We start from the raw sequence: 53,813 nt of genomic DNA on the forward strand, positions 1-53,813 counted from the left end.
ACCTGGAGATGAAAATTTGCAGTGTCTGGCCATGTACTGAGTAACAGTCACCTCCTCAATAAATGATGAACATTTTTACTAAAGCCCATCTTTGAACCTTTACTTTCAAATATTTCTTCATTCCATCGATCTTTTCACATAGTCCTGCACTGATATTTTGAATAAAAAGGAAGCCAGAAAGAAGTGTGTGATTTTGGTTTAATCATCTGCAGCCCTTCTGTGCATTTTTTTAGTTGAAAGTTTGGCTTCAGTCGTATCTGCTGTGGTAACTGTGTTAAACATCAGTTTAACAGACATAAGAGAAGTGTAATACCTACCAGAAACATGAGCACAATTTCCATCTTTCTCTTTTTTATTTAACCACATAAGTACATGTCAACAGTTGGCATAAACTTCATAAAAATACAGTACCTTTTTGTGCCGAAACACTAGTCACAATGTTTATATAAAGACTTTTTCCTGCTTCCTTGAATTCAATTAACATTTTAAAAAGTGACTTCCCAAAAGCCCTTTTTTTGTGAGTTTCCTTATAGAAATTTTTCCAAAATCTATTCTGTAAAAGTTAAAAAGCTAATGCATTTTCAGCCATTCTCCCTCACCCTCTCAATAAAACAGATTATAAAAAAATAAGATGTTTTATAATACTGATCAGTTGTTATACTACTACTTTATCACAGGTTCCCATTTAATTGACACTGTTACAGGCGTGATGGATGGTGTCCCTATTAACATCCAGGATCACCAGATGCAATTAGGGCTGAAAAGACCAGTCATACCAACAGACTGATGTGAACAAAAAAAAAAAAAACCTAGATGAAACAAATCCAAACCATGAACGACACAGGGCGAAACATCAGACCTTAGCACTCTTATGATGCAGCAGAATCACAATTACTGTGATAGCTCCCAATGGCAATAAACATACAAAAATTCTACCAAGTCAGTTAAACGACTAAAGGGTGTCCTCGCACTGGGTATCTTGGAAAGTGAGCTCTCTATTATCTAATTATAATACTGGTGTGACATCAAGATGACAGAAAAACAGCAGAGCCAGTCTAATAATGCTGGAGCAATTATACCCACACAACTGACTACACCCATAGCACAACTGGGATAAATTTCATTTTTCTTTAATGCTGATGAAAAAGTCCAGTCAGGATCTAATACATGGGGAAAGGAAAAAGGGGCATTAAATTTTGAAAGTAATTTCTTATCAAGTTAGGCGCTGAAGGTCTAGTTAAGGCAGTGAAGGATTTATTTTAGTATCTTTCTAAGGCTATGACAGATTTTTCCTGAATAAAGCATTTTCCCTTAAAAATTTCATGTATATTATGCCAGCTTATTCTGAATGCATAAGAATGCTAAAAACTCTTGGACACTGAGAAGCTAAACTATTGCTTACTGCAAATATTACCCTTATTAGTCATCTTTTTTAATATCAATAGGATTCCAATAACATGCACCAAAAAAATGAAGTTTCAAGTCCACCTATGAACTTTTCCATAGCTACTTTTAGTTCTTTTTGGATCAGTGTTAAATAAAATGTGCAAACATATAATCATTTGCATAGCAAATCTCAAGGGACTGACCCTGAAATAGAAATCCAAACTGTTAGGTTTAAGATATTTCTATAATCAGAATTCACTTAAAATGGTAAAAAATAAAATACACATTTTTCCATTTTAAGTCTAGTAAAAAAGGTATTTCTGATTTAGAATTTTTACAGTTACTAGTTTAAAGATTTGAAAGACTGATGCTTCATTGCATTGAAATATTATTCCTTTGGAATCTTCAAGACTCTGTAATTGCTATTTTCAAATACTGTGATGAAATATGGCCTGGAATCCTTGCTCATAAGGGTACATAAAGGAATTTTTCCTCTATTAGCAGGATCTTCGACATCCCAAATTTCAGGCATACTGCAGCCAGGCCTAAAAAATAGGAATATGAAAAGAGAAATGAAGAAATGCCATAAAATTCTCATGAACCTTCCTTCATAGTGCCCCATGAATACTTGATTGTGCCATCTGTATTTTTTAAGTTTGTCTTTATACTAAACATATTATCAGATTACAAAATCAATAAATATAGTAGTAATTTAAAAATAGTATTGAGAATGTGTAAAATGCATCTGGCTTTTGTGGGTATGTAATTAATAAAGAATTAATTTGGAGGAGGGAGCACATAAAACAACGCAAATTATGCAACACATTATACATCACCAGGGACCCTTAAATCTTCCTATTAAATGGAGGGTGATATACATATTGCTAACATTCCTAAAGAAAATTCAGGAAATAAAACACCTTAAGAAAGTAGTAATTCCTTGCTTTTTATAAAAGATCATAGCCAACATCAATTCTCTGTACAACTGCCTTTCAAAGTTATAATAAGTGTGAATATTCTAATTTTATCAAAGATAATAGAAAAGAAATTGAACAGATACATTTAATTTTAACTAAATGAAAAGAAAATAAAATCAAAAATCCAAACTAATTGTGCTCTGGAGGCCAGAAAGAGAAGCCAAAGGGGGTGAGGGGGGAAATAAAAGCATAGCTCTTTCTGAAGAACATCTTAAATGTGACAAAATTTTTAGTGACTATTTGTGGTCATAACATTTTGGTGCTCCAACTGTCTTTTATTCTGCACCTTTTATTCATACCAGACTTTCATTATACACACACATCTGTTCTTGCCATCAGAGAATAACTGCTTCTTTCCTTTGTAATTACTTCTTTCCTTCAGTGTTTTACAGTGAAGTTTAAAAACTCATACCACACAGCTTTCCAGGTTCACACAAAGAACACAGGGCTGCTAATGAGGATAAAGTAAATTATATCAGTTACTATCTACAGATGCTGGACAAAAATGTATTTTGGACACTTTTAATAAATAAACCACAAATCAACACTCCAAAACTTAATATGAATCTTAGACCACATATTTCAGGGGTGTATCATTCTTGTGAGAAAGAGGGAGATTACTTACTTTTTTCTGCTTACACACAATGACTCTTCAAGGATGTAGTAATTCACTCCTAGTTTTATCAAATCTCTTTTTACTTGACTTGCAGGTTTTCGACTGTACATGGAATACACTACTTTAGTTCTGGCCCTTCAAAAAGAAAAATCTAAGGGTTAGCTGCAATAGAGCATGAAAATGTAAGCTTTATTAGACTGGGGAGGAAGGCTTTTTTATTTCACAAGGTAGCTATGCTAAAGCAAAGTTTACATTAATAGTGCCATTTGCTTAAGTATGATCACATCTTCAGAAATATAACGATTCCAAGAACAAGTTATACAGCCCTTTGATTTTTCTGTAGCAGGAGACAACTGTGAACTGCAAGTGCAAAGATGTCAAAGCAATGCATTCACCACAATACTCAAGGCTAGAAACGACCTTGCTTGGACTAGGGTAATCAGGAGGAATCAATCCTGTGCCAAGTCTCTCCACAAAAGATCTCCATCACTGTGTGTCACTATGGTCACACTGCCCTTGCTGGGACATTTTGAAATGCAGAGCACAAGACCTGGAGTTTGCCTACAGTCATCAAGCAAAATCAGCCCTTGGACACCATGATCCTGTTTTTGAACTAGAAGACCTTTAAGGTTCCTCTAGTCCATATCACATCCAGTAATATCCTCCTCTGAATGTGCAAAGCATGATGCTGTTAAAGCCCATCCATCTTCTGACACTTAATACAGGTATAGCCTGTACCTTATTTTTCCCAAATATGCCCTGTCCCGTGATTTTGTAACTAGGACAGAATATTTCAGTTTAAAGGGACCTACAGTGATCATCCAAGTCCCACTGTCTACCAGTTCGGGGCTGGTTAGTTTAAAAGTTAAAGCCTGTTAACGCCAGGAGAACTAAGGACATAAGGCATGTAAAATAAATCCATGCCCTTTCTCTTTTATCCCTCTCTATCTTGCTGCTTCTTTGTTGTGTTGGATTTCTTTTAATCAGTTTCACCAAATTAACAAAAAAATGATGCTACACTATTAAATTTAGTAAAAGAAATTCAGGACCTTTTCAGATAAATCAATTTCAATTTAGGCAAATATTCTGATTTTGAAAATAACAAGAGTACAAATCTTAGTAACTCCAGCACAAAATTTCAGCTTCAATAATTAACCAATTATAACAAAAAATGACAGCCCATCACAGAAAGCTAATAGAAATAAATACACTGGCTGTACTGGAAAAAAATACTGCATCTGTCTACAATGTCAGGAGTAACTAGAATGAAGAAAGGATATAACTGAACTGATGAAATCCAACTCCTTAACTCAATTCTGATTTTGAAGTTTAAAGCCATATCTGTCCCAAGAGTGTATCCTTTCTGATGAACACAAATCTTCAAGAAATAACGTGTTTTCTTTCTGACTGAAATATCTAAGCCTGTTCTATGAGAGTTTAACTAATTTTACAATGCCACTACTACTGTGTATTACAGACATTACGAGAATCAATAGCAGACACAAATAAAACCTCAACTGCAAAATTTACCTTAATCCTGCATCTTCATAGTGAGGATGATTTACAATAGGACGAAGTGTAGACAATTTAACACTTGCCATTGTAGGCATTGCTCCTGCAAAAACTGCATCTGAAATTCACAATCAAAGGCATTTTTGAAATGAGGAATCAAACAATTAGAGAAGCAATTCAAATATCTGAACAGTAATCCTGTAGAAAAACCATGAAAAGAGTAGGATACTCCTTTTTAAAAGGCCATACTTGACATCAACAGGAAATGCACAAAATCAGTGTTTTAGTTTGGGTTTTTTGTAACCTTGAACTCAATATAAGCAATTAGATAACTAAGCACCTAAGAATGGAGATTTAATTAATACATCTTATTTTACTTGAATGGGTAGAATTACAGACTTATTATAATAACCCTTTCATCAGTCCACTGTGGCTTTAACATATATTCCCTCTAGAAAGGAAACTACCTTGTTTCCAAACAGTTTTCTGACAGATTTTAGGAAAAGGAGGGGTGCAACCACAACACACACAGACATTTTTAATTCTTTCTAGCAAAATGCTGATCATGTACCCACATACAGGACCAGAATCATTTAAGTAAAAACCTATTTTAACTGGACTTGGCAAAGATGCTTTTGTTGAAAATACTCCACCAGTGGTTAGAACCTCCAGAACAGTAGCCAGGAGTCCAACAAAGACAGCTTTCGGTGCTTTTTTCCACTGGACATAGCTTTTATGTGGACAAGTAGACATACCAGAGTTACAGATAGTAGCAACACCTCTGCAGTCATTTGTGACAGGTTCCATGGTTCAACCTCACAATAAATGGGGACATCCTACATTATTAAATAGTTCACCTTGTCTGGTATTGACTTGTATCCACTCTAGAAGTTCTTCCTGTGGCAAATTGCTAAATTCTCCCATGATGTTCCACTGAGTTCGAAGGTTTGCAGATCCCTCTATTGTCATCAATGCTAAAATAGCAAAGACCAATGTTTTGGGCTGGACTTTATAGAAGAGCCATCCAAACAACTGAAATGCAAGAATCAATTAATTCCTAGACAACAATTCTGTAATGTATGCAGAACAATTCATTTTTATTTCTCTATGAGGAATCTAACATATATTGCACTATGAAACATCTCTGCTATTTCTTCTCCACTAAACTTCAGATTATAATTCATAGTATTATAATATAGTTCAGAACTTCCTATTATATACAATATATACTGTATTTCAAAATGCAATTCCTAAGAATTACTCATGTTTAACAAATATTGCACATTACATTTGCAACTCAAAATAAATAAAAAAAGCATTTTAAAATTCACATTAATGTAAACTTTTAAAGTTGTATGTCAAGTCTCAAATATCAAAATCTGCAAGTAAAGATGATTCAATAAAGCTAACTGGACTTTTACAGTGTTTTATATCCTGTTTCCATCCAGAGTTTTGCCTGTAGTGTACAGATTAGAGATTGTACCGCAAACTTTTGAAACATATTAGAAACATAGAAAGACAGACATTGAGGACAGTAAGCTTAATGATGCTTTATATCCCACTCTTTCCTTTCTTAAACTGGGCTTGCATTGTTTCCTAAAGACAATTTGCTGGAGGCTCTAAGCAAATATTCATAAATACGTGAAAAGGGGTAGTTAAAAAAGCAGTACTAAATTTGCTGTGTTGAAGCTTAATTTGAGCAGTAATACTTTACCACATCCATATTTGAACCATTAAATAAGAAAGTATAAACTACTATTTTTTTCCCAATTAGAAAGCTCCAAACATCAAAAACATGAAACCCCTACTAAATAAATACATTTCATTCATAATAATGTTACCAGGTGTTTTTTTAATTAAAGCATGAAACAATAAAAGAAAGTATCTCAGTAGAAGCTCCCACAAGGCTGACTACACCAATAAAGTAGTGTGTGTTATCTTTCTTATAAATTAACCACAAACTACCTCAGACTATTAAAATTCTCCAGCCACCTCTCCAAAAATACAGTATACTCTACTCTCATTCCTAAAGACTCACTAAACACTCTGAGAAGAACAGCAATACTATCCAGGGAAAGTAAATATCCCAAACAGGCCTGACCACTGTGTGGATCCGGAAGGATGAAGTGAAATGAATTCATTTGTAGGCTGCTCTACGTGAGCAAACCTCCTTTTCAGCAACAGCTGCAAAAGTGTCACTTCACTGTCATGTCAGAACTTTGACAGTTCCACAACTTTTAAAATCAAAGAAAATTACATTACTGTCACGCTTTTATAAAGCCTCATTGATGTTCAAAGTCTCTGAATTTAGCACTATTTTGTTTACACAAGGAGCCTTGAATGATGGAATATATATGCAATGCAAAAGAAGCATTTCTTTCATCGGATGCTGCTCCTTTTATGTTTTTTTTTTTAATCAATTCAAGGTTTTGGGTTGGCTTTAGTTTTTTCACTATTTTCCCCAAATTAATACTTTAAGTCTTTCTCCAGCTATTTTATTTTGTTTTTAAAATTTCCACTCAGGATAGCATAATTTCCCCTAACAGAAAGGAGAAATGTGTGGATGCAAATGGTCAAAAGTCTGCACAGCAACAACAGAAGATCTGGGCCTAACCCGAAGTACAAACAATAACTTAAATGACAAAAGTGAATCAATCCCTAATTTAATTACTCCTCCTTGTTCAACCTAAGAGAAGTAAAGGTTCTAATCACAGATTTCTCGTACTTCAAATGCAGCTGTGCAGAAGAAGGGAGTTACTCCCTTTGCAAAGATGCAGCTACTTTATATTTTTATTTCATTAAAAATCCTTTCTTGAAAATGTGTTATGAAGTGAATTACTTTCCAATGAAAATCAACATTAGGTCACTTCTTTTCATCAGAAAGCATTCCAGAGAATGAAAATATTCTTTATTAGAAAAAGAACATTATCATTTTTATTGCCCATCAGCTACCACAAGCTGCTGGTAATGGAAAAATGGAAAGTGCAGGGATTCATGCAAAGGGCTGAAAGAACACAACATACACAATTTCTTTTCCATGTGCAAACAGTAATTTTTAGCCTCAAAACAAATTAGATATACTAACATACCACTGCAGATAAGCTTTCATGGTCTGCTAGATGAAAGGGCTGTTTGACCTCAATTACATTAAGATACCTGCCTATCTTAAATTTGCTTAAATTTTTCTTGCATCTGTAAAACCAAATTGTCACTTATTAACTTATGTTCATTCAAACATCTAAAACACTATCCCAAGGATAAAGTGTACTAAGTGTTAATCAATCATTTTGTCACAAGTCCCATCTTCCTCCATCCAAGAAATTCTGGATCAGTATTGCACATACAATCAGATTTTTCAGCCTCTTCCTCAGCTGCCAGTAGGATAGAAAAAGCTCATTAAAAAACACTTCATATTTTCCTGGCCCTACAAAAACAAGCAAACCAACCAAAACAAGAACAAAAAGAGAAAAGTTTTCTTATTGTTTGCTAAAGTCTTAGAAGTGATCTGCTCAATGGTGGTTCAACAGCCTTATGGGCCAGTGTTTGTCTACCATGCTGAAGCCAGTCCTTTATTGCTTGGAAGATTGTCAGCCTCTCTCTACTAAAGCAAGCACACACCTGTCAGACCAGAAAAAAAATCCAGCTTGTCTTCTATGAGTATCAATCAACACCAACCTGGGGAACAGCTGGACAGGCAAAAGAACCTTCACTAATAACAAGACAAGGAAATCAATTTTATTTTCCCTTATGCTGTTCACCTGAAGTTGGATTCACTTGAACACTTCTCACAGGCCCAAGCCAGGGCCAGGATATTCCCAAACTGTATTATGCAGCACTGCTGGTCATTTATCCCTTTCTGCACAAAATAAATGTCTGACCTGCAGCAATCTAAAGCCCTTCCCTAGCAGTCATGACCTGTTTCTTTCAAGCCAACTATGCCTCCATGATGCTGTAATGAAGGAAGGGAAAGTCACTGGACCAGAGTCACCTGATCCAATGGGGCAGCTCCCAGAACAGGTTATCATCTGCAACTGCAGCTCCCTGAGAAGCTTACTCTCACTCTACAATAGGAAACAGCAGAACAATCAAAGGGCCAAAATGCAGCTGGAAGCAGCAGATAAAAATATATTGACAAAATATCGTCCTCCCTTCCACTATTTACACACTTATGATGCATGGCATCCTCAAAGATCCAACATGCAACAATTATGAAAAGCACCAGGATTCACTAACTGGCCTGATGACCTCAGCAGCAGTACTAAACACCAACAACAATCCAGGAAAAATTACTGAAATGCTATTACTCTGGTGCTTAAAAAAAAAAAAAGTCACCATGCAGCTAAAAAAAATCAGCACAGATTTTACTGTGGCTCAAATTACAAAAATACTTTTAGTCCTGGACTAACAGGGTAGAAAAGCCCATCAAGAAATTCACAGGTAAAAAAGAACTAAGAACAAATCAAGTTTCGACAGCATTAATCTAAATCATAATTGTTATCCAGAAATTGGATGTTAAAAGAACATTTTTTCATTTTGTTCCTCTGACTTTTGAAAAGCAACTTCATTTCAAATTACTCAGAAACACCTTATTAAAGTTCACTTAGAAAAATAACCAGTGCAACTGCTATTGCTTGAATAACCAGACCACCTAAGAGGGTGCCTGCATTTCAAGAACAACTAAGAGCTTCAAATGAAACATTTGTGAATCTTCCAGGATAGCAAGCATGTAGAGGAAATTCCTAATATTATATTAGGAAGTATTCCTTCCAATCCTCAATTATAAGGTGGCTAAAGAAGGAGGTTTTGATAATATCTAAGCATTTTTTATTTTAAGTGTAGAGATTAATTTGATTTTGGCAAACACAAGGCACTTTCACCTATGCCAAGTACATCAGGCATCAAGAAAGGGATGAGCACATTTAAGCAGACTGATACTGTGTAATCTGTCCAGTGTTATAAAGAACTACCTTCTCTAAAGATCATTTAGGAAGCAGTTCAGTTTTCTGGGAAACAATTATTTGTTCACTGGCCTAACATGAGATAGCTTTCTCCTCTTTGCATAAATCTGTCTCATTCACTCATCTTCCAGTTGTCCGACAAGGGTATCAGCTGTTACACAGACAGGAATTGCCTTCACCATAGCACCCTAATTCCCTTTTAGACAATTTCTACGAAACCGCAGTGCAGGGTGACAGGAAGCTCTGAAGATCCAGCCCTGCTGCTTTGAGCATGGTCACCCAGAGCCAAATGCCCCTGGTCCATGTCCAGACAGCTTCTGAATACCTCCAAGGATGGACACTCCACCATGTCCCTGGGCAATCTGTGCCAAGGCTTTTCACCCTCCCAGTGAAAAAGTTTCCCCATGTTCAGAGGGAACTGCCCACGTTTCAGTGTGTGCCCATCGCCTCTGGTCCTGTCACTGGGCACCACATGAAAGACCCTGCTACTCCTCCCAGCTTTGCACCATCAGCAAACTTGCTGAGGGTACACTCTGCCCCACCATTCAGTCCATTAACAAAGACACTGAGCAGCCTTGGACCCAGCACTGGCCCCTCAGGTTACTGGCCTTCGACCAGACTCGGCACCACCAATTTCGGGGCCCAGCTGTTCAGACATTTTTCAATCTACCTTTCCTGCCTGCTTTCCAGACAAAGGACTACTTACCCTACTTTTGCTGCATATTCAAAGCTTCTAAAATAGCTATTTAAATAGAGATTTAATCATGTTCACTTCTCAGAAACAAAGATAATGAAACATGGAAAGCCTATTCTAAGACCTTTTATATCTGAAGGAAATCTAGTAACATTTGATGTTACAGATTATTGAAAGTAGTACAATTAAGTCTGAGTTAGGCATGTGAGTTTCGATTTTTATGACTGAAATGTTTTCAACATGCAAGACATCAAACAAGACTTCTAGAAAGAATTAATAGGCAAGAAATATGCAAGGCAATAAGCTCTGAAGAGCTGTGAAAACACAGTGTAAACAAAGACAAACACCGGATAAAATTAATAGTCAATAAAAACTTGCAGTGGCATAGAGGTGTGCAAACACAGTAAAATCTAAGATATGTCCCCCTGTGCTCAAGCTTGATACACAGCATATTAACTCACATAATAATGCAGTTGGACAAGTTGCATAAAGCAAGCCTTTTGCTTTATTTGGGAAGAGGGAAGAATGGAACCATTTTTGACAGGCAATATAATCTGGTTTATTTTTATCTGGTACCCTCAGATTCAGCAATTACACACAGAGAAATCTACTTTAGGACAAATATCTGTGTAATACTCTAAGTACTGAGATAGCTACAGGATAAAAGAGACCTTACCTGTTTTGAACACACCAAGGAAGCCATAATACACAGATGTGGTGTTAAAAACAGCTTTAGTCTCATGATTAAAATTGCCAGGACACTGTATGCCAACAGCTGCAATGCATGGAATACCAGCTGGAAAGAAAACAAGAAACCACAAGACACAGAAGCAAATTTTCATACTTTTCATTTCTGCTTTAAACACATAACTTCATTTTCAGTATAGCTTAAATGACGAGCTTGTCTGAAAGAGTCCAAGTCAAAGTAAAGATATTCATATTTCAGATGGTGATAATGACTTTCTGTTATCTTTTATCCAAAGTGCACGTAGTATGCTGATGAATGGAATAACAGGAAGGAGAAACATTATCAATAAAAGAAAAAGGAGCTAGAGAAACAGCTGGCTATTTAAAAAATCCTTAGCCATTAACAGGCTTAACTTAGACAACAGAATATGTAAAACTCCTTGTATAACCTCTTTATAGAAGTTAAGAGACCCTGCTTTTTAGTGCCAAGTACACAAGTATGGAGTAAGAGAAGAAAATAAGATCATTCTTGATAATCACACAATCAGAGGCAGCTTGCTTTAGTATTCTAAAAAGCATCAGATGTGTTACTCATTACTCCTAACATTAATCTATGTTACTCGTCAAAGTGCTGTGCTAAATAGAGGCATCTTCGCAATCAGTGCTTTTATCTGATTGATTATCATAGAATCATTTAGGTTTGAAAAAGCCTCTAAGGTCAAGTCCACTCATTAATCTAACACTGCCAAGTCCACTGCTAAACCATGACCACAGTGCCACATGTACATGCCTTCAGGGATGGTGACTCAAGCCTTCCCTGGGCAGCCTATCTCACTGCTTGATAACTCTTTTGGGTATTTTTCCTAATATCCAATCTAAACCTCCTCTAAGGCAACTTGAGGTTAAACCGTGACAGACATCTAGCAACTCTCTGGACCACCTGATCCCAGTGTTTCACCACTCCCATTGTAGTAAGATTTCTTCCCTATAGCTTGCCTAAATCTACCCAATTCCAGTTCTAAGGCATTATCCCTTGTCCTAATGGAAAAGGCCTGCTAAAAAGTTGTCCTTATCTTTCTTATAGGCCCCCTTTAAGCAATGAAAGGCCCCATTAAAGTCTCCCTGCAGCACTCTTTTCCAGGCTGAATAACCCCAACTCTCTCAGCCTGTCCTCACAGGAGAGGTGTTCTATCCCTCTGTTTTTGTGGACCTCCTCTGCATCTGCTCTAACAGGTCCCCGTTCTTCCTGTGCCGCGGGCTCCAGAGGGGGACACGCTACATTGCTTTGCACAGTTTTACTAAAACGAACCATGTGTACTACAACATTCATTATGGCCTATCTCAAAATACAATTTGAACATTACACGTCATGCGGAACCCCAGTAAAGGAACCAATCTGCTTCTCAGTCTCCATGTGGAAAACAGAAGGTCCAGCCTAGCTTCAGTGTCTTTTGGAACAGCTACAGTAAAAGCTCAAGATTCCTCTCTTGCACAATCACCTCCATTAGCCAGTATTTCAGAGTTATTCTGGTGACATACCAGACCCAACTTAAGATGGGGGAAATAATGATGCAAATACTTAGATGCAAATAAACCACGTGTATCAGCATCAGGCCATTGCAACCTGCATTTCAATACAGAGTATTTGCATTAACCATAGCAATAAAATTGTGCACAAAAAAAATCTTACCTCACCATGGTTAAAACGTTCTTCTCTGAAAAAAAAAACCAACCCAAAACCCATCATTATTTATGTACTACGGAAGAAATGGTTTTATTTTAAAATCATCTCTAATGGCATTAGACAATGCAACTAATCCGGTAAGCATGAATCAAGTGTCAGAATTTTTCCCCCCCCTCTGTGCAAGTTTTGAAATAAATTGCAAATCATAACTATCTTCCTCAATCCCTGTATCTATTTGGAAATCTTGAGTATTGATTTTAGCAGGTTTTTTTTTTAATTACTTCCATGAGATGAAACTCTGGTATCTTTATAACCTGGAAGAAATTAATGGGGAAAAAAGAATTTGCATTCACTATTTATAGTAAAAAAGCAGAAAAAGCACATAAATACTGCTTTAGGAACAGAACAGAAAAAGAAATCATTAAATATAAAATCTGGACATAAATGGGTTAAGATGTCTAAAACATGTTTAGCAGATAATCTTCGTTTTAGTTATAATATAAAAATACCATTTGCAATACATCCATTCAGTTACTGAACTGCACTGTAACTAACCTTTCAAAAAGGACTTACATAATGTAGAATTCTGAATTTTGTAGCATATAGCAAATCAAATGAACTTCCAGCACAGAATTCAGTTTTACATTAAAAAAGAAGAAAATACTTACTTTTCATATCGGCCTGTGTGAGATAAGGACCACAGAATATATTTAATTGCCTGAAGAAAACAAGAGACAACAAAAAGTATAAACATAGTTTCAAAACATTTTGAAGCATTTTCAACATTTGCTAAATTAAACTACACCTGGGTAATCTCTTTTTGAGATAATGCTAAGATAAAAGACAAGCAATGTTTTAGTCAGAACTTCTTTTAGAGGATGTTTAATTAGCCAGGCAGTTAGCAGTTATCCCATCTGTTCCTGTGCAAACTGTAAGTTGTTTTTACACAAATTATACATAATCAAATTTACAAAAACAGTTATAAACTCTAGTTTTAGTATTCATCAGCTAAATAACAGAAATTTCTTCTGACTCAGGACTGGACCTTTGCAAAAATCTTTGTAATGAGAATACAGAATTTTAAATACGTGTTCTTGAAAACCTGTGTTTTTCTGACTGTATTGGGTTTACATGTCAAGGTTTCAGTAGGAGGAGCATTGCAGGGATGGCTTCTGTGGGAAGAGATCAGAGGCTGCCCCCGTGTTAGAGAGAGCCAGTTCTAGACAGCTTCAAACCAGACCTACCACTGGGCAAAGTTGAACTCATCAGCAACACTGGTGGGGCCCCTACTGATAACATGTTTACAAAAAGGTAACTCTGCAGCATGCTTCAGAGAGAGCAGTAAGAAAACTGAGAGTGAAAGGAGACTCAAGTCACCGAGGTCAATGAAGGAGGCAGGAGGAGATGCTCCATGAGAACCATAAGATTGCAGCTTTTGGAGAACACCACAGTGACGCAAGTTTTTTGGTTTTCTTTTTCCCCTGGAGGGCAATGAAGGATTATGGTGGAGCAGACAGAAATTCACCTGAGGCAGGCCTACTAGAGCAGGTGTGAATGCCTTGAAGGATGCTGCAACCCACAGCGAACCCACAAAGGAAACAGCTCCTGGCAGGAACTGCAGCTTGTGAACAAGAGCCCATAAAGGAGCAGGTTTTCTGGCAGGAGCTGCAACCTGTGGGGGACTCATGCTGGAGCAGTCTGTTTCTGAAGAACTGTACCCCATGGAAAGGACTTATGCCAACCCCATTCTTAAAAAAAACTGCAGCCTACGGACGGGACCTATTGAGCCTGGGGATGAGGACAAGATGGTTTTAGTTTTAGGTTTGCTTCTTGCATTTTATTCTTAATTCACAAAAAATTTAATTTGATCTTCCTCAATTCAAGTCTGTTTCGCTCATGACAGTGAATCAGAGAGTGAGGCCCCCGTACTTATCTTGACCCATGAGATTTTTCTACTCTTCTTTCCCCATCATAGTGAGGGTAAGGAATGGCAGCATGGCTTGGCAGGCACCTGGCAGTCAGCAAAGGTTAACCTACCACAGCAATTTCTTCCCATATCAAATAAATAAATAAATAAATAAATAAATAAATAAATAAAAATCCCTTCAAAAAAAACATGAAATGTAAGTTCAAGGAAAAGGTGACTCAGTAAATCAATCGCTTACCCTTTTGATGATTACCCCAAAAACCACCAGAACAACTGGTAATAGGAGAGTCTTTGTGTATCTTACTGGAGTCTAAAATGGAAATCAAGTTCATTAATTGCTTTCCTTCATCTGTAATTATTTCAATTGCCATTTTAAAGAAATTAATATAATGACATCTTTCTGCAGAAAAATGTAAATGTAAACTCCACCCAGCAATCATACTAAAGACATAATACTCGGGTCATCAGTAAATTATTTCCAGTTCTTTGGCAAGCCATCCAAAGATGAGAAACAGATTGTATCTCATCTGAATTTGAGTACTATAGGTTGACTAATCTATAAACATTCTAAATGCATATCTAGGCAGTGATAAATTAAAAGAAGTCTATTCATGCCACAACATGAAGCTTCAATGCAGTTCTGTTGTCTAAACCTACCAGGTAAGGCCCTTGCAGATCTCAGTACATTTTCCATATACTCTAAACCAGGTAATGAGAGCCCCATAAAATCTTGTTTGCAGAACTCTAACCTTTCATTTATTCCTGAGGAAAGACTTCTGTCATTTAAGCAAGCATATTTTTAGATCTAAAATCAAAACACAGCTTCAGTTTAAGTTCACTTAAATGCAATAAACACAATTAAATTTAGCTTTAGTTCATTAATGTCTCTTTTCAAGTATGTATTTGAACTTACGATGGCTGTAGGAGGTGTGGTTCTCAAATGTTTTAAGTTATAAATAAAGATAAAGCAAGAAGTTCCCTCTTCCAAAATCACATACTTTGACCAAATTACCTCTTTTTCCATGAAGTCAAACTCAGCAGCACAGGTATACATTAACGTATCAAAATCCTTGTAGCCAATAAATTTAGATTTCAATATGTTTCCTATATGAGCCTGGCAGAACATACAGGAAAGAAATATCAAATTGGAGTAAACTGTTTTCCACAACAAAGTAGTATAAATATGAGAAATTATATTGTACTGAGAAATATTTTTAATTAGAACAAAAGTTTATATCGCTTACATTATTGTTACAAGAGCACCAAAAATCTACTTCCAGTGTATTAAACAGCATCTTTGAGTCTAACACAGATTGTACGGTGTTAAATAAAAAGCAGAAAACAGCAAAAAAGTGATTGTATTCAACAAGAGTATATTTTTGCATAGTCATATTTTAAGATGTGACCTTTGTATCTTTTACCCCTTGATACAAACCTGTAGACAGGTTTTTAAGAACAGAATAAAGGGGGTGAAACACAGCAAAGGCTGTAAATGTTACAACAGCATCTCAAAACTATCCTGAAAATTAGTTTCAGAGAAGAGTGAATTGACAAACTGAGTAAATAAAGGTGCAGGTAGAAGATACCCAAGACAAACAAAGCCATATAAATCCACATTTAAAAACAAACACATAGAGAATTCACTAAGACAAAAGTAAAGATATTTGTGTTTTCGCAAATTTTGGTAAGTGATAATACATAATGAAAGAGAAAGCAAATATACAGTCTCTCTCCCACTTCCATAAAACAAATTCTGGAAATTCAGGAAAGTGTATCAGTAAGATGTCAAAATCAAATATTCGGTATGACAAAATAAATCTGTGAAAGATACCAACCAGATACTCTGATAATAGAACTTACATCATCAGCTATTCCAAACACAAGAGAAGTCAGGTATTTCAAGGTGACTGTCCCAAATAGCCAGGCACATCCTTCAATGACCTTAAAAAATATATTTAGAATGAAATGGATGTCTTTAACGTCTACACATTTTTTTCTTTTTTAAAAAACTTCTTACATTTAGCTACTACTTATAAACTCTGCTATGTACAGCCGATTTACACTACAGCTGTACCATTGCATACAATATTGCAGCAGAGGGGGTAGAAAAGTTGAAACAGGGTAGTCTCACTGTCTGTTCCATCTGTTTTGCACATATCAGTGTGCAGAGATTGTTTTTGGACAAGAGCTGCTCCATGTTACCAGGTTGTGCTAGCCTGGCAATTCAAATCTTTGGAGGAGCTTGCTGATTTACAGCACTGTCTCAAGATGATCTGAGGTTAGAAGTTGATGGAAATATAAACAAAGTATGTCCAGTTACTACTTTTAGTTATGTGTAAAGTTTATTCCTGTACTAAGAACGTTAAATTCTTGGCAGTGTAGCTGAATCTAGCAAATTCTTTATAAAAGTGGATCAACTGAATAGGACAACCTGTCCCAGTATCTTGTATTTGGGACTCACAGTAGATGCTTTCAGAGAGAATGCAACAAAAAACTGATCTTTGCCCTAATGTAACCAGGGTTTTTATGTGACGATGGGCTGCATTCAGTCATCTCATTTAATGGCTGCTAAGAAACCTAAATACCTAGGAGGTATCCTAATCCTTTACTGAATGCCTCTGGGTATTTTTCTTCCACAGCAACTTTCTTATTCCTTATAAGCTTATTGCTGCTACCATAAGGGGCACTAAAAAACCTATAATTATATTCTACTTTTCTTCACAGGCTTTGTTGTATTTACCTTTATTTTACAAGACATAGAATTCTAATGTATTTTAAAATCTCAGCTATTTGCTAAATCTACATTAATAATTATCTTCATACTCAATGTCAATTGATTTTGGGGGAAGGAATTAGAGTTTTTAATTTTTTTTTTTAGGTAAGATACATCGACTGAGACTCCATGCAATATTTACAATGTTACATATGAATTTACAAAATTAAAAAAAAGAAATTCTGCTTTTTCTACAGGTCCTTCTCTGTGATTTCTATCAAGTATTCTCGTTTTTGATGCCTGCTCAGTAATGAATTGGTGTGTTCAAAGAACTCTGTGTAAGAATACTGAGATTTCTCTGCTGAAGGGTAGCACCAAATTTAGGATCAATTATTTTATATACGTTTTTAGGGTGGTGGTGGTCTTTTGAAAACTCACCATTTAACCCCACCCTTTGTTTCTGACCTTTTAACGTTCATACCTTATCTCATGGAGTTTAGTTTCTTTTATAGCTCCAGTTAGACAGCTTCTTCAAAAAATTCCTGAAATTTATGTACATTACATTCACCCACACACCCTTATCTACATCCTTCAGAGGAGTCAAACACTTGCAAGGCACGACTTCCTTCGACAAAGGCTGCACTGGGTATCTCTCATTATGCTGCACGTGTATACAGCTTAACACCTCCCTCACCATACAAGTTTTTATTCTTTTACAAAACCCAGATTTATTAGTTTGCTGTTCCACAAGTGCCTTGGATCTCCATTTCAGAAAACTGACATGAAATTTGCCTACACTCTGACTTTCCCTGGTACTACAGCCAGGCATGTAGCCACGCACTGAAGTTTCCTATAACTATTTTAATTCCTTCCTATTCTAATTCCTTTATAATAACTGTATGAATTTTATCCAGTTTTGCTAACAGCTTACCCTTCATTTAATAAGAATGCCTGTCTTAAGTCCGGCATAGTCTTGGTAGGGTCCCATTTCAGGTGTTTTACATGTTAACATTATGTCTTAAGCAGCATGTCAATTCTCAAGTTTTCTACAGTGTTACATTATATTCATAATAGTTTTGGGAGTGTTCTCCCTGACATGACTTCTACTACCCTCCAACCTCACCGACACATTCTACAGTCATTCTACAGTGTTTTACTCTGACTTGCTTCCCTAGGCAATTTTAAGATGTTTGCTGTTGTCATAAAAATATCCTTAAAAATTATATAGATATCCACATTTTAGTGAATATCAAATGCAGTACCCTTATCTCCATTTCTGCAAGCACTGTTAGCCTTTTACTCGCCTTTTCTAAATTGACCTTTAAAAGGGTTTCCATACAGATCTTAGGTTTTGTAAACATGTAAAGTTGTCAATGTGAAATTAAATCTGTTACCATTTAAAGGCTATTTCAGCTTTCTGATATAAATGTGTGTTTATGATCTCTTTATTTCTTTAGGAATTTAACACTAATTGCTGGGAACACTAACAATTTATTAAAGACAGCAGTGCAGCTATATTCCTTGATTTTCAATTATTAGAAACAAAACCAGAAGATGTTTCTGTATTTGACAAACAAAAAAAAGTCATAGTTTTTCTCTGAAATTCAAAATATTCTAAATTCCTTACCCATACATAGACTTCTCTTCTGCGCCTTTTCAAGACTTTTGGACTCCATTCAAGAATTCCCTATTAAAAAATTTAATGCATATTTTCAGGTAACATAATAACAACAAACTATTCTAGTACCGTGAATGAGAGGTTTTTCTTTTTGGTAAGCTTATCATATCATATATTTAGTTATTAAAAAATCTTCCATAATTAATACAACCTGAGATACGAATATATTTAGTATGATTTCACCCTGCACTGGCAAAACTTGCCAACATAAAAACTCTTACTGCAGTTCAAGTACAATTATGGAAGACTACTTTTCTCCTGAACGAGTAAGGAGATTCTGTATTATTCCGTTCAAAGCTTCTTTAAATCAAAACAATGGGAAACTGAGTTCTGTCTGCTTCTGTGAATGACAAGAGACTGAAGCAAGAAATAAATTACTGGCAGCATTAACACAAACAATTTTCAAGTAAGGTAACAGAGCACAGAAGGCAGTAGGAGTCACTCCTTTCTGTTTCACAGTATGTTCATTTAATGACACAAGAAAGACCCATTTTAGGCTAATTTGATGAACAGTGTAATTAAAAGCTTCCAGAAATCCAGTCCATATGTGAAACTGAGGCAAATACAAGTATGCAAATAACAAAAACCAAATACTTTTATCAAAGCAGAAAATAGGCGAGGAACTCAACAGACTGAGAACTCAACTCAACCTGTACTTAATATATAATTACAAAAGCTGCTATAAGAAACTAGAATAGATTCTTAACAAGCAAACTATACTACAGCAAATAATGCAGCCAAGGCAGTCTACTACTAGCATAAGTGAGAAATTGCCACACTCTTGCTGATTGACAAAATATAAACAGACAAAAAGAATCCAAAATTAAGACGATTTGCAGCAAGCTACATAGGATCTGTTCACAACACTTTCTCTCCTATTTCTTATGTACATAAATCCTTTATCAGGAACTATACAAAACTGAAAGAGGTTGTGGGGTTTTTTCCTATTTAAAGAAAAATTAGGATAATGAATAGTGAGATGATGAATCTTCAGTGAGTAATTTCACTAACACAGCAGTATGATGCAGCAGTTTCAAACAGTCTTAAACCACTGTTATATACGGCTTAGTCATTTGTTCTGCACTGGAGGATTTACTATCAATAAGAAGCATTTAAATGATGTTCCTCCTCGCTCATGCTTCTTGCTTTACAGTCACTCTGGTCAAAATTACATACATACATGGTAAATTTTATACTTTTATAAAAAGAAGAGAACTGTAAAAGTAGAAGAGCTGAGTCTTAAATGAGTTTCTCTTACAAAGAGGTTTTGGCGTAAATCCATGATTTCTTGAATTAGTATTTACCCTTTCACCAGATATCTTTATAGTCTAATCCTGTTTCTCATGTGAAAGGTTCCTCATCTGTCTGGTAGTGCAGCAGTTGCACATTTTACACCAATACATACACAATAGTACAGCACTGCAGTCTCAGCACAGCATATGATTCTTCTTAAGCAACTTACCGAGATAACTACTAAAGATGCAGCATAATATGATGTCAGTAACATTGAGTTACCAAACATCAGAATAAAACACACCAGAAGAGATACCTGAAAGAAGAAAATAAAAATGATTCCATTTAAAATAGAAAATGTAAGGATTACCTAATGTGTTAACAGCTTTAAATTTAAAAACACCTACTTTACAGTAAAGTGCAATCCTGATACACTTGCAGATTTGTTCTGAAAACACTGATTGTAAGGACCTAATGGCAGGAGGCAGCCAAGTGCAGATGACTGTTTTAATTTATTTATTAAAAGTATGTAGGAACAAATCCTGGTCTTAGGATAAATTTATGTAATACAATAGATAAATTTCTGAAGTTATTTCTAACATATTCACTTTTTTTCTAAACTACTGTATGAGTTCTCTCCAACCTGTTTGCTACCTTTTAGAATTATGGACAAACACAAAAATTAATAGAATGTTTGATGTCTTCTTTCTTTCTAACTGACGAACATTTATTTAAAATACCATTATCATCAAAGTCAAGGAGGCAGAACTCTGACTGTTTGATGATATGCACCTGAAGGCGCATAATCAAGGCTGAAATACAACTTTTATCCACCATCCTGATCTACTGTGCTCTTTTTTAACAGAAAGCAATCTGAATTACATTTTCCAACTTGGAGGGCAAAAATCAATAAGCAAGCTCTGTCTTCTTTTATACACAGGAATAAGGAAAAATAACACAATAATTTGCAGAATTTTCTACTCCCCTCTTCACACAGTTAAGACTTTCATTTTCCACAGAAGGAGGAGGGTAGGAGGGAGGCAAAAATTGAAAACATCACGAAACAGACTGGCAGTTTACCCAGACTCAATAAGCTGTCTCTATAACATAACATGACTGTTTATCTATGTGAAAATAGCCTATTTATGGCACTTCAGCACCTAATTTATGATACAGCTATTGACATAAGCCAGAAAGCTTAAATATGTCATCCTGCTTCTGTCAAAAACTACCAAACAAATCTGCTTATTTTGTCCTGGATTTACATGAGAAATGAATCGCATAGAACTTACCATTGCTTTTAATTTATCATTTACAGTATTTTAAAAAAATGTTTTAAAACATAGGAAATATAATTTAGTTTCTTTTATGGGGAAATATTCTCTTTTCACCCACTGAGTTAGCATAGCACAATTTTAGCAAAAAAAATATTTTTAAACACTATCACATTGCTTAAAAAAACTTACCTACATCTTCCTTCGTATTTAAAACTGTAATCTCACTTCAAAAAGCAAAATTTGACCATTATCTCAACTTTAAAAATTAAAATCAGGTATTATGCAGAAACTTGCACATCTTTTACTTATCATTTCCTTTCTTTCTTGACTTTTTCACAGTTTTTAAAAAAAACTGGTTTTCAGCTTAACAGTTTATTTTCTTGTCCTCCTTTCTAAGTATCTCCCCAAATAGTTAAACCACAAGTTCTTTGCATGGTCAAGACTACAATAGTTTTCAAAACCCAATTTTAGCTCCAATCCAGACCCCTCCCTCCCTTATCACTGCATGTTTTCAACCTTTGTGCAACTAAGGAAAACACTTCAGACAAATGGTCTCTTTTCATGCTTTGATCTGTTTGAGGGGACTTAAGGTTTATTTAAAAAAGCATTACCATATGTGCAGATAGTATCTTCTGCAATTTGCTGGAGTCAATATAACCCATAATACACACCGCAAATAATGAAGCTATCTAAAATCAAAAGTGAAAAGGAAGTTAAAACAATTTGCACTGGTGTACTCCCTCATAAAAAGAATTATTCAAACAATCATTAACTTTTATTGCTACTTTTTGCTAAGTACTTAGGCGTTTCATAATTATTTCTTTCAAAAATTCTGTTGTGGTGCTCTAAATAAGAATTATCAAATACAGTTGAATATTTAAGAAATAAGTATTCAACTTTATAAAAATCCAAGTCACCAAAACACAGCACCAACACATTACCTTTCACCTTTAAATTTAAAACAAAATTAAAAAAAAACCCAAACACCAAAAAACCCAAACCAAACAAAAAAGAAAAAAAAACCACAAACCCAAATAAACCAAACCAAACAAAAATGGAAAAAAAACCCCAACAAACAAAAAACCCCAAACCAACCAAAACCCCCAAAATAATTACTTATTAATTTTAAGTTTTCAGCAAAGTATGGAAACATGCACAATTTGCTGCTGAGGAAAATAAGGCTTGTTGTCTTATGGATCAGAGAGCCTCTTAAAAGTCATACGGGAAATTAACGAAATTATGAAATGAACCTGAATTTTCAAATTTCAGGCTCAGCCTCTTGAACAGGTTATAGCAACGAGTTTTTCTCAATATTTTAGAGAATTTATTGGTTTCCTCTTATGCAGTTAGAAACCTTGTACACCACAGCTTATACTGATTGTTTAAAGCTATCCACTCAAACCAGGCAAACTCTGCTTCAAGTTAGGCAGACCAGTGAAAAGGTCTGGAGACACAGATGGATTTCAGTCAAAAGGCTACATTTCAACCAACTCAAACATGAAGAAAGTTGCTGTGTGACAGTATCCTATGGCTCCAATCAGCAATTCCAAGATTTCAGTGCTAACTACAGTCACCTCAACTATCCAAAATCTCAGACTACAGCACTACTCATGGACTCATCAAAATTATATAGAAAATCATGCAAAATCATTCCAGATATTACATGCCATGCAAACAGCAGTACATTTAAAAAAATTTAACAGCCTGATCGATGCCGTTTTTTTATTTTTGTGCTTCAAAAGACAAAGTTTTTCTTTCTTGTTCTAATGTACTGATCTCAGGATAGAGGCTGTTTATGTGGGAAAAGTAAATATTTTTAGTCCTGGAGACAGAATGGTAAGTGGTGTAAACAGTCAACTTTTAAACTCAAGACTAGCAAGATTGATGTGGTAAATGGTGAGAATCTTTCCTGACAGCGAGAATGAAATCTGGCTAAAAGAAAAGTGCTGGTATAGTTGTGAATTCAATGGCTGTCTACACAAAGCAGTCAATTTGTCCAGGTTAAACAAAGAGGCTGTTTAGAGGTAAATATGGGCTTACCTGAGTTAGAAGAACAAACTGAGCAAACTGCCAGGGAAGCATGAAAAAGATATTAGAAATACACAGTGCAATCAAGCTTCCTGTATTAATACTCGGAATCCTTGGGAAAAAGAGACAGAATAGGCATCAGTAAGTACAATTACACAGCTGTTTGCATACAATTGAAAAGTACAATAGAAAATTCAATAAAAACACAGTTACCTTGGAAGATAGCTAGCAATACTGATCAACTACAAATGACACTGCTCAAGTAAATTTAATATATTTTTTTCTTGAGTTTCCATGACAACAGCTCTGATGTTTAATGTTCCTAAACTATTTGATGAGTCACTGATTACCAAACAAGTCTGATCCTGGCAGTATGCAGTACAGCAGGCCAAAGCATGTCATTTGCAAGTGCTTCACCTTCTTGTGACAACTCTACAGTCAGGTCACAATCATTTCCATTTCAACTGAAATCACAACTCTTTCAGAATGGTCTGCATTTGAAAGTGATTTAACTCCTCTCTCTCACATTTCTTCCATATTTACTTTCTGCTAGCAATCAATCCTGAGTGATGTTTCAGGGAAGGAGACAATGACAAGTACATGAAACTCATCTGTTACTGAAACCCCAGTCTATTCTCCATGTCCGGAAATAATTATTTAAAATATTTAATCCTGCGTTCAAGTTCAATTCTGAAACATGTCATGTGTCAAATTTCACTAAATTCTAAAGAGCACATATCTTTTCCTCATATTAAAAAAACACAAATCAGTGACAAGCATGAAATACTTTTGCTTTAAACATTAATAACTACAAATCAGTATGACCTAATAAAAGAAAATTGGTGGTTATAAGTACTAAGTTCAAGTAAATCACAAATACATTGTAAATCTGATGCAATGGAGTTGGTGGAGAAGCCCTTAAGTAGGAATTGTCATGCTTATTTTCTAAAACAGAGGCAAGACAGTAATAATCATGTTGCAAGCCAGAAATAATCATGGAAAAGCAGGGCTAATGAACTCAAGAGCAGCCCTGCATTAATGTAATTAGACTGCTCTAAGTCATTGAACTAGTTAATGAGACTAGTTAATTAGTCATAGAAAACTGCAAGAACATACTAGCTTATAGGTGCCTATAGCATCCTTTGTTGCTAAGCATAGGCTTACTCTACGTGCAGCCAACATACCACTCTCCAAGAGGGACAAAACCAATTGATGAAGTATCAGCTTGTTTCTCATTGGAAGGAAGAGACATCAACCAAAAATTCTGATTTTTACTTTAGACACGTATTTGCCAACACAATAATTCTGATTTTTATGTTAATCATGTCTTCAAGTTGCAAAGTTTTTCCTTTTAATTAGTGAGTAATATGACTGCAGTTCTACTGGTGCAGCGTCTGTAATGTAACAGCCACAGGAAAGTTTCTTTGTTAATGATACCATTGTTACAGCACATGGAGGCATTTAAACAAACATTTAAATAAAGGCAGTTAAACAAATGTCCTGTGACATTCAGTTTTTTTAAAGCATTGTGAAGACCCAGTATAAACTGAGAGGTACCTGAGAATATAGGTCAAAAGCAACATCTGCATCACAAGGAATGGGTACGAGAAACTTTCACGAAGAGGTGGAGTCCACATGACACGAGTGCACTGAAAATAAGAACTGGGTTAGATGGTAACATTCACTGATATATTTCCATAAAACCACGCATCTGTATTTCAAAATCAATGACAACAGATACTCCAATAAAGCAAAAACCAAGCTATATGAGGTTTTAGTCAGAATGTTATAAAGACAAGCCAGGAAGCAGAAAAGAGGAAGGAAAAGGAAGTGGCTTCCACACTTGGGGGCCTAATATATGCTGTTTAATTAAAATAGAGCACTGCTTTTCCAAAATGAAATGTGGCAGCTAGAGAATATCCAATTAAAAAGCAGGGCAGCAGCTACTTGTCCGCTAGTTTTGCTGAAATAATCAACTCCTAGGTAAATAATTCTCAAATTCATGCAGTGACTTGCCACACTTAGAGACAGTGACAGTGTGTTGGGAGATGATCTGAAGGATAAAACAATATATTCTCCATTATGCTAGAGTTCTTAAGGTTATTCACATTTTTATCAGTAACAGCACATTAAGTATAAAATCTCAAGCTGCCCTGCAAAACAGGCCAGTACACTTGACTCATGAAATTAAATTCATACATACCCTATACTACTTATATATACATAACTTATGTATTCCACTCTTTAACCCTAATAAAGCCAAGCATAATACACTGAAGTCAACTGAATAGTTTTTTCATTAATTTCTTAATTAATGGGGTTCATGACAAACAAATAATGGGCCTCATGGCAAATGGCTCAGCTACAACTGCTATCTCCAATGTCTTCATTCAGTTCTTTATAAAGTGCTTGCACTGACCTTAAAAAAAAAGACCAAATACAACTTTACAGGAGTAATCTGACATACAAAAAATAAGGTTCAAATTGGCTATCAAGAGATTTGCATTAAAAATTAGAAGTAAGTTCTTTATAACTATAAGAGAAAAATGTAATTCACCTTAACATGGGCTTTTATGAATCTATGAAAATAATGCAGGATACTGTGGCCAGGATGTTCCTTTTCCTTTGCTTCCTAGAATCTTTAAACCATTTTTTAAAATATTGTTTTACCGAACAAGTCACTAAAATCAACATTATATAATTCCTTGCTTATTGTCTTGCCATTTCCCAAGTATGTTAAATTAATAGTGTAAAATAAAAGCAAAGAACAGAAACTCATCACATTAATCACAGTCCCTGACATCTAGAAGTACTTTGTAAAAGCTGCACCAATTATCATTAAAATAAACCTTTCATAAATATATGCATTAATATGCTGTCCTCAGCTGACTGCACAGATGTGATGAGTTAATTTTTTTTTAATAAGGAATAAATATAATCATGATTATCCTAAAGCAGTGTAGTCATTTTGCATATTTTTCAAGACTACAGCAACATTTGGTTTACCAAATCTTACGATACTGGAGAAGATAAGACAGGAAAAAAAATGATGAGCATATACAACCATAAAAAGGAAGCATTATCTTAGAAGTGGATTGACTAACGTAGGCTACGCTACTTTTCTATATTTGGAATGTAACGCTAAACTCAATCATCAGTGGATGATTTATCAAGGCTGTAAACTCACTCTGCTGCAGGTAGAAACATATCAGATTTGTCTAAGTTTGAAATAATGAAAACACAGTAGCAGAAGCACAGCACAAACAAAAACATACAGCCTTAGGGTCACTAGCTCAAAGCCAGAGAGCATTTTTACATACCACTTTTACACAGCATTAGAGCTGAGATACCAAGGCTTGCAGATCAGGCTTACTCGTGTACTTCAGTCCTATCCTTCCCAAATAGGAAAGGAAATTTTTGGCAGCTGGTCTAGCTCCACTGTATGCACTGTCGACCCACACAAGATGATTTGCACATAATCACAAGCCTGTCAAAGAGCTGGGCCTTTCTTCCACACACACAGGCACACCCACAGCATGGCATTCAACACAGCACCCCATGAGGAGAGAGTCCCTGTGCACCTCTAACTACAGGTACTACCATAACTATATACACAACAACATCAAATAAGTCTGAGTTACTCCATTCAGCTACAGTCCAAACACAAAAGTGCCAGCTCAGATCAAATGCTGCACCTCTGCAAGTATTTCCTATTGCTCTCCAGAAATCCATGCAGTTGAGCTTGAATCAGGGTCGCCTTCCTGAAGCCCTACCTAAGCCCAGACTACATCTGTGTAGAACTATGCAGATCTGCTTTCACATCATTCTCCAAAACACACTATCTGCTTTTTCCCCAAGTCAAGTCACTCACAGAGAGAGAAGTCACCTATGGAAAGAACTGCACTGTACCACAGTGAAATAAATGGTTTTTTGCTACCACTGCCTTGAAGTTTTCAACACGTTTCTTTCTGAAATTACACTTACCACCTTGACAGACCTGGTAAACAGTGCCTATTCTATTTGTCTTCACAAGCAAAGGATGAAACATCATTTCACTTCAGGACGCCATTAAGAATAGAAATCCACATAAAATGCCATATTTACACTCACAGAGCACAAAAAAAAAGTTTACCAACTCTAATGTTCACCTGTTCTCAACCAGGCAGTTCAACATCCATGGGTGACAATGCTTTAATACGCCTAAATTCTTAAATGCCTAAATTCTTTAAACATCCCCCAGGCAAACATGGGGGATATTTTAAGAAAAGACATTTCAAATGAAATGAATTTATTTTCAAATTTCAAATGAAATTTGAAAATAAAATAGCCATTTTATCACACAGATTTTTGTTTTATAAGAGAACTGTCAAAGCTTACTGTGAATGGAAGCATCTCAAATTCTGTTATGTACAATACATGTTCTTACAACTCAGTGTTCTCTACCAAGTTCAGCTCAGTAAAGTAACAAAACAAAACATAAATTCAACCCTAAACCAATTTATAAGGTAGTTAGTTTCTATTTAGAAGTTTTTTACAAATTTCCATTCATAAAATGAGCACTAAGGGAAAAAAAACCCCAACAAACAGCCCAAGGGAGTAAGAATGAAAGCTATGATTTTTCCTCCAAAATATGAAACAATGACGTGAACAGCATTAACTGGGAAAACCAAGAGATGCTGTAAGTGACAGTTCCTTTATTTCTTCTTTCCTGCGATGCAGCTTACTTAAATTTAGTACTGGAATCCTTTACATACATACACTATTTCTAATTTCTGTGTAGCCTGGGTATAGTATGTAAGTAATACAGAGGTTTCTTTGCACTTTTCTTTGTATTGATGAATTCCCAGTAAAATATACAGAAATTCAAAAAAGCTTCTGAAGCTTACTCATATGGTAAATGTAGCCCAGTTATGAGTGGTATGGGCACAAAAACAGAGTATTCTGATGTTTTGAAACTTGAAGTCGTTGTGCTACTAAGCTTCAATCCCAGGACCAATTTACAATATATTTCTTTTCTGATTTTTTATTTTAAGCACTAAAGGGACATTGGACTGCACTATGTATTTTTCCGTCATAGTCTATTTTGTTTCAATTGTCTTATTAATTTATTTTAATTGAATTTAAGTTATTTAAATTCAATCTTAAATCAGTAAGCAACATCACTACATTTAATGAAATGAGAATTAGCTTAAACTTCAATAATAACTTAAAAAAAAAAAAAAAAAAAAGGAGTGGTGGGAGAGAGAAAGAAACCTACCTCTCCATGATTGAAAAAGAAGCACAACACGGTCACAAGGCCTCCTAGACGACTCCCACTGTGAAAAGAAGTAAAATAGGTACAACAGAATCTTATCATGGTCAATGTTGCTTAAAAAATGTGAAGCTGCACTTGTGTACAGCTAAGTTTATTGGGGGAGAAGGGAGGAAAGCTTTCAAACATCAAGGGAAGGCAATCAGTAGAGTACATACAATATTAAAATACTAGTTAGTCAGACAGTGTTTATTTCAGAGCAAACCAGTCCTTCATACATCAACTCTTTTTCACAGAACACCAATTTTAATGTTAATAACTTGGAAAACAGTTATTCCACTGCTCACAAATTTTGGTTCAGATCATTACGTCCGGTGCTTTTAAAAACCAGGCAATGTAAATGCAGTACTTCTTCCCTAATACCATGAGCAGTAAATTTCAGAACCTGCATGTTCAATCACCCAACAGGAAATTTTTGTCTGGATCTAAAGATTAATTTACAGTAATCAAATCACGCACATTCAAAAAACATATTGAAATTAATTCATTATATGGGTCAATGCAAGATACAATTTAATTTTTATGTGAAATACTGCAATGTTAACATGAGGAAGCTTTTTAAGCCCTTGACTTAATTGTATTTTTTACATTTCCATACCAATCAAATTCACCTATTGAATAAATAGCAAAAGGAAACCCAAAGATATTACTTTGATTTTCCCATTTCAAAAGAGCAATAGAAAAGGCTCCTATTTGTTTGAACAGATTTGTAATTGCTCAAGTTATGTGATATAAAGCAAAGAACATTTTTGTGTACACATGTTCGCTACTACTCTGAATGACAGATGATACCATTTTTGCTACTAAAGAAAAGCAGCAGCCAACTGTTAAGATTCTTGAAAAAAAAAAAAAACCCAAACCAAACAACAGCAAAAAAAAAAAAAATCAACCACACACAAAAAAAAAACCAACCAAAAAAAACCCTTCATTAATATACAAGTCAAATATAATCATTAGGTTCTGGGTACAAAATCTGAGAATTAAAGATACCAAGTGCTAAACCAATCTCCAGGAACTGTGCATTCTTGCACGTAAAACTCAACTTTACATCACGTAAATTTGAAAAGCTTCAATACTAAAATGCAAAATGACAATAAGAACATGATTAACATTAAAAATGTTAGCCCTAGAAACAAAACAAAAATTTGCCAAAAAACATCCCAAACCAGAAAAAAAACTCAAGGTCTATGCTTTCTAAAGAAAGTAGTGAGAAATAAAGAGCTCACTGATTTTTCAATGACATTCATATATAAAATGTGAATTTCTGTATAACTCCCTTAAGAGAAATATTACAAACAACACAAATATTCAAAGTTTACCTACTTCCTCAAAACATGCATTAGGCAACTTCCTCTTTTTACTGACAGTGTCTGCCCTGAGCTATTCCTTATTTTAACAATCAGCACATGCTCGAGAGAGAGAAAGAAGTAAAACCCACGGGAGGGGAAACCAATCACATCTCTGAGGAAAATATAGCTGCCTTTCACTTTTTGGCAAAACCAACACATGAAAACAGGTGTAAACAGAAAACATATTTCCACTTCTGCTTTTCTGCTGAATGTGGAATCCATTTTTGTATGAAAGTGTATTACAGCCCCTGAAATGTAAGGACAGATACTGAAAGCACAAATTTATAGAAAAAGGGAAGTGCATACAATTTGTCCAAAAGAATGCATTAGGTCAAAAAATATTTTGCCTTCTCAGTTACATTAAAATGGAAATACATGAAGATCAACTTGAAGGAAAGCACTAGGAAAACGCCAGTCTTGGTTAAAAGTACACCATCATTCAACTTGTTGTAAAAATGAGTCACAGTGATAATTTTAAGAGCAGAAATATGTCAGAAGCTGTTTAAAACACATACAAGCATCTCGTTTAATCCACAGACCAGTGGTATCAATGAGATACAGTCTCAAAAAGTTTTCGACAATTTTTTTTCCAGCTTAAAATAATCATTATGTTAAGCAAAAAGCTTCTCTATTCCAGTAAGTTTTTAGTGACAATGTGTATGTAAAAAAAAAGCACTACTGCTGTATGAACAAATCATCAATATCCCATAAAAATATTTTTACATTCACTTTTTCAAATTTTGTCTAAAAACTGATAGTTAATACCAACTAAATAGCCCAGTCTCAACTGCCTTACCTGAGGTATGTACCATATATGAAGAACAGTGACATCATGAATCCATTCAACAGAAAAATCACAGCAACATAAAAGGAAGCAGGGTCTCCCAACCCTAAGAAAAAACAGTTAATATATGTTGTCAAATATAGAAGAAAAGCCATATTGCTTAAAAAACACCATACAATCAGTACACTATCTTAATATATCTATATTACATATAAACTATCAGTATAGCATCTCAGTGTATCTACAGAAAGAGACAATTAGAAAAAAAAAGTAGATGTCATTAAGACTATTAATCAGGAGACCACAGCTTTGAATAAAAACCAGGAAGAGTAGGGGTAGCTACAACCTTGGGGCAGTCAGTGACAGAATAAGCCAAGAGGGATGCACTAACTGCAGAGAAAAACCTGTGAGGTTTAGAAGGTAGAAATACTGCTAAGAATATTCTCTAGACTATATTTTTATTTCATAGAGCTTTTTAGAATAGGTTTGTCAATCCTAGACTCACACTTCCCATCTCTTGCAGGAGTAAATCCATCTTTAAACATATCACACACAATGCTCTTTGCTTTCTTTGTTTCATTATAAGCCAAGATATTTTCCAGTAATGCAAGTCTTTCAATTTATTCATTAACAGACACTTCTGCGCTTGCTCTTCTGCTATTATTCCCTTTCCCACTATTTCTTTAAACCCTCCTGGCTCTAATCATTTCAGCAATACAGCATAAAAAACCTTATTCATTAAAGTGAATGGCAGCAAAACTTCAGTTTCATATACAGAACTGATTATTCCCCACTGCTGAAAACACAGCAAGACAGTTTTCTAAAGTAAGATGATGATACGCTCACAAAACACAGTGGTCTCAATAGCTGGTGCTTCTGTTGGTTTTGTTTTCATGAAAAACAGGAATGAAAGGTTGTACACCATTTATTGCTTCTTACAAAATTAGAGAAAGTGAACCATTCAAGCTCTGAAGTTCTTACAGCCTTTGTGCAAAGGAAAAGTACTACCCTGTCATCATACAAAGGCATTCTAAATGATAAAATGAAACAACTTCACAAACTATCATCTATTATTCAGCTTGAACTGACTGTAGAACACCTCGAAAGCACTCCTCGGTAAGGTACTTTTATTGTTTAATACCTACTTGACAAGCCACTATTTCAAACATGGGAAAAAAAAAGTGGCGGTGTCCTTTGGAGCACAGTGTCAAATCAAGGTTTAAGGTTGAAATTCTTATGCTGAATAGCTGCTCATGTAAGGAAGAGGATTCTTCTCAGCAGCATCACTAGGTAAGATTTCTCTAAAAAATCTCCAAAATTGAAGGAGGAAATTTTGAAATTAAGGAAGTTGGAATGTATTTGGGATCCTTCAGAAGTTACAAAAATTAATACACGTACAGTAGGGTTCCAGTTACATTTAGGACATCACATTCTTTGTGACAAACCAACATTATGAAGGCTCAGACCATAACTGTGAAGTTTTGAACTCCAGGATAGTAATTCAGTCTAGGCCAGAGGAGTTATCTAATAAGCAAAACCCACATTCTTCACACTTAGTAATACAAGAATATTTATTATTTCTGAAATATGTAAAGCCACAAGTGCATGCATCCAAGGAGAAACCATGATAAATCAGAATTTACCTTCACAGCTTTCAACAGGACTAAGCCCTTTTCCTCTGTTTACAGTCCAACATGTCTTTGTTGGTACACCAAGGAAATCCATAATGGTGGTATATGTGCGGTACCAGCTGGCAAGGACCACCTAGGGGGAAAACAGGATTAGAAGTTTCTGCCCAGAGTAACCTCTCATGACAGCTGGCCCTCTTCCAGGCTCATTTTCAAACTCAGGATTTATCTCAGCACTTTCGACCACCATTTCCTAGAGGCATCTAACAGACTTCATTACCAGACTAAAATTAGGCCTATTGATACTTAGATACTTTATAACAGAAATAATTTCATGCATCAAGCTGCAATATTCAGAAAAAAAAACCCTATGTAGTGCATTGTTTGGAAGGCTCTTCATTTGAGTATTTTTGTTTATTAGACATTAAAATCACAGATGTTGTTGACAGAGGACAGTGGACCAAATTGAACCTATTCAAGTCAATTAATTTTTTTCTATCTCACAAGAATATTAGTGGACCAAAATTTAAAGATTTTTAGTCTGTTTAACTTTGATAGGTTAATTTTAAGCATGCGTTCAAATGGCTTCCAGATGCAATGTAAGAGAGCATTTCCATTTTCCATGCAAATGCTGTAATGTTCTTATAACAACAACTCAACTAAATCCCAACACCTGAGACAGAAAACATCAGTACTTTACACACAGCAAAAATGAGAACTCATCTCACAGCAAAGTCATTAGTTAATAACATTACCTAGCTATTCTGCCAGGATATAACTGACTTTATAGAGTTCATAAATGAGTAATGTGGCCATTCCAGTTGAGCTGCTTTGAAAGTTATAACCCAGGGGTTCCCAGACTGACAATATGTTTCACCACTGCAGTATTAGCTGCCTCTGCCCTGTGTCACAGAGAACATATATAAGAAAGATGATTCTCTCTTCTCGTTCCCCATACAATTAATAAAACTCTTTATGTCACTTCTGTCTCCAAGAAGGGCAAGAAGGAAAAACACACAATGCGTGTGAGAATGTGATGGAGTAAATCCTCCTGGAAACCACTTCCAAATATACAAAGGACAAAAAAGTGATTTGAAGCAGTCAGCATGGATTTAAAAAGGTGCAATCACACCTGTCCAGCTTTATAACCTTCTAAGATGACTGTCTTGATAGACAAGGAGACAACTGTGGATATTTTTTTAATCTGGTGCTCAATCTGTTCTACATCTTAAGATTAGATGATGGCACAAGGGAACATCCTCAGCAAATCTGCAGGATAAACACTGGAAGGAGTGACTGATCCTTGTGCTGCCATTCAGAGGGACATCAAAAGGCAGGACAAATGGGCCAACAGGAATCTTCCCAACAGGGAAATGCAAAGTCCTGCACTGGGAATGAACACCACCGTGCACCAGTACAGTTGGAAGCTGACCACCTAGAAAGCAGTTTTGCAGAAAAGGGCCTGTGAGTCCCGGTGGACAATTTATACGTGAGCCAGCAGCAAGCCCTTGAAGCAAAAAAGACAAATATATCATCAGTTGTATGTCACCAGGACAAGAAAGGCAACTCTTCCCGTCTACTCAGCTTGCTAAGACTCTATTTGCTGTGCTGAGCTCAGTTCTGGGCTGCCCAAGACAAGAAGGACATAGAATAAAGATGACCAAGACAGACTCTTTTTGGTTGACAAGAGATGAGACAATGAGCATAAATTCAAATACAGGAAATTCCACTTATACATAGGAAAAAACTTTTTTAATTTGGGAGTGGTCAAACACTGGAACAATCTGCAGAGAGGTGGAACATATTCAGATTGAAACTGGAGATGACCTGAGCAACCTGCTCTACCTGGTTTGAGCAGTGTTGAGACTAGACGATCTTCAGACAACCCTTCCAACCTCAACCGTTCTGGGATTCTAAAATTCATTAATTTTTAATATCAAGACTCCAATCATCATGGCTCACTTCATATGTGGCCTTCACAACCTCACAATGTAAATCCTGTATATTTAAAATATAACTACATCTTCCTAGACCAAGACTCCATGCCTCAACATTGTGCCTTACAAAGTACAGTATCCTGAATTCCTGGAAGCTTTCTAAACATCTGTGCCCTGCTGCTTCTGGCAGTGCACATGTGCTTACATGAACCAGACACTGCCCCATATAGAGACAGACATCAATAGGCCTGGAGAACCAAATCAGTGTCTTTCTTCTTATCACCTGAATGTACTTTGTTAAGGACATCTGTATGACATATTTGCATCACCAGCCCTGAAGCTGACATTAGCCAAGCATATAAAACATTCTTGCCAAACCAATGTTGCACAAAAAAATATCCAATTACTAATTTATCAACTTAACCATTTCATCTGTTTATGTCACAAGTGCCTGCGTCTGGTGCAGATTTTACACGTGAATGCTCCTTAAAAAGGTATCAGGCTAGGTACTTCAAGCAAAAAACCTATTTTTGCCAAAAGCTACTTTACATGAAACAGTTAACAAGGGCATAGAAATGGAAACAAATCAGTAAGCAGCACAAAATTGCTAGGTCAGTTGGAGCACAGTGATGTTTCTGGAATTTCTACTGTTCTGTATCAGATAAGGCAGTAAATGCAGAACCTGGCAAACAAAAGCCTAGCTTTCAGACCCAGGAGCGCTCTGTGGACAAGGCCAGTCCTTTGCTGCAAAAGAACATGTAGAAAAGTCAAGCCCTTTCACTAATTGCCTTTGAGTGTGCACTTTAAAGGCAACTACATGGATCTTTGTAACACACTCCTCATTTCAACTCACATCTTCATTATCACCACCACACACAGAAATATCAACTGTTCCATAACAATGAACATCCAGAAGCAAACTTAACACATTATCTCTCCACCACAGAAACTAACACATTATCTCTCTGCCATTTTTCAACAGAAATGAAAACACTACAATTACTAGAACAATCTGACTATGGAGAAAATCACCTCTGTTTGGATTTTAACATTGTACAGCTACAAGGACAACCTTGTAGCTTTTGACAGTTTTTTTTTACTGCTTATATGTATAATTTACATAAATGATTTATTGATTGCTACACACTCATTTTACTTTTTTTCCTTTTTTTTTTTTTTTTAAGTTTTTAAGGCTAGTAATGGCTGTACACGTAAGTGAACTATTTTACTTTTCTTAATTCATTTAACATCCTATTTATCAATGGGATTTCCAGATTGGTTTTGATGAATTTAATTTTAATATCCATTAAACAAACAAACATTTTATTAGAATTCAGCCTTAGTGCTACTAATAGGCTGAAAGAGCTGGAAAGATCCCAAAATATCAAACAGGAAATGAAACACTTTCAGGAAGCAGGACTGGATACTGAGCATCTGAAAGAAAAATTTTACTGCCAACAAATAAATCCACAAGCATCTTCTCACCACCCAGCGCCATTATAATCATAAGAAAATTCTGTAAATTTGAACAACGTATTTCAAATGTCAAGTTGCACCTACTGACAGTTTTATAAATAACAGTTAAGTGGAAACAGGAGTACTCAAGAAATACACTTTAAAACCCCCCAAAGCACTATGTACAGGAAGTCTACACATTAAGCAGTAAATGACTGAAAGGACTAGAGGAGACTATTTGTCTGCTTTGCATGCCCACACAGGCACAGAAAAGATGAATGAATTCATACCTTATCACCAGTTTCTATGAGCCAGTATAATCCTAGAAATCTGAATGAACAGAAAACCTACACACTTTGCACTGTAATCAACCCAGCATTCTTATAGAATGTCAGCCACTATATTTGATTTCATCATCCAGTTTATTTAGTCATCTTTAAGGATGATACTGATGAGTCCTTAAGAACAAGTTCATTTGACCAGTAATCCTTGATTTTTGAAAGTCAGACTATAGCTGAAGTCAATAAAGCTTTTTCAGCTAAAGGAAATAACTCTTTAGTATTCAAATAATGATCACAATAGGGCACTTTTAAAACTGAGCTGCAATGAACCTGGATTTAAAAAAAAATTCCAAGCAAACCTTTAATAAATGAGAGGGCAACAAAAAGTGCTCATCGACATAGCATTTAGTTCTTCCAGAGCAAGGACTTAAGAAGCAAATGAAACCACTATGTGCAACTTGTACAAATACATGCACACCAATAACTCTTACACATACAGTTCCTGACAGCAGCTCTGCTCCATCAGAGCAGAAGAATGAGTATAAAAGCTAGGACCCAACAATCACAGCCATTATTAGCTGGTTCTCATAAAAATAAACTCCTGCTGACACATGAAATTACAGAAATGTACATTAATCAAAGGAATATTCCCTTTGCAAAATGTTTGAGACACACTGGAAAAACCCTAAGAGACAGAAAGCTCAACTTTTCTGTACTTTAAACACATGTTCTTTTTACTGACAAAAAAGCAGAGTAGGAATGTGACCTAACCAGGTAACAAGTCTAACATTAAGTACGCACAAATCAACAGCAGTCAGTCCTCCACAGAGGAATTTCCTCTGCAACATCTAAGTAAACTATTACCACTCATGAATTTCACAGCCACTGTGTACTGTGATGTGCTTGGTTCTGTCAATTTTGTGTGTCCTACAAAAAATGGAAAACAAAATAATCTGTTGCAACCTGCATCATTTCAGTCATTATTGTCACATACTACTGATGCTTCATACATCTTATTTCCTGAAGTACATAACATCAGCAACCTACTTGCTTTCAGGGAAAAGAACAAAAAAAGGCAAGTATAAAATTGGTCTGCAACTTTTGGGCACAAAATACTAAGATGCAGAAAGCTTTCATAGCTGATTGAAAATACTTGAAGTTTGGAAATTGATCACAATGTATGAAGTAACTTTCTCATTTGAAATCTGGAACTGAAACACAGTATTTAAGCAACACTTCATAAGTCACTGTAACTTTACAAACACATTTTCCAGACTAACTTTTACAAATTTGTAGTCAAAGCTAAAACAACCAAAGATTAGCAGAAGGTATTATATTTAAAACATAGCTCACCTCTGGGTAAAGATTGAACCTTTGTAAGGTGTTAATCACTAAAGGATATTCAGTTAGTTTGTCATTCATAATGGCGCATACTCCACTCCAAAATGATGGTGCCTCAATAATGATCTTGAAGTAGGAATAATAAAGACCCTACAGAAGAACAGATTAATTATTCACACTTCTGCTTCAGGAACCACTACATACAAGCTTCATCTTTAAACAAATTTTGTAACATAACAAACAGGACAGGCTTATTGAAGACGACTATCCAGTTTTTCAAATTTCTTCTATTACTGCCACCAAAACAAGTGATGTGGGTTTCCTTCCACTTTGTTTCATAGCATACTTGGCAATCTCTCATTTGGGCTGGTAACTACGCATTAAATAGTGTTTCACAATTCTCAAAATAAAAGCAGACAAAAGGTGTGTGTGTTTGTATGCATATGTCGACATATATTAATTGAAAAATTATTTAGACAAAAAAGGCTGCATAAGAATACTATAAGTGAAAGCAAGGTACAAGGTACTAGCAGTTTTGTATTTTGGGTCCTCCAGAACCATACTTTTAGATTATATTTTAAGTGAACTGTGAAGTGATACATTCATAGGGATCAGCTGCAAGTCACACAAATACTTTGCACGTCAAAGTGTAATGCACAGTAGTTGTAAGAGATCAGTATGCATACTTATGCAGAATGTATTAAGACATTTTGGAAAGCCCGTGATTAGATTACAGACAGAAGTTTTCCAAACACCGAAACATAATCTAACCATTTCCGTGCGAAAAGCCATTTCTCTTTCTAGAGTTGACAGGTGAGAAAAATGACGGTCATTTTCAAAAAGAGTTGTTATGTGACACCTGCCAAAAAATAATAACAATTAAAATGGAATAAAGAGGTTTAGAATATGTACTAAGTCATAGATAGCAAAGACCATTCAATGAATACCCAAAGTTTACTTACAAACTGCTATTGTAATTTATTCATGTATTATACCAATATCCTCATCTATTCAGATAATTTTAAATTGAATATGAGCAAAGAGTATTTATTAAATTCTATTATGGCATTAGTAACAATACTATAACACACTATGTATTATACATAAAACTGTAGTGTATTTTAATTTAAGTGCAAACACTTAAGGATTAAGCAGCAATTTTTCACCTGAAAAGCAGGCTTCACTCTTCTCTGAACAGGCTTAAGAAACCTTTCACGTCATCTTCACAGGAACAGAATTATTCAGTTCAAAGATAATTTAGTCTTGAGAGGAAAGTTCTAAATATAAATTATCCCAACATCTTCTCTAAAAATAACTAAAATTTATATTTTTATTATTTTAAAATACCATATTACTCTGAAGCAACAAATTTAACCTTACCAATGTAGGACTCCTGCGAAAACAGCTGAAAAGGAAACATAAGGTGCAAAGTTACTCAAATATTTAAATAACTGAACATGAAATCGTGTTCACTGCAGTAATTGCAGCACTACTTCAGAGATGCACAGAAGGTATCAAGACCCCAGCAAACAGAAGAATAGGAACATCTGAATTACACTTCCACAGCCAGGTCTTGGAAAATCTTCTGTGGCATTCAGCACTAGGCAATGTTTTCACCTACATCTTTATCACTCAAGCTGACCCACCAGCATCTAATGCACACATTTCAGTTATTGACAACAAAACTAAATTAAAACCAATTTTTTTAATAAGCATAAATATTTTTATGATTTTTATGACACCCACTGTGACTGCTCATTCAACTCCTGCTCAGATTTTCACTAACTCATGCTAAGGCTTGGAGCACGCTGTGAGCAGCACTGCTAGGTCAAAGCAAGGGCAACCAACAGGCCAAACCTGGTGGCCTGAAAGGGCTTAAGGTCACTCTGCAGCCATTATCACCTGCAGCCTGCTGTCTCCTGCAGCCATCTCCTGCACCTCCTGGTGTATTGATTGTCTGGCAGCTTCTTCAGAATCTGCTAACTCATGGAAATGCTACAGACCAAACTTTCAAGCTTTAAGGTGAAAACAAGCTTAGCAAAAAAGTTTCTGAAGCAGATCCAACAGCAGCTGGACTCCTGAGGCTTTCATGCTTCCTAGGTGATACAGCATCATGATGAAAAAGGAAGGATGAACACCCCCACCATCATCTAGGTAATTATTTTGCTGAGAGGTGCACAAATTAGAAGTTTCAAGTTGAGCTATGAACTAGAGAACTTGTAAGTTCAAAACCTCATGCCTTAAATGATGACAGTGAATTCCTATGTTAGACTAGCCTGTACAAAGTGGACTGGCCCTTGTTCATCATGTTTGTTTTCTTTCCTAATGGACTCATAAAATGAATTTTAATTTACAGAACACACTGTGCTGTAAATATGAGAAATCCAAATGGACCATGACAACCAACACAAATCTAATTGAGACTGTAATTGCTAAAAAATTACAGACTCTGCACACAATTAGGTTCCATTTGTCCATTTGAAGACTATCTGCACTGCTGCCATGTAGATACAGAACAAGGGAGGTAGTCTGAGGGACAAAGGGAAGAGACAAATGCTGATAAAGCAGTGAGTTAACAGTCTAGGTCTCTGACCTCTTGAGCATGACAAGACCCAGAGAGTGCAGGAACCACTCCATTTCACTTGGGCAGTGCTGACAACAATTGTAGCCTACCACGGAAGCAAAGCCTGACTGAGTGAGGGATAATGGGAAGGCATTTAGAGGGACCACAGTGCTCCTCCTAGACTGAAGGTGTCTCAGTTGCCTTCTAGGTTTTCTGCCATAGAAAGATCTGGCAGACTAGTTGTCTTTAATCCATGAAAATCTTTATTGGTAATGAAGAGCCCTCTTATTCACATAGGCTTTATGGAGCAGAGAGAAAGTGGAGAGGACAACCACCCTCCCTGCTTAGACCCAGCTGTGGCCAGAAAGGTGCTGAGCACTGTGTCCCTCTCCAGGGTGCTGACTAGCACACACCTTCCCTCCTTCTGGCACCCAGACACTGCTGTTGCCTCTCTCAAGACATGGAAGGAGTCAAGTTGCTTGAACACTGGTATAACACAAAGCAATGCCTGCGTGCTGATGCAGAATATAGCCTGAGCATTAGGGAATGTACACTTGTTCAGGCTGCATGTTACAAGACTAGGGTGGTCTGTTTCTGAAAAGCAGCAGGGATAAGAGAAAGAAAAAACCTTTGCAAACCCACTAAATTTATGTGGAATGGGAGTGGACTTAATGCATACTTCGTGGCCTAGTATATGTACCCAATATATATTTCACATATTCCAACACAGAGCCTGGAAGTGCTGCTGCTACTGCCTGCACTTGTTATCATAGTCACAACAAGGTTCCTAACTGTAGTGTGTTGCAATATGACCTAATTTTAAAATTTAAGTTCTGTAAGTGAAGAGATCCAAAGTGAAGCTGGATAAGACAAAAAAACTACCACCACAAAACAAGAAAAACACACACACACCAAAAAAAAAAAAACCCCAAAAAAAAACCACCCTAAAAAAATTCTAAAATAGCTGCTGGTACAATTTAACAACATTGACCTCATGTTAAACACTTCACACAGCAGGTGAGGTGGTACTATACTACACTGAAACTTCCCTCAGAGTTTCATAGCTCCACTTCTATCACTTGAAGTAATTTTTTCAAAGGCAAGACCAGATCCAGACAACTGGGCTCCAGTTAGAAAATGAAGACCTCAATCTTTCACTTAAAACTTCAACCTTTTGTCTACTTTCTAAAAAAAAAATAAACCACTAAAATTGCTTGGTACAAGCAGAAGTTAATGTTTTAGGAGAGGTTCAGCAGCTGCAGGGGTTATTTTTATACTAAGGACATTTACATTAGTTCTCATAGAAAGCTGCAAATGTCTTTCAGAAGAGCAGGCATTGATATGACACGGATTTCCAGGTAAGCACATTAGCTCTATCAGCAATGCAGCAAACCACATTCCATACAAAAAAAACATGTTCTGCAGCAATTGTATGGAAAGAAACAGAGCAGCCCATACCTTTCTTAGTTATTGCTTATTGACTCATAGTTACACATGTGCACAAGGCATTATTTCATTTCTCAGCAACATTCACAAGATTCGTAGTAAGATTAGATACTGAAATACATTTGCATATACACATACACCAGCTATAAAAAAATAAAACAAGACAGATCACATTAGGTAAGAATATACAGTAAAGTCCAATTCATCTTAGTTACCATATTGCTGATTAACTCAAATTCACATAGTCCCAAATACAGCAAATATGCAGTATTTTATTGATGTAAATAAATTATCTATTATTATGGAAATTACATTTCACATCCAGACATACCACTTATTTCATAGAAGAAACAATGTCTTCAAATCTGATTCTTCCCTTTAGTAAATGTTTTATTGAAAGTCAAGGCAGTAAATGTAAATACATTCACAGTTATTTTGGAGAATTTCATATACATTTTCACAGTGTCATTCTATTATAAGTACAAAGTGAAGACCTTTCATAATCACACAGCAATTAATGTTAATTACTCATACTTCAGGAGACAATGGGCTTAATTCACAGACTTCCACACTAAGTCCAAATCAGCATTTTTCAACAGACTGCATTAAGCCAGTTTCTGATGGAAAACATGCAGCTCAGCTCAGTCAAATTACCACCCTTTGATCTCATTGATGTCCTTACTGGAGAGGGAATGAAGGAGGGGACAGGAAGGGAACACTACAGTCCTACTGTTATAGACACTTACACAGCTACCATGTGCTTGAACTTGGAGATGCCATTTTCTCACCCAGCCTAAGAAGCCCTTAAACAAAAGCATATGATAAGACTTTTGCAGACTAGGGCTATTATGTAAAATCTGATAGATTTCCTATTTTTGCCTGTGTGTTATTCTAAGAAAAGCAATATGAATGGCATATAAAAAGGATTCTAATTCTGGAAATTAAATACTGAAGAATACAGCCATTCTTTAGCTTTATTTACCAAGAGAACAACAAATGCTGAGACACTATAATTCAATAGGATGTGAAGAGTACAATAAACTGATTCATATTTTGCAAATATCCACAAAATGACCAAGAAGGAAAACATCAGAACTGGAAACAATGAGGAACCTGCAAGCATTGACGACTTCTGCAGCTTAGTCAAGCTGTTACATTCTGAGATTCTGTGCAATATAATAAGGATGTCTTCAGGAATAAGGCCTCAAGTCAATGCTCATTATGAAAAAAAACCAAACAGCATAAGAGGGTGAAGTGTTGTATAAGAACATCCTTTAAAGTCTGACAACTATACTGCTGCACATAAATTGGGAGATAATTTGTAAGAGAAAAAAATTCTCACTCTATAATTAAACTAGCTCCAGCTGTAGAAGCTTCTGTTTTTAAAATATGGGCCTTAGATCTAAAACAAAGCAACAACAAAAATTCAAATTCCACTAAACTTAATCAAAGCTCACTATTTCATATTTACTATATGTACATTCTTTGCTACTGCAAATACTATATGCTAGTACATACTTTGCTATTAAGATTTTACTCCAACTGAAAAAAAGCTCTCTGAAACATTTAATAGATTAACTGGCTTTCATGGACAAATTCAAATTCCAAAAATTATAAAGCTCTCTCCCTAATTTGCTCTCAAATTTCAATCAGAGGAAAGCATTTTTTAATTCTGACCATCATTTAAGCATTTCTGTGTCATTTAAGAAACTATGAGTCTAGGAAATGCTGAATAAACAGATGCAAGCAAAGCAATTCAGGAACACTTTATTCATTAATTAGTTTGTAAGCTAAGGGCTGTTTCCCTGCTACTACTTTGCAATGTAATTCATCAAACTGAAGAAACTCCCTCTGGCAGCCAGGACTACTGGTGATGTGATTAACAGTACCAGCATCTTTGGAATACCCTGAAAGTCTTTATTAAAATACCTTTTAGGGTATATCTAATGGTGCAGCTGACAAATATGCTACTACCTAACATTTGTTAACTTTAGGAATGCATCGCTTTGCAAATATTTTAGGTGGTTTTTTTTTCAAGACTTTGGTCATTAATAATTACATTATTTACTCAAAAATATTACCAAAGATAATAACATCCGAATTTACATCCCTGTACAACTGTATGTTCTTCCACCAAACAAGCTGTTGCGATTACATTACTTACTAAGAGTTGCTGCCTTTTTTTTTTTCTTCCTACAAATTAATGACTAGATAGAAGAAATACATAAATATCTGGATTTTTTTTCCTATAAATATTGTGATACCACATCAACTGCTACAGTAACAGCTTTCCAAAAGTTACCAGGTAGGAGGTTATTTCCTGTTCCTTTTCAACATCAGCTGTGGTTTTTTCTTTATCGAAGTTGTTTTTTCCAAAAAAATATATTTCCAAGCATATTTTGGCACAATTTACAATTACAGAGAAAGAAAGCTAAAAAGACCTGTATTGCCCCCCCTCGATGTATTCCTTCTACTTACCCAGAAGGAACGTGAGCCAGATGTTGCTATCAGCTTTTGTGATGAAGGCCTTTCTGTCGACAACAAATACTGCCAAAAGAACACAAGTACCTTAAGCATCACTTAAGCACAGCGTCTATAAAAGGACATCTGAGCTCTGCAACATTAGTTTTATGTAAAAATCTTGACTAGACCTCAAAAATGCTGAAAGAGACTTCATACAGCAAGTTCATGACTACACGTAACAGGTTTAAACATCACAGATAGACTACTAAGGTGACTATATAAATCATCAGGTTTTTAATTTCTGAAATAACTTTTACGAAATAATTTGTCAAAAGGGAATTTCTACACAGCTATGTTACCGGCAAATTTGCTCAAGCATAAAGTCAGACTTCTAAAGAATACTGAACCCACCACGCTTTCCAGCAGAAATAAGCTGGTCATGCCAGCACTGCAAGCTGCGATAGTCAACAGCACCAGACAGACTGTTTCAACAAGAGTTACTTACACAAACAGCACGTTTCCCCACTTCTCCCTCAAAGGATGCCGAAGTGGTAAAAAGCCCTTTCCCCTTCCCTCGGCCCCGTTTCTCGCCGATCCCTGCGTGGGTTTTGTCAGCTTTTCTCTCTCTTTACCGTCCCCGCGCTGTGACAGGCTGGAGCACGGGCCCGGGCAGAGCGGGAGCGCGACCTGGCCGCCGCTGCCCCGGGCAGCGCCAGACACCGCCCGCCGCCTCCCTTCCTCCTTCCCTCCCGCGGCAGAGACCTTCCCGCCCGCCGGACCCCGATCGCTGCTTCCCGGGGAAAGGCGTCCCGGCGCTCCCTTCCCCGGCAAAAGCCACCCCGTGCCACGGGGCAAGGGTACCGCCACTTGCCGTAAAGAGGGACGGGAAGCGGCGCTCAGCCCCACCGCACTTCCCCCGGGCGGAAGGGCCGGCTCCCATCCCCGCGGGGGCAGAGGGAGCGGAGAGGGGGCAGGGTTCGGGGCAGGAACCTCACCTCGGAGCCGGTCTCCGCAGAGGCGCAGGAGACTCAGGGGGCCGCGGCCCAGCACGTCCCGCTCCCCGTCCGCCGCGGGCCCCTCCCGGTAGGGTCCCCGGGGGTCGCCCCTGGCTCCCCGCCGGCCGCCGCCTCCCTTCCGCATGGCGCGGGCCCCGCCGGAGCCCTGCCTGCCGGGCGAGTGCGGCCGGCGGCCGCGGCTGGGGCTGGCGCCCGGCGACTGCTGCTGCTGCTGCTGCCCGGGCTTAAGCGGTGGCGACTCTTTGTTCCTGCCTCGGCTCGGGACGACCATCTCCGCATAGTCCCCGCCGGGGCCGGGGCGCCGCGCCGGAGGGGAGGGGAGCCGAGCCGAGGGGGGCGGTGCTCAGCGAGGAGCTTCCCCCACCCCCTGGCAGGGCCCGGAGGCCACGGGGCGGAGCCGCAGCCGGCGGGCTCGTAGTAACGGGGCGAGGGGGCGGCCGGTCCTCGCTCCGCCGCCGCCGCCCGCTCCGCCCGGCTGGACACGTGGGGGCGGGGGCGGCGCTGCCGGCGGGGCGGGGAGCGGCTCCCGCGGCCCCCGCTCCGCCCCGCCGCTCACGGACGCGCCGCCTCGGAGCCCGGCGAGGAGGAGGGGGAAGAGGAGGAGGAGAAAGAGGAGGCGAGAGCGGGGCTGTTCCCGCTCACTCTTTCCCTCTGCTTTCTGAGGGGTGGCCGCACTTCTCCCGTCGGTCCCCGTGCGGGCGGGCCTGCCCCCCGCGCTGCTGCGGCCTCGTCCTCCGACTCCTCTTGGTGTTTCTCTCACTTGCCTTTCCCTTTCCCGGGCCGTTCGGCTTTGTGATATCGTCTGCTTAAACAGTCCACTCCAGAAGTGCGCGGCACCCCTCCCCCCGCCCAAATTCCCAAAATTTTAACTCCCGGAAGGTAACTTGGCTGTGTTGTTGCTACGTGCTATAGGGCTTCCGCACCACAGGAAACACCCCTCTTCCTTCTTCTTGTTCTGGAGTTTATTGTGGGTTTGCCTTTGCAAAGCTACTTTTTCGCTCATGAGCACCCTGCCGATCCAGCCAAACCATTGCTTTGGGATCAGGGGTTAAAAGGCCCCGTGGCACATAAACTGTTACGCAGTCCCTTGGGACATGAGGTGTTTCATGACTTTTCCAGAGCAGTTATCTTCGGGAGCTTCCAATCACAATCCCTGAAGCTCCTACTCTAATTACTCCTCTGAAGAGCAGTGAATATACAGCACAAGAAGACCCAGCTACAGCAAAGCTGCTGTTCCTCCTCCTCCTTGTGCTCTCCTACTCAGCACAGAACAGCGCTCAAGCAGTGGCTCATCTGATAGGAATATATTAGTAATTTAAATACCACTTTTTGGTAGTGTTGTTTAAATACAGCAGAGTATAACCTGTTCAGTAAGTGCTGCCTCTCCAAACAGATCCATTTCACTCTTTCCTCCCTGACCTCTTCTTATTTTTATCTTTCTTGACTGTACCTATTCCTTGCCTCCCAGGTGCTCCTCATTCCTGTCTTCAGGCTTTTCTTTATCTGTTTACTTTCCCTAGCCTTTCCACTTTTTTCCTCTGACATACGTAGGTTTCTCCTACAAATGTTTACAACCTCTTTATGTCCATCTCTTTTTCCTAATTATTTTTATGAATCGTAGCCTGTGAAATACAAGGTTTGAGTCTAATGTGGCAAATACCATAAGTATTTTTAAAAATTATTTAACAGATAGATAACTGTCACATTGTTAGCACGGGAAAGTAATTTTGGTTCAGATTCAGCTACTGAGGCAATGGAAGTGTAAGAACAGCATGGCTTTTGCTGTCTTTGTGGTAATAGTAAGGCCATTTATACCCCAATAAGGTTGTGAAGATAAACCTGGTACTAAACAAACCAGCCTGTGGGACTGACAGAGATCCTGTGTGTCCAGGTCCTCCTGGCCCATATTTTGTTCCTTGCTGGGGGAGAATCACCTTTCTACCACTAGCTGTTTTGGGGAGATAACTGCAAAGGACACGTATTACACTGATCTCAAAAAAGCAAGCAAGGAAGAAGTACAGTTTTTCATATAAGACAGCCGGTCTCCTGAGTACCCAGGCTCTTCTTCCAACATGAATTATGTGTGGCAGTTTCGTATTGCAAGAAACATTTATCTGTGCTTATTACATACTAAATATAAATGAAGGCATAAAAGGAACACCTTTCAAGTGTTTGAGAACTACATACTATTTTCCCCACCTGCTTTTCAGGAGAAAAAGTCCCACAATCTGCTCTTCTTTGTATTTGATTTTAATTGAGTAGCCTTGTTATAAATTCAGTAACCAAAGGAGTGTGTTGTTGCTGTCTGAGTGATTGAAAGGTACAGACTCCAGATAGAGTTTTGTACATAACCAGCATAAAAAAAGAGCAATATGATACGCCCTGCTGATTTTTAACTCCTGTAACCTATATTTCAATTTTTGCCAAAATCAATAGAGTCATGGAACACTTAGAAACTTGAAGGGTGGTTATTATTAAGGTTCGTAAAATTGCTCTGGGATGGCTCAGCCGTTGAGATGAACTGGGCCTGCTCCAGCCTGCAGCAGATCAATTACCTTCAGGCTGTTTTCTCTTAATAAAACTCTTCAGGCAATTTATTTCAACAGGTGCCACCCACAGAACCTGAATACAAAGGCACATACTACTAAACAATTTTAAAGGTTTTAAAAGTTACCATAAGTATGCAAAAACAGAACATCGCATTCTTAAAAGCGCCCGTATTGAGAGACCATGAATTGCTATAGAGAACCTCCAACGCTACTTCAGAAGAGCTGCAGTAGAGCAGTACACCTCTAAAAATAAAATGACATTTGTTTCCATCTAAAAGATACGAGTAGTAAGAAGTAAAGCTTGGATTCATATCATCACAGGAATTGCATATTTTTTTGAGAAGTGCTATGTTTAATATCCAGCATCACGTTTCAGACAGTGTAGCTCATTACTAATCCTGCACGCTACAGCGAAAGGAGTGATTCCAATAAATCTTTCTGTTTATAACAAAAAAGGAAGGGTAGGAAAGAAGTATATCTCTGAAAATAAATTAGATTTTTCTCAACTCTCAAGGGTGCTGACAGACATATACAAGTACATAGGAGAGACATCATCTTAATCAGATTGTCCTGACTTCTTTTGTCCAGGGAAAGCAAAATCTGTTAAGAGTTTGTTCCACGGTTTTCTGCTGTCCCAGGACAAGGCACATTCTGGAACACGATATTTCTGTTTCTTCTAGGTCTTCTCTATCCCTCTGCTCACACATTTTCTATCATCACTGGACTGTCCCTTCATGTTTCCAAATCACTCTGACAGATATCAGCAATCTCAGCTGGATAATGATTGTGACACACTGTCAGCGGACAGTCCTCAGGAATAAGCCCCTGCTAGTGAAGCACATTGGCCTCGGCAGTTCCTATACATCCTCTAACAGCATTCATTCCTCGGGATGCTGGATGGGCCCACCTCATTACCAAACAGTCCAGAGCTTGCATTCCTCCCCCCACTCATTCTCATCTTCTGTATTGTTTCATTACACCAGTTCTCTCTTTTTCTCTTGCCTTAAGTGAGACCTTTGCTTTCTAGTTTGTTACCAAGACCAACCCTTTCTCTATCCAGTCACCCTCAAGGTGATCTGAATAAGGGTGCCTGTAGAGATTCCTTTTTTCAGTCTGTAATGATGTTTCTTGTACTGCTCTGCTTTGTTCCAGTGGAGCTGCCTCAGAGAGTATTCTGTAGATTTTGTGACTAGGCTGCTGTTCCCACCTACCACAGGGCTCTGCTTCTGTGAAGTTTCTGTTGATCCCCCACACTTTCACACATTCAGCAGCAGACTTAATAATAGCAGGACTGCATTGTAGCAAGTTAGGGAACTTCAGGCTCCCTTTCCTTGGTTCATTTAATCCAAGGTTAGCATGCAATGAAGATATGTTCTAGAAAGTATATCTCTTCAGAAAACCACTGTGTGACTGCTCCATGGGTAGATGTACTCAACCTAGCATTAAATTATCCATTTTGAGTGCTGACAGCAAGAGAGCTGCAGCAATGTGGAGCTCAGAGCCTCAGGTAACTAGCCAGGATGTAAGAGCATTTTGAGCTCCACGCCATATGGCCGTATCTGACTTAACTCATTATTTATACTACTTGAGCTTCAGTCACAGAGCAGACAAATTCTTACTTACAGAAAGAACCTTATGAAAACAGAAATATTTTGGACCTCTTCTTGTGAAGACCAGGCTGAATTTAAGTGCAGAAGACAAAGGAATCTCATAAGGCAGAAGTAAAGGTGCAGGATTGCCACTGGAGTTTGTACATGGAGGAATTTGCTAGGGAAAAACAAAACCAGCAGAATGCGGTGGCAAACTATGATATTGTGTACCTTGTCCTTTTTAACAGCTTTGTGGGACCAGTTCACTTTCTGCAGGATACAAATATTCCCCCTTGAGCTAACTCCTTTAAACATACATTGCCTGTATTCTGAGGAGGGGAAAGTATGCTCCTGGTAGGTTGGGAATTTGATCTCTGCTTGCACGTTTGCTCATTAGTATCTTCTCTCACTTTTAAAGTTGCAGTTGCATTAACTTTAACTTTTATATATATAAAACACCATGTAGAAGTGGATTAGCTGCGTCTGTATGGCTACCTGCTCATACAACCAAAACCTTGTTTCTACTAGAAACAAATAAGAACAATTTACCTAGCTTGCCTACCCTGGCAACAACAACAAGAGAAACAAAAAAAATCACATTTTTGAATGAGAGGTCCTGAAAGCCCTTCTATCTTTGACATGGAAATTACTTCCTTTGTTTTTATAATGTTGATTATAAGCCTCAAACTTCCTGCTGCCAGAATAACACTGAAGAACGTTAGTGACTCAGAAAACCTAATTAGTCTCCACCAGAGTTTTCCTTATTTCTTTGCTTTCAGTTTCCAGTACCATGTATTCATGCTACCTTAAGTGCTTCCCTGCAGCTCTGAAGAAAAAAAAAAAAAAAAAAAAAAAAAAAAAAAAAAAAAAAAGGCTGCTAAGTTCTAGGACATCAGGAAAGAAATTCTGAGAACCTTTTAGGTAGTTCTAACATGTTTTAACATATTTCCAGTTACCCTTCTTTTCTTGCTGCAGACAGAGACAGAGCGATGAAAGCATGAAAGCAGCACAGGCGTTCATTTGCCCTATTGAGCAGCTGACTGGGAAGATTTGGCAATGCCTCTTCCTAAGTCATGGAGTGTGATCATCTCCTCCCAACTGAGGCCTGGAATGTTTCTGTAATTCTTCACAGTTCTGAAGACTTTTAACTCCTCTGCATGACATAATCTCCTTACAGATTTCAAAATGAAGATCTCTCGCTGTACATGCCACATTCTCATTGCGTGGCATTTGGCCACTGCGAGTAGTCATGCTAATTTGGCATAGATGCCATGATTCACAGCCACAGCAACTGCATCTCATTATGCTTCTATTTGGAGGAGCAAATTATAGAGTAAGTTATCCAAGGAGCACAGAACTCAATATTTACAAGCAGAAGTGATGGATCTGGCTTCCCCTAACCTGATTTACTAGCCACGGTGGTTTTACTTAATTTTTTATGGAGTCGGTGTTTATCTGCTGTGTCTCTAAGCAGCAGCTGCCAAAAGATGCATGAGAGAACACAGGAAGGAAACAGCTTGCAGCGACAAGCAGAAGCTAAGTGATAACAACAGAACAGGACCATATGAACACGAGCTGAGCTACTACTATATTTCATGGCAGATGCTCACTGTGTGAGATTGAGAATATAGACACCACTTATGGTGGAAATACAGGAAGGTCAGCAATGGACTTAGAAACAGGAGGAAAGCAATGATCTGGAAGTGCTCACAGAATAGCTTTTCGGTGAACAACTGGCAGAGCAGCCAGATGTGAGAGACAGTGGGGCTCTTGAAATATATTGCCATATTGAAGTCAGTGTATCTGCATCAGTGGAGATTTACTGGCAAATCTTTTCTGGCAAGAGAAGCTTGTGGACCACTGTGAAATACAAACAGCTGTATCAGAAACAGCAGCAAGGTATGAGCTTGCCTGTTCAGATGTTAGCAAATTTATTTCTGTTTCACTCTTCGCTTGACCTGATTTTCATTTGGGTGGGGATTCCAGAATGTGCTTTGCTGCCTTGGTTACTGGAGGTCGAGAAGAGGCACATTAAGACAGTGATAAAAAGTACCTCTGGCAAACTGAGCAACATGGCAGACAACACTGAAGGCAAGATAATCCTACACATCAAACACCCCTTAAATTACAAACTAAGTCGTGGCTTGGGAATGCTGTTTGCTTCCTGTATATGACTGAGAAAGGGTGAATTCTTTGTGAGAAACTGAGGTGACTAACACAGTCACTTTGAGCGCTGCAGGGCATCCTTTCTTGGTAAATCTGGTCTTTTTGCTAGATAACTTATGAAGAGGAGGTGAAAAAAAGAGATACTGAGGCTACAAGCCCTTTAATCTATACTCATACAAGACTGAAAATGTGATACAAATTTTACACAGAAAAATTTTGTAAATGGTACTTGTAGTCCCTGTTGGTGACTAAAAATAGTAGCTGCATCTTCTCATCTCCTTCCTCACCTTTTCAACTTTTTGACAATCTGTCTCAGAGCATGATCCTAAATACTTCATTATACATTCTTAAACTTCGTTAAGAATAGCACCCAACTCAGGCTTTAAAGTCTGTGTTCACAAAACATATAAGATGTGCCACAGTATCAAGCATCTTAATGGAATTCATCCCTTTTTGTTCCTGTGGAAATTTGTAGTGATCATGCCCTTACACCATACCTAAGTCCAACTCCTCCTTGCTTTTTGACATTATTTTATAGTCTCTAGAAGTACTAAGAAACAAACAGAGCTTTTTTTTTTTTTTTTTTTCTGTTGGAATAGGGCATTTGTCTGTGTCTGATCAGCTGTGTTCACAAAAAGGCTCAATTACAGCCCAGTGTGAAGCTTATTTTTGAGGTCACAGTGCCCTCTACTGTCCAATGCATCCTCTCTGCTACGGCATCATCATAATTAAAAACACCAGCAGGCGAAATAACACGTTCATTTGTGTTTCAATATACTCTTTCATCTAGGCTAGTAGGCCACGTCTGGGATTGTTTCATTGATTGAAAAGAAAACAGATTGGCCGGGCCATTGTCATTTCTTGCTGACTAATGCTGCTTTGTCAGAGTTGCTGATAATTTAAATTAAACAACTCATCTATGCAGACCTTGAATCACACCTGACTTGTAAATGTTGAGTAAGTCTGCATAAGGAAGCACTTGGAGATGCATGCAAAGTAAGAAGAATCAGGCCTGTGTTTCAAGTACAAATTGTAAATACCTCTGCCACAGATTTGTATTGCTCCAGGTGATCATTCCAGCTCTGCAGATACAAATTACCTGTTTCATACAGAGGTGTTCTTTACAAGCTCCTCTTCAATTTGTGTTTGCCTTCAGTCTCTCCATGAGTGCTGTGAGGCAACGTAGGTAGTTTCACTTCCCTGTGAGTGCCGCCTGGAGCACCACAGACTGTCCTGTGAGAAAGTCTGGAACCATTGCTCACAAGTAACCCCAGATAATTGGTGGAGCTCCCTCTCTCACCCCATAAGCCCCATGTACATTTACACAAGGCATGGACTTCTCTGCCCATTCCATCCTTACCATTAGAACTTTTGATGTTACCAAAAACAATTCAAAAGAAGTATCTGTAGGCAAGAAAAATCTCTAGCCTCACTCATTTCTCAAGAAGCATGCAGCTGTCAGCACTGAAGAGATTATATGAGTGGAGGGGGAAAACTCCTGAAATACACCATTTGTTTCATATTCTCAATTTCTTTTTAGTTTGACAGAATAACTCATTATGCTCAGACATCAGCAGCTGACTTACTGTTTCAAAAGGCAGGTGCAACCACTCCAGTTCCTCAATGCGCTACAACTTGTTTCCCAGTAAGGGATCTTGTAGCATGGCTCCCCGTGGCATGACATGTGGGAGTTCAGAGGATTTCTCTTCCAGAGAGATTCCATTGCTGATATATATCAAGGTATATGTTGATGATGGACTGAAGCCTGAATATAGGATGGCATTCATTTTCTCCTGCTAGCCCCACAGCAAAATGAGGAGAATCCACTAAAAATGCACTTTCAAATATGCACATACAAGTGTAGATGTTTGCATGCATGTATATATTTAAAAGCATCTATAGAATACTAAAAATCCCACACTGTTGGGCATGGAAAGCATATTTCACAAGACAGACCTGTCTTTAGCCATTTCTCCCATGCAGCTGTCACATCATAAAGTCTCAGAGAATTTCATTGAGTAGAGCTGTGGTTCCAGAATGAGTCCCAGGGTTGCACTGCAAGGAAACTATGGCCCACTAGTAATCCTGGGTTTTGCTGAAGAAATACTTTATGGGAAGGATGCTTTTAAAATTGCCACTTAATGGAAGGAGAAAAGGATGTCAAAGAGCAGAATGCAGAATGACTGTCAGAAAAAGATGATAAAGTTTTAAAATGATTTTTCTCTTTATAGAAGAGTTACTGCTCTGTTGAGGTGGTACTTGGAAAAATTCTATCTGCCTTTCAATGCCCACTAACAACTCACAAACTGCCTGGACCAGGTTTAAAGTAGTTTCATGTTAGCACACTGTATGTGGAACTCCATTTTACAGGCAGCATGGAACCTCCCCATTTCAGCTGTCATTATAAGCCTTATTGCCATCATTGTTAGAAAAACTGCAGAAGAAAGAATACAAAATGGATTATGACAGTCTTACATTGCAGTCATCTATTAACTTTAGTTAGCACTGGGGAGATCTCAGCTAAAGGAATGTGTCAGATAATGAACACTGCACTTCAGTAGTGTA

The 53,813-nt window shown here is 37.4% G+C and overlaps 1 protein-coding gene across 1 annotated transcript; it reads right to left on the reverse strand.

Moving 5' to 3' along the window:
- Positions 1-334: 334 nt before the first annotated feature.
- On the reverse strand, positions 335-45,215 carry DPY19L1 (dpy-19 like C-mannosyltransferase 1). Its single transcript, XM_038128042.1, has 23 exons — positions 44,924-45,215; positions 43,944-44,012; positions 38,837-38,861; positions 38,228-38,315; positions 37,469-37,606; positions 32,458-32,578; positions 30,827-30,920; positions 28,628-28,685; positions 24,928-25,019; positions 23,383-23,482; positions 21,954-22,031; positions 20,295-20,381; positions 18,782-18,841; positions 16,302-16,382; positions 15,454-15,555; positions 14,680-14,751; positions 13,183-13,232; positions 12,521-12,545; positions 10,820-10,939; positions 5,349-5,523; positions 4,510-4,609; positions 2,989-3,114; positions 335-1,931 (listed from the first exon to the last, which is right to left on the reverse strand). The coding sequence occupies exons 1-23, from the start codon at positions 45,213-45,215 to the stop codon at positions 1,775-1,777; spliced, it is 2,310 nt and encodes a 769-aa protein (XP_037983970.1). The 3' UTR covers positions 335-1,774.
- Between the last annotated feature and the right edge of the window lie 8,598 nt (positions 45,216-53,813).

The sequence above is a fragment of the Motacilla alba genome, chromosome 2 (assembly GCF_015832195.1).
Source record: "Motacilla alba alba isolate MOTALB_02 chromosome 2, Motacilla_alba_V1.0_pri, whole genome shotgun sequence".
Lineage (NCBI taxonomy): Eukaryota > Metazoa > Chordata > Aves > Passeriformes > Motacillidae > Motacilla > Motacilla alba.

Coding starts and splice junctions, on each gene's coding strand:
- DPY19L1 (XM_038128042.1), bottom strand. CDS start 45,215: ATGGTCGTCCCGAGCCGAGGCAGGAACAAAGAGTCGCCACCGCTTAAG. Junction 20,382..21,953: donor AGATACTATCTGCACATATG/GTAATGCTTTTT, acceptor TTCTTCTTTCAG/GTATCTCTTCTGGTGTGTTT. Junction 12,546..13,182: donor CACACAGGCCGATATGAAAA/GTAAGTATTTTC, acceptor TTTTTTTTTCAG/AGAAGAACGTTTTAACCATG.